The 72089-nt window shown below is 31.4% G+C and overlaps 1 protein-coding gene across 1 annotated transcript; it reads left to right on the forward strand.

Annotated features, from left to right (window-relative positions):
• The first annotated feature begins 28449 nt into the window (after positions 1–28449).
• Positions 28450–40965, forward strand: LOC145317082 (uncharacterized). The gene is made up of 2 exons (XM_080157970.1): positions 28450–28747; positions 38774–40965. Exon 2 carries the CDS (start codon positions 38803–38805, stop codon positions 40093–40095), a length of 1293 nt encoding a protein of 430 aa, XP_080014096.1. The 5' UTR covers positions 28450–28747; positions 38774–38802; the 3' UTR covers positions 40096–40965.
• Positions 40966–72089: the final 31124 nt, after the last annotated feature.

Here is a 72089-nt window from a genome sequence, read left to right on the forward strand (position 1 = left end):
GCTCTTACAACTAACAATTTAATATGAAATGTGTTGTTTTAAGAAAATTTAAGGCTTTTAATCTCTTGTTTCTTGATACTACGGGGAGCACAATCCCGCGGGAATCATCTTACTTCTAGCAGTTTTAGAATTTATTTGAAGTAACTGAAAGGTGTTTGCAAGGGGTGCTGCCACTTTTACCACTAGCAAAAACACAGCTACTGTGTTTTTGACAAAAATTGGGTGTGTTTTTGTCAATTTCGTTTTTAGCTGTATTTTTGGGAATATTTTTTTATCCACCGTCAAAATTACAACTTAACTACTGTCATAAACACTTTTACTGTCAAGTTCACACCCATAAAATTCAATTAGGCTATCAAATTCACAGTTTTGTTGACAAAAATACACCTATTTAAAAATAAATATTAGGTATTTTATCCAAGTTGTTATAACTTATTTGCGAGTAGCTACTTCTTTAAATCTGATATGAGAAGGGGAGAAAGAGGGGAGTAAATTAAGGGGCAGGTATAATGCTACAACATTGAAGTGGATTTATACATATATTTTTCTATATGTATATAGATGTACTTATAAATATTATGGATAAATAAGTAGGTATAAATTTAATAGATGTATTTTTGTCAATATGTAGGTGTATAATTGACAAATTATAAATTTAATAGATGTATTTTTGTCAATATGAGGCGTATAATTGACAGCAAAACTGTATTTTTGTCATACCCCCTAAAAAAGAAGGGGTGAATTTGACAGTAAAACTGTGTTTATGACATCAAATCACTGTGTTTGTGACAGTATTATCACTGTGTTTTTGCTAGTGGTAAATCTGTCATGTATTCGTTTGCAAAATTATCAGGGTTTGTCAAATTTTTATTTATAAGCAAGGGAAATGTATACATGGACGTACAAGCTTTTCATTTTGTGGGGGATAAAATTAGGGGTTTTAGGGTTTGAGGTGGGGTTAATCTAATGTATTTTTGTAAAATTTTGAAGGGAAAAATGAGGGGTTTAAAAGTTTGTGAGGGTAAACAAAACACCCCTTTACCCCTTGGATATCTATGTATGTAAAGAATAGTTTACCCTACATAAAGCCAAAGCCACGCCCTAAACTAAGATAAATATAAACCAAGTTATTCTATTTACTTTTTCTTAATACTTATGCAATTCTATGAATGTATAATTTAACACTAAAATTTTAAAATAAATTTGCTAACATAATTAATTTCTACTCATGGGATACTACAAACGTGATGGACACTTATAGGTTGTACCTTTTGTTAAAGTTATTCACACTAAACCCCACACCACACACACATACACACTCAAACACAGACAGCCTATAAAAGTGCCCCCATTAATTATGGTGGACTATTGTATCCTTGGCGTGCTAAAAAAAACTGTGCAAAACCATTCTCCGTCATGCAACCAACAAATTTACTGCCGGCTTTCTTCGCGGCAACTTTTTCCTTCCATTCTTGTGGCCAACACGTTTTTTTACTCTTGTTAACTTTTTTTGTCGGTGGTTGGGTTGGAAAAAGGTTCATCTTTGTTCTTTTGTATTATTATTATGGCTTCTTAAAATCTTTTGCAGCTAATCTTCAACTACAGTTGTGTTTCTGTGACAATTTTTCAAATGTTTCATATAAGGCTATTTCTTTTGAAAGTCCAAGATCTATTTATTTTTTTCCTTGTAAAGAGATTTCTCTTTCTTATTAAGTTTTTGCTTTTTTACATGTAAGAAATTTGATAGGCTAAGGCACGTTTTGTGGAACGGATAGGAAATTGAAGATAAAATTATACTAAAACAAAATTTAAAAAATTGAATTATATTTTTTGCTTCCATTGACCTTCATTCACATAGTTATTGAAAATTTGTTCTTTCTACAAAAAAATGATATTTATAAAGCTGATGAACGGGCGAATAAATTTTGCAGCGAAAGCTCTAATTCTGGGCCATAAAGATGATTTTTATGGTTTATACGTGTAGTTAGTTAACGAACTTATGGGTAGTTTGAAAGGAGGGCTACAAATTTTTAATACAATTTAATGGATTGACTATTACTTGGCAGTTCTAGAAAAGTAAAACTCGCAGCGGGCTAATATGTTTCAGTTTGTGTCTGTTTGTTCCAAAGGATCTCGCTAATCTCTGAATCTATATGGTTCTCCTTTCACATGTAGCTTCACAACGGTCCTGGTAGGGTGTATACTACCACCCTCCAAATAGATATTGCCCATTAAAAAATATCCCCCCCCCCCCTCCCATTACTTACTTTCTACTATCACTTTACATTTTGTAGTTCGTCTTATTTTGATCCAATCAACTGTTTGGTAGTAAAAGGTATGGTAGGTAGTAGTAGTAGTTCTGGCACGCTCATAATAAAATAATACAAAGATATATATGTTAAAATTATTTTTGAAAATGTATATTTATTTCAGCGATCAAAGTTATATTCTTTAAAGCTCGAAAAACACAAATTTTCATTATTTCTTGCATAATAAATGAGAAAAACACACATTTCCAATTAAAAAAATTATGTATCAAAGAAGACACATTACTCCTATAGAAAGCCTCCTATCACAACTAAAATGCAATTAATCCAACTTTGCTTTTCTCGTAAGGAAAGACAGACAGACATACAAAGTATATTCTCCACTAAAATGATTTAGTTATAGGTGGCTTCTTATTTGCCGATAGAGATTTACCTATAAATTTATTTGCTTTGCCAAAGTCAGAAAACAAGGATGACAACAACAAGGATAATAATGAGATGTCCGTCTGTCCATTGAGACAGGTTACAGATTCTTTATTATTTTTATGTTTATTTAGCTTCTCAAACATTTAGTTATTCTTATTGTGAAGCATATTAACAATTAAGGATTGTTCAATAAAAATTCTTTTTTTTTTAGGGCAGATAAAGAAACAAAGAGAAGGACCATTTTTGTTGCAGGCAAAATAATAGAGTTCACTTATCTGAATGCCCATCACAATTATTTCCATTTCGTATATATTATGTAATAATATTTTTGAAAAAAAAAGTAGGTATTCTGTTCTGTTTGTGGATCTCTTTTAAATAGCAGGACCCATAAATGTTAAATTTTTTAGAGAGTTGTTCCTCTTCAAGAGCAGGTTTTAGTCTAACTACGAAAGGAAATGGTACTATGGACTTCTTTTCCTCTTTTTCTGCAGAACATTAACATAGTGGGGCTGAATGACTGTACTCAACCTAATCTGACATACAACTGAAAAATAAATTTCTAAAAGGTTTATTCATGCTATTCTTTTACAATGAATCTAAATCTTATTTGTCTAATATAACAAGGGGGAAGATGTGGGCCTGAAATAGGAAGTCTTTTTAATCCATCAGTAGAATAGGGGTGTTCCTTAAAAACACATAAGATTTATTGGCAAATCTTTGGTTTGTCATAAACTGCTAATAAGACTTTTAAAATTCACTTATATAAGCGATTTTTTTAATAGTATCGTTAATTTTTATGGCCTAACGAAAAATATAGATAGTTGTTTTGCTTTCAGTAAAACTTAGTTAATTGTTGTTGGATAAAATGTAAAATTCGATTGGCCACAATGCGGCATACTAAAGACATTTAAATTATTGTTATTTAATAATAAAACATAAAAGATATAAAAAAAAGTACTGTGTTAATTTCCGTTGTTTTGTCTGGTTGTGGTATGAGAGGAATTAATTACACATTATATTTGATGGCAAATTAGAGCTCATGTCTTTTAAAGAATTTAGGTCAGCTCAAGTCAGAAATAAAGGCAATAAGAAAATAAGTTTAAAATTCTTGCAAACATAAAGCATGACATAATGACATTGGAGCCTTTTTCTATACTATGTACAAGTTGATTGAAAATAGGATGAGTGTTAGTATGTCTCGCGATATGTCTTCCAAGATCTCATAAACGCATAGACTGTTATCCGAAAACAATTTCTAGAGAAGTAAAATAATGTGACTAAGCCTCTAAAGTCTATGGGGTTATCAAAATGGAAAGAAATTAACCTAATTTTTCACGAACCGATTGTTTTCAAATACTCTCTTTTTTTGCAACTAAATCTTAATTCAAACCTAAATGTTAACATAAAATTTCAAGCTCATTTATTATATTAACGCAAAGTAGGCATTTTTATTGAAATCTATTAAACGCAAAATAAAGCAACCTATTAAACCACCTTTTACTTTACATATCCTAAAAACTCTGGTTTAGGGCCATAAGGAGAATATACCTAACTTAAACCATACATAGGAAGCAACTTTTTGTTATATTTGCATGTTATAATTACAAACTTATGGAAATATTATATAATAACTTAAAAAAGGGAATTAAGTCGTCTGACTAAATAATCAAGCTAATTTTACTTCATACACTAGTAAAACACTGGATTACAAATTGACATATATGCATAATGATGATAACTAAAATTACCCCTTCTGTAAATTAAAATATTTCCTAAAAAGGTTGGACACTGCTAATTCTAACTAACCAATCAACATGTGATAAAAAGTACACACAGTTTTTAAGCCAACGAATGAATATGAAAAAAATGTGTTCTATAGATTTAAGTTACATTCAAATTTGACGCTCAATGTCCCCTTCCTCCCTATGTCTCCTTCATGAACAATCCTTGTTTCAATTTAAGTTTTATTATTTCCGGAATGTCATTAAAATATATATTTTGATAAATTTGTGATGGATAAAAATGTTTCCAAGATCTGCAACCGCCATTGTTTTTTTTTGCGACTGTGGTAAGCTTTGTCGTTGTTGCGAAATAGTGAATTTTTGGCAGACGGATTAACAGCTGCTGCAACGTAACAAATTCTATAATAAAAACTTTCGTCAGCCGCTATCAACAGCTGACAGATATAGATTTTTCAAAAATAATGATTTATCGACAGATTAGAATTGTACAGCAGCTGACTATTGCTTGTAAAAAAGGGCGGCTATATGCAGCTGTGGTTGCGGCTGTTAAATCATAAAATGTTCCAAGACAAATGTCCCGTAATGAAACAATTATTGTAATTGCTCATCAACTTATAGGATACGCTTTATTTAGTAGCAGTAATACTCTATACAGCAAAACATTTAGCACTAGTAAGTAACAAGTATGATATGGTCATTGGGTAAAGGATCCCTGCAAGGTTTAGGCAAGCTCGTATTTTTCTCTAAATACAATTTACCACCAGATAAACAACCAGTATGAGGTATATTTTAGGGATAAATCAAAATTCCTTTCGTCCCCCCCCCCCTAATTGGACACATAGGTTAAGATAATTAAAAGTATATTATTAAACTCTAAGATTAAATCAATTTTTTGTTACTATTGTAAGATTTAATTCTTGTTTTATATTTGTCAAGGGCAGTCTAGGGAAAAATAAATGACATTTTAAATCAATAAAATGTTTATACAAATTACTAGGAATCAAATCCTTTAACTTTTTATTTCAAGTAAATATAATTATACTACATACAATTTGAAATATGACAAGTAGTTTAGCTATTCGTAAGATCTTTTGAAACAAACACACAGAAATTAGTTTTTGAGAATTGTATACTTATAGGTTCCTTCATTCATTTAGATTAATTTTAAGCATATAAGTAAGTGGTAGATGATTTCCGACGATTTTAAACCTGGATAGATTTTTTTGTTATTTTATAAGAATTGTTTTATTTCTGTATGGCTCCAATACATACAAAAGTATCTTTTTCCTATATTCGTTCTTAGCATCGAGGTTCCTTGCTTCTAATGATTGGGTGGAGGGAGGGTTCAGAGGTGAGAAAGAATAGACAGTAAAATAACCTAAAACCTGAAAGACACATAAAAACCGATGATGCACTTACCAATAAATCAACTCATTTATATTTTTTTTCTGACAAAAAATATTATATTTCACTGTAAATTGTAAATATCAATTTATTTGTTTAATTTAGTTGGCCCTATATGATATTGTAATGGAATATGTCATCCTTGTTTAATGCTTGTATCATAAGCAATTAACAATAATAAAACTAATTAATCAAACACTTAAATATATAATTTACAACACTTTACACCAATATTTATAATATGTGATTCGGTGATATCAAGGACGTTCCAATGGGGTGTTGGCATGCTCGGGTAAGAATAGTAACACCCCCCCCCCTCCTACCATATCAAACGCGTTCCTAAATTTATTAAAAATAAAGTTTTAATAGTTATTTCTTTCATCGTATTATAAACCACTTTCCGCGGATATAGAATGTACAATTATAAGATTAAAACTAGTTTTTTTAGCCCCGAGTTGCCGAAGGCACGGGCTAAAAAAACTGGTTTTAATCTTATGATTGTACATTTCTATATTCGTATAAAGCTGGATATAATACGATGATAGACATAGTTTTTTCGTATGGATGAGAACAGGTTCCTATCCACCGGATTCGAATGAATACGAGAAAATGATTTATTTAACGGTTTAAAACTAAGGGTTTTCACCCCTATGCTATAAAATTTATAACCCATGTAAGTCATAAGTGAAATTTTAAAAGTTCATGAACAACGTAGAACTATTAATAACAAAAGGAGTAGCGTGAAGCTTTCTAGAACACAAATTGCATGTTAAAAAGGTATAATTGGCTGCAAAATAGTTCCCAAGTGTTTAGATTACCTACCATTGCATCAATCAAATTTAAAACTGATCGTATGATCCCATAAATCGCATAATGCACCCCCTCCCTCCCCCCATACCATATTCTATCCTTTGTGATGGCTCCTACTTTGTAGGGCCTTAAAATCCCTAAAGAGTATTAACCCTAAATGTGTCGTTTTAAAATAACTATAGGACAATAAAGTCTATGATAATACAATAAATGCACGACGATTAATGTGTCATCCATAAACATTTCTATGAAATTCAAAAGTCGAATAAAGCATGAATCTTTAACATTAACAACTTTAAAATAGAAGTATAATGGAAATGGATGTAGAATATGTATATTGTATACGAGGATATTATGACAGGGGAAAATAGCTTGTTAACATGGAACTCGTTTATTGGGTAATCATCCATCCAGTAGGAGGGGAGGTGATGGGATAAAATTGATGGAAAACGATAATTGTTATTTTAGCCCGCTGCAAGATTTATTTTATTAGAGAGCATGTAAGGTCCAAGTAATAATAAATCCATTTTAATGATTGAAAACTAGTAAATACATATTTTTTCTTTTAAATTAAAAAAACAATGAGGGAGGGTTTGTTATCAGTCCAATGTTGCTTTAAAGGATATTGTGAAACTGTTCATTTAGTAATGGAATTATAATTAGTGTTATTACTTCTTCACATATACAACATGGAATACAAGGATGGGGCATTGCAAAATAAACCATTCTTTTCTCCAAATTTTATATTTGAAAAGTGGCTTTCCTTTTGGTTAAAGAAAAGGTTATAGATTAGTTTAATCGTCATTGTCCACTCCATCACTGCATGCAACAAAAGTTCTCTCCGTACCGAATTACAAACAGATTGGACAATAGAAATATGAGTTCAAGACTTATCTTATTAATCACAATCTTAGGTGTTATCTAATTTACCTTATGATAATAATACTATTGTCCTGCAATTATATTTTTGATTTAAGAAAAACTAAACATTATTGGGAAAAAAGCAAAATACTTCCTGTAGGCAAATCTATTCTATCTACCACAAAAAAGGCTTATATTGATCTAGTCTTATTGGGATGGTTTTGGAATATATGTCTGCGCTTTTCTACCGCTATGAATACAAAGCCCCTAGAAGGAAGTAGCGTAGCCACTAGTTGGTGTTTAAAGAAAAAAATAGGTCTGCTAACTTTATTATAGATCTAAAAATAAAATTATAATTTACAGAATAATCTATAATTGACTTGACTAGCATTAATGAAGATGGATTATATTAATCTTTTATTGGATTTATCTTAGCCATAATAAACAAAAACAAAGTATAGTTGTAACATTTTAGGAGCGTAGCGACTCTATTATAGTTTATGTCTGTCTGTTCTTCTGCTCATTGCTTGTCTTCAACATATACATAACTGCAAAATTGCTCGTTCAAATTTAAATTCTGCTCTGTAAAAATGGATATTGAATATTATAATATACGTAAATATTATAACAACGGAAAAATTGAAGGAGGAGAAAAGGGGAGGGGATGGGGTAAAGAGGATGAAAGGGGGAATAGTTATTTTAGCTCTCTGCGTGTTTAACTTTCTTAGATAACATGAAAATCTGGTATAAGATCCAAATACCAAAGAAATAATACATCTTTTTTTCTCGATGGTTCTCCGTATATTTTGCATAAAATTTCAAACAGCTTTGCTGCTATTGAACATAATTATCCATTTTTAATGTCAGACTGTTAAACATTTATTTAATTCTAAAATTTTAAAAATAGGACGAAAACTTAACTTAGCAAATTAGGGAGCGACATATTAACTTTTAGCCAGCAATAAATATTTGTATCCTAGTCTAACAGAGTTAAATATTACAGAGTTAATGAGGTTCATAAAAGCAGCAGATGGCATGATTTGATTTATTATATTCTGTAAATAAGTTATAGAGTAACTTCGCATCAAAATATCCTTTAACTCCAATAAAAATGTCTGACTTTTTCGGGCCATTCAGAAATCGCTTAGAAAAAAAATTATAGTAAAATTCTTAACTTAACGACTCTGTGTATAATGATTGAAAAAGAAATAAAATACCAAAGCATCGCTTTAGACCTCTCCAAATTGATCATATCTATGAAACGATCTCTTGTAGATCTGACCCAATTAAATGGTTGCTTTGAAATGCAAAGTAAATATATTGGTAGTAAAAAAACCTGTTGTATTGATGTATTCAAGTAGAATACAAGCGTAGATAATTTTGTTTTCATGGTTTAAAGACCTAAAATTAAAGTCTACCCGTTACCTGGTTTAAAATTGCTTTTTTTTTCAAGGTCGTTCTTGAAATATAGTGTCACTCAGGGATAAAGGTGTAGGACAATAGGAAATTAATTCCATTTACAGTCCCAAATGACAAAGTTTAGAAGGAAAATAAACCAATAAATTGGCAAGTGTAACCTCTATTGAAATTTAAGACTATGGTAGGTTTAAAAAAGCATTACTCATATGTCTTGTAAAGAAAGAAATGTTGAATATTGGCCTTAGGAAAATTATGTCCCTAAACACACTATGAATGAATCTAAATCAATGTAGTATCGACATTCGCGCAATATAAAGATTATCTTGAATAAAAAAGTTGCTGTAGAAATTTTTCCCAAATGGCAACTTGAATATCAAAACTATTACACATTATCTTATTCCTTTATCCCTTATGCTACCAAATCTTTCTATTCATTTACCCCCCCCCCCTCTCTCTCTTAACTAAATCTTTTTGTATATCACATCCCTCTCGTCTCCAATTTTAGTCTTTGTATAGAAGCGCAGCTACTCTAAAATTTTGTAATCAATTATTTATGGGATTTTAAAGGATCGAAACTCGACAGCCGCATATTTTTTATGGGCTTGGTTTATTATTATCTGGATCTTACACCAGATTATCATGAACTCTTATAAAGGAAGACTTTTAGCGGGTTAAAATAACTCCTCCTCTCCTCTCCTCCACTCTTTTCGGATGAACGAATGGTAAATAAATGACAAGGTAAATAGCAACCTAAATTGACGACAACCTATGTTATTGTTGCGCAACTTGAGATAAATTTATCCTTGTTAGTATAATTATCAGAACCTTAACATTTTCCTCCCCATCCTTTTCGATTACTCTCCTTTTCCTTCACATAATTGTGCACCCAAAAAATCCCCCAAATGTAGGCCAAAATTTGGCCAAGTGAACCATTTTTCTTCCTTTTCGGAATGTTGGTAATAACTTTCAGTTTCAAGTGAACAATTCAAATGTTGCGTTTCCATGGGGTCCGTCTTTAAATAGTTTTTTTTCTTTTTTTACATATGCTTCAAGAAACAAGGAATATTAATTCCAATAGAAGCAAATCTTTTATAAAAAAAAGAGAGAGACGAGAAGGAGTAAGAAAAAGAGAGATAATAAAAGAAATAAAATAATGGTTATTTCTCGCATCGTATTATAAACGGCTTTCCGCGGGTATAGAATGTACAATTATGAGATTAAAACTAGTTTTTTAGCCCCGAGGTGCCGTAGAAAGCTGGATATAATACGATGCTAGACTGCATAGTTTTTTCTTATGGATGAGAACCTGTTCCTATCCACCGGATTCGAATGAATACGAGAAAATAATTTCCCGTTGCGTTAAAAAAAGACAGGATCACTTCAAGAAAAGCTTTACAACTTGTGACATAATTTATTCATAGCTCAAAAAAAGGATACATTCTAACATAATATATAGAGTAGAACGATGCCTTTTTATCCATCCGTTAAATACCTCAGCAACAACATAACTGAAAAATCACTATTCCCAAAAAAAGAACATGAAGGATATGTTTAGGCTCTGGTCGTACCCAAGGTGAATAAAATATATATTCTCTCATCTGGCCATAACTCTCACTCCCCCCGCCCCCTCCTCCCAATAAAGAATAAGCTAAAACCTGACAAAGATAATATGATACTTCACCAAATAGAAAAAAAATATTCATCGCATTCTTTCATGTGAGTTTAAAAAAAACCCAGACATTTTGACATCATTCTTTGTTTAACTGAATAAACTTTGAATTTTATCTGTTAAAACCCTCTCTAATTTTCAACTTTTTTTACTTATAAAATTACTTTTATTAGGTTCCATTTTTGGAGTGACTGAAGAAAAGTTTTGAAAAATGATTATCACCATTTTTATTTTGCACACCTATCATACTTTTAACTTTTTAACAACGAAAATTTACCATAATTCTCACCAAAATATACAAACCTTACCAAACCCTTCCTTGTTTAACCAAAATTTTATAAGGAGAATATATCTACAGTGTGTTTTTTTTATGAGCACTTTTTTGAAAGCAATTTTACCCCACTTATAGTTATCAGAATTTAATGATTAATGGCTTATTTTCTTCGTTTTTTAAGGGAAATTATGAAACAACAAAAAAAAATTACAGTTTTTGTTGAAAAAGTACAGTAAAGTTGAAAATTAAAAACTTAGGTGTCAACATATAAAAATGGTTTTAGCGCATTTTTCTTAAAAAAATGGATTTTCTGTAGTCGACTTTTGGGGGCCAGTACTCCCTCCCTGGTTGAGATATGACCTTCAAACTTTGATATGTTCTAGTACATGTCCCTAATAGTATCTGTATACATTTTTAGTTCTATATCTCAACTTTGAAGTGTTTAGCAGCCATTCTTGCAAAAGGTTGATTATTTGAGCATAAGAAAAAATGCGCTAAAACCATTTTTAGATGTTGACACCTAAGGTCCCGGGAAGGTTTATAAATATTTTCTTGGGGGATGGGACACCCCCAACCCCCCAAAAAATAAAAATACGCCCCCAAAATTTTTTTTCTATTTAAAACTAAAATTAAAATAGTGGGGTCGACTACCCCCCCCAAAAAAAAAAGTTCTCCCCCCCTAAATTTAAAAAAAAAAATTTTCTTTCATCTAAAATACGAAAAATTGGTTTGATCAAACCTCTTGGGGCAAAGCCCCTAGAGGCTAGGGGCGAAGCCGCTGGTTAGACATAAAATGTTAAAAAGGCCTCTACTGCTAGGTCGGGCAAGTGTGAAAAAATAATCAGGTATACAAGAACTGCTTTAAATCGTTTAAATAGGTCTTACAATCAACGGTTGGTTGTCTGATGGTAGTTTCTATATAAATCTAAACAATGACTTTTTAGCAAAAAAATAAAATAAATTTCTTGACTCAGTGAACAAATTATGCTAAAGTATTCAAAATCATAAAACTATAAAAAAAATTTGAAATTGATAGCTAAATGCTAAGGTCTTAAACTACGTCTAGAGGAAAATGTAAAATATTCTACCTATAATTTTGTAGTCTACGGCAATTTTGTTGGTAAGTGAATTCAATTATTTCAGTTGAATATGCTCTGTCTAGTCTAAAATTAAATTTTTAGTTAAATGTTTGAAAATTCTTAAATTTATTTGTAAATTATGAAAATATGATTACCTCACATGAACGAGTCTTTTTTGATATGGAAAAACGCAAAAAGTCAGCGGATTAATTTTTAGTATCCAGCAAACCATTTGGCTTCTCTAGCTCCAGCATGTCCAAGAATTATACGGCTGCTGTAATGGTGCGGATTTTAAAAATTTATTAACAATAAAATTATGATTAGGTATCGTATTTCCAAAAATGGGATCTTAGGTTGCGGATTTTAAAATGTGTCTTTTACAAAACAAACTGTTAGGCAGTGTTATAATTACGGTACAGCAGCCGTCTCTTTTTAGGTCAGCTAAATTATTTTAGTTTCAAAACGGCGACTAAACATGTTTAAAATCTGCGGCTGCATTTGCCGACCCCTGATGTTGAAAATACTTGTCAACCCTCTGGTTGCATACTTATTCTTCCTTCCTAGTGTTAGTAAAAACTATAATAATAGATTATCAATTTTGATCAATAAGTCTATAGGAACACAAGCACAACATTTAGTATTCCATTCAAACCAACGAAAATACTAGATTAACGACATAGTGCCGCAAGATAGATTTTTAGAAGGTCAGCTATTCTATAACTAGAGTATGGCCTTATATGATCAGTATGGCAACGTAGCAACTTTTTCTTCAGTCTGTCATAAATATTTTATTAAAAACAATCACACAGAATATCAACTATTTAATATACTAGTTGTTTCGCCCCTAGCCTATTCGGTAGGGCGAAACGGAAGTCAGGAAATCTAAAACCACCCCAGTGCAATCATAAAGCTTCATACAAAAAACCTTACCACTTTATATTGTATTTAATTAAATGACATAACAGTACACAGACAATTAAAAATGAAAAACAATTTGAAAGGAAAAATAGAGGACAAACAAAAACACACAAAGATTTAAATAACATGCTCTGTTTGTACTGTACATATCAATAAACAAAATTAAGTGAACACCTTTTGTTGATAGATAAAAAGTTGTGTTTGTATTTTACTATTTACACACGGTTTTTCTCATATTCTTGATTTATAGTTACTTGCTTCATCATTTTATATATGTTTCTTTGCCCCTAGCACCTAGGTTAAATATGGTAATCGTTGCAACTCTTTGAATTTTGTAAATAATTACCTCTTTAGTTCCTTACTCATAATTATTTTTTAATCAAAAAGAATTAAAATCTTTGGTTTGCGTATATTTTCATTCTTTTTATTACAAAATTATAATCAAAATCATTTATAAATTTAAAATGTGGCGTTTTTCAATTAAGGTTGTCTTCCGTTTGTCCTTATGCTCGATTTGCTCAGTTTAGCTTTTGTGGATTTTGTCATCCTTATTTAGATTTATGAATCGCTTGTAATGTAAGATATTAACACACAGGCTAAACATTATAAAATTTTATTTTACAATTCATACCACGAGTTCTGATTGCTTTTAGATATGCAGTATGCTATAAAATATGCTCTCTTTGATTCTGTAGGGATAGATGAACAGACGAATGCCGCTCTAGACAAAAATCAGAGAGAAAATGTTATGTAAATTGAGTAAAATAAAACTATTGAAACAAACTTTTTGACATCATTTTTTCTGTCTGCAACTAAATCACTTTTGGATCGAAGGTTTACTATATTCAGGGTCGGTCCATGCGTTCTTAATGGATAGCTTTTATCGTTAATATAACTAGTTTGTAATTGTTCTATTTATTTCAAACTTGGCATGATGATTTCAGATACAATTAGGTAAATTTTGATTTGAAAACCTACAGGGGTATAAGTATAGACAAACAAAAGGGGTTTTAAATTCACCTTTGTATAGAAAAGTACCTTGGAAAAAAAAAGATTTGAAAAAAAACTTTTGTTAGTTTCTCACAGTAATTGTCACTACAAAGCCTCAAGAGTCAAGTACAAAATAAGTTTTACAACCCATTTCATACTGTCTTTTCCACATAAAAATTACAAAAGGCAGCATGATTTACTTAATTCTACAGACATGTTGTTTAATTAATTTGTTAGATTATTTTTATTTCTGATTTTGATTAAACTCGGCCATTAAATTTACACAAAGATCTTTTTTCAGCCGCAGCTACAGATCATCTGCGCTATTTACATTTTAAACATTTCACAGACACGCCGTCCTTATTACCTATTTATTTAATAAGAACAAGTTCAAAAGTCAAAAAATTTTGTTCAGTAAACATTATTGTTTCACTCAAAATCAATCAATTGTGTGCAGATATTTGTCCTATTATCACACAACAATGGCCATACATGAAGACAAACTTTTAAAGTTTTATTTATAAATGTGTATAAATTAGTAAATTAATGCTGTATCTACCAAAACCTTACACAACACATATAATAGGAAAATGAAGTCCGTCAGTGTTGCATGAGCTCAATCTCTAGTTTATGACACCTAAAATCCTTTTTTCTAGGTTACAAGGACAATAGTATTTAGTAAACTTTATGACCGAAGATAAGCCATCTGAAAAATTTTAATTAGAAAAAGGAGTAACTCCCTGCCAAAAAATGGTGTTTTTCTAAAACACCAAACCGATTTATCAATAACTAGCGAATGGTGAAAAAAAAATGTTTCTACAGTTATAGGCTTTGCTACTTGTCAGGGTTTATAGAAATATGGAAGGCTGTCGTTCTTGTGAGTTTTCCTATCCCTTGATAACCACTGGACCGTTCAAGCTCTCCTGTTATAGGGATCCTTCAGTGAAGTTTTTAATAGGAAGTTTTTGACCGAATGCTAGACAAATTACTCTCCTTCCCCCGCCAAAAAATATTTCTACAACAAAATAATTAAGATTAATGCGGCTAACTCCATAATTGAGACACCCTCTTTCTAATATTTGTTATTTTGTGCAAACACCTTGAAAAATACGAGACAGGTTGACTATGCTCAAATTAAAATGGTTGACCCAGTTATTTTTTTGGCCGGAGCTTCAAAAATGACGATTAACTTTTCTTTTCATTTAGAAGGAGCAATAAATTATTTATAAATTCTGATTCAAAACACATATCATAAAGATTAGAGAATTATCTTATAAGTTATTACTTTGATTATACCTAATTAATACAGGAATCCTCATGGCAACGCCTCTTAAGGGGCGTTTCGTCGTATTTCACAATTACTTTTGATAGGTTATATTAGGTTAGGTGATTGCCCCGCAGGGCTAGAGCTACCCGCAGGGTTTAAAGCCACCCGCGGGAGAAAAGCTACTGTGAAAATACGAAGAAACGGGTTTAGTCCCTTAAAAAGCGTTGCCACGAAAGGGACTATACCCGAAAATTCTTAAGACAATTAAAACTGCCGAAATTAACTATCGGTTTCGCAGAATAGACTGGCGGACATAAGAAAGACCTTTTCAATATGTAGAAATGCTCTTCTTTGAACAGGGATGGGTTGGGGGGGGGGGGGAGGGCAAAGTTGATTGATTTCTTTTTCCAGGATATGATTATAATATAAGAGGTAGTTATTTAAACATTATATTTGGGCGATGATGAATTTCTCGTCGATTGTCTTATCTTCTTTCCCTTATAAAAAACAAAATTTTATCTTTTCATATTTATTATGTTCAGTCTAGAAATATGTAACCAAAAAAAAGATAATTGGCAAATTTTTCAAATATTTCAATAATTGACATATACTTACTTTCTTTTAGGGAGACTTCTGTATGATTAGTATCTTAACGTTTCGTTAGTATGTGCAGCAGAAATGTTCTATTTTTAATTTTGCGTTGATTTTGAGGTGCTACATCACTATAAAGTATACTAGCGGCTAAGACCCTAGAGGCCTCTAGTGGCACTTTAAATGTTTTTTTTTTATATTAAAAATATGGCTATTTTGCGTTTGACGCTTATTTTTCGTTGAATTATCTTTCTAAAATCGAGAAATTAAAAAAAACATCCTGTTACTTTATTATAAGGTTTGTAAATATATCCCAAAATATCACCTAGTTCTGGACATAATAGTTTATCTTGAGGTGCTATATCACTATAAAGTATATGGTTAATGATGATCTGAATATATCTAGCTCTAGACCTGGACATAATAGTTTTCTTGAGGTGCTATATCTCTATAAAGTATATTGTAAATGATGATCTGAATATCTAGGTCTAGACCTGGACATAATAGTTTATCTAGAGGTGCTATATCTCTGTAAAGTATATTGTAAATGATGATCTGAATATCTAGCTCTAGACCTGGACATAATAGTTTATCTAGAGGTGCTATATCTCTGTAAAGTATATTGTAAATGATGATCTGAATATCTAGGTCTAGACCTGGACATAATAGTTTATCTAGAGGTGCTATATCTCTATAAAGTATATTGTAAATGATGATCTGAATATATCTAGGTCTAGACCTGGACATAATAGTTTATCTAGAGGTGCCATATCTCTATAAAGTATATGGTTAATGATGATCTGAATATATCTAGGTCTAGACCTGGACATAATAGTTTATCTAGAGGTGCTATATCTCTATAAAGTATATGGTTAATGATGATCTGAATATCTAGGTCTAGACCTGGACATAATAGTTTATCTAGAGGTGCTATATCACTATAAAGTATATGGTTAATGGTGATCTGAATATATCTAGGTCTAGACCTGGACATAATAGTTTATCTAGAGGTGCTATATCTCTATAAAGTATATTGTAAATGATGATCTGAATATCTAGCTCTAGACCTGGACATAATAGTTTTCTTGAGGTGCTATATCTCTATAAAGTATATTGTAAATGATGATCTGAATATCTAGGTCTAGACCTGGACATAATAGTTTATCTAGAGGTGCCACATCTCTATAAAGTATATGGTTAATGATGATCTGAATATATCTAGGTCTAGACCTGGACATAATAGTTTATCTAGAGGTGCCACATCTCTATAAAGTATATGGTTAATGATGATCTGAATATATCTAGGTCTAGACCTGGACATAATAGTTTATCTTGTGTTGCTATATCTCTATAAAGTATATTGTAAATGATGATCTGAATATATCTAGGTCTAGACCTGGACATAATAGTTTATCTAGAGGTGCCATATCTCTATAAAGTATATTGTAAATGATGATCTGAATATATCCCAGCGTGCAACTAGCTCTAGACCTAAACAAAAACAGGCGTAAAAATTGCAAGAAGTCGATTGTAACACAAAATATCAAAAACATTAATGTTTTAATTTCATTAAAAGGATATAAATGTATTTTATTTATACATATAAGATCAACTCTATAACTTATATTTTTGATCAACTTATGTATTATGGTTTTGAACTAATTGTGTATAACTGAATCAACTTTATAGCTATGACTAAATTGTTGCTATTTTGAAGGACCTTTTTCTTCAGTTAAAAAGTGGTAACAAAGGGAGAAGACTGACTGAAGAATGATGAATCTTCTTCTAATAAAGGGTGTTGTGTTTCAAGACATAATGCTTTTTATATATAGTAGAGTGTTTCAAACGCATGGATTTCAAAAATAGTCATGTTTACTGTTCCTTAAAGGTTGTAAAAAACTTTTCCGCTGGATTAAAACGGGTCTCAGCTATAATAAAAAATCATGAATAGCATCGTATTTTCTACGAATATTTAAAATAAGATAACAAAATTAATACCAGTTTTGTTTACCCTGGCTTCGGACCTTTGGGGATAACAAAACTTGTTTTAATCTTATAATTTGTCTTGTTACTGTCCACGGAAGGTTATCTATAATACAATGCGATAAATAACTATCATATGATATAACCTTTTTGAATTATTTTAATCATATTTGTAAGTATGTAAAATAAACGAAAATTCAACCTATCTAGGGAAAACCCTCTAATATACAAGTATAGCTTCCCCTTCTGGACTGAATTCCTTCTGTTTTGCCTCTGTGTAGTAGCAGCTTTTGAACAATGCAGCAATTTATAATTGTATCTAGATAAATAGATTAAAACTTATGCTTAAAAAAATCATCCAAAACCAAAATAAAAAAAAAAATTTAAAAATAAAATTGATGACATTTCAAATATTTATTTATATTTTTATGTATAAGGGAAAAACACAGATTTGTTATACATTTTGTAAACATTGTTTTAAATAAAATATTGTTTTATATCTAGAATTTTAAAAAAAGACTTGTCTATCAAAAACTCATCTTTTGTAATACAGTTTTTGCCCTTATTGTTTTACAAATTGCTACACCTTATATTTTTCTAGCTTACTCATCCTTTTCCAGCTACTGCCACTCAAAGAAGTAGTTCAAACAGAATATTTAACATATTTTTAATTCGAAGCTTTTCTACATTAGCATATCAGTCTTGTTGTATTATAGCCTCCATTATATGAATATTAAACACAAAAAATGTCTGAAATTTTTGAGTCCTTTAAAAGTCGATAAAAAATGTAAAAATGATAACGGTTGACATACTATCGAAAAGCAGTTTTCTAATTACATCATTAAAAGCAATAACAATGATGCATTTAATCGGAGTGGTCAGGGTTGACTTATTATCGACATAAAATTATTCTCATCATATCATGAATATGTTTATGATGATTTAATAATAGCAATAAAATTGACCAGGTATAAGAAGACGAAAATTGATCATAAAGAAAAAAACATGTCCCTAAAGGATATTATTAAAACTTCCTTATATCCAAAAATACAAAATGATTTCAAAATGTTGGGCCAAGTCAGGCAAACACTAAACAAAAGCATATTTTTGTATTTTTGCAAGGAATTTGCAAAAAATATTAGCATAAAATTTGATAATAAACAGTTTTGGTTGGTTTAGAATGTGGGCCCTACATTTTTGACCCATGAAGTCATCAACCTAAAATATTTTTTTATAGATATATTAAAAATAAAATGATTTCTTAAGCCATGCGTAATATTTTAATGTACTTAACTCGTAATACAAATAATAAACAAACATAAATACTAATTAATTGAGGGTAAATTTGTTATTTGGAGGGAGGGGGGAGTGAAATATATTATAGATATATGTAAGATCTTATATGTATGTATATCTTAATTTTTTTATCGTATAGTACATATCCAACGCCCTCATTATGCAAGAAAACAAAAACTCCCTACAAGACCAAAACAAAGCTTCCATGAAAAACAGAATCAAGCTTAAATTTTGTATGAGACAGACAAACATCCTTGTACTATTGGTTAAATTTGTGTGTTAATACACTGCGCTGGTTTGATGTCGTGTGCTCTAAAGAAAATTAAAAACAAAATATTTTACTTTTTTGGGTGTTTATGTATTGAGGTAAAAACAGATAAGGATTTTAGCATTTTTGAAATATATATAAGTAATTTTAATGATTGGTCGCTTTTTTGAATAACCCCAAACGAGAAGACGGATTTTAAAAGTAAAAATTAGATTTACGATTTATTAAACAACTCATTTCGTCCGTTAGCATTTTTTTTGTATTAAATCTATGTTTGCTGCGCTACTTAAGAATGAGGTATCGTATTATTGGTATTTCTATATAAAATAAGAGGTGAGGTTACCTATCTTAAAATATGAGCTAGTTTTTGTAAACATGTCTGTTTTGTTTATCATACCCAGATTTTGATCTAATTAGGCTTTCATGACATCAGATTATTAGATCATACTGGAGGTCTTATGCCAGCCTGCAGGCTTAGAGGGACAGCAATCTGTGCTTCTAAATATGATTGCTAGTTTTTAATAAATTTTTATCCTTAATGTCATATTCTTGTTGTCACCTGCAATAAACAAGGCAGACTAAAAAATTGTTATTAATAAGTTTCATTAACATTTCCTAATTGTTTATTATTGCTACGGCTGCAGCTTTCGCTGCCATGCATTTTGTTAATCTTGTTTAATGTAATGTTTATTACTAGATAATTTGAATTATTTTTATTGACAGGACCTTGACATTTTACATTTAGATTTTTTCTCTATCTATTTGTTGGCTTGTAATAGGGAAGTAAACAATAAGTCATTTAGATTTTCATTTTTCGTCGTGCTGTAATGGACTATGTATGTCTGTCTTTTTTTACAGCATAAGATATCTCACTATTTTCGTTACTTAGCAATATTCACCCCATTAGACGTTGTTATTTATTAATTAAGATCATTTTCATGGATATTCTTAATTTTTTATTATTATACCTCCTTTTGGTAACTTGTCAATACAAAAATATTTAAATTGTAAAAATTCATCTGAATCCTAATGACTACAAATTTATGAAGATTCCTTGCTGTTTGCACTTTTTAATCATTGGAAAAATAGAAAAAAGTTGTGGTTGAATTAACACAATGTAACAAAAAATCTACAAATTTTATATAATAAAGTAACAGGATGTATTTCAGAGTGTATCTATATATTTGTCCATTTTGGGAGTTTTTCCACGAGTATAATATTTTTTTTCATAAAAAAGAATTTCAATAAGAATAAGTCCACCATTGTTCTACTAAAACTGTAAACCAATTGGCTGATATTGTCAAGACCGACTAACCGACATTTTAACAAGAACAGGTATTTCCATAATTGTTGCACCAATAACTCAAAGAAAAATAAATTGTTTAACTAAAAAGACTTTTCCGTTGTATGAACAAAACTATGTAAGCAAAAAAAAACAATGTGACTGTTTTATGATTTGATAATTGACAAGAAAATTTACACCCTTCAGCGAGTATTCTCATAACTAGGGCGTAGTAAACATTTTAAAACCAAATATTACCTAAACAATTTTACTAATATTTCATGTTTTTGGAATTGTAAGATCTTTTTTTAAAGCTTGTCATCCGTTTGTTTTGACATTAAGATGATTTTTTTCTTTTCTAATGATACTTAATTTTTTTTAAAATCAGGTTTTATCTATTTTGAAAGAGGGTATTAAAAACAACGAAATGTTATACTTATTGTATAAGCAGCTTCGCCCCTTGCCTCTAGGAGTGGGTGATAAATGTGAGAAAATAGCCTAAATCAGGCGTTGCTACAAAAGACCAACTCTACAAAAGACCAACGCCTACAAAAGACCAACTCTACAAAAGACCAACGCCTACAAAAGACCAACACTACAAAAGACCAACGCCTACAAAAGACCAATGCCTACAAAAGACCAACAAATATATATTGTTATATAAACATCAAATAAAGGTCATGGCCGCAGCGCTCGGCCCCCTGGCCTGCCTAGCCGCAGGTGCTTGGCCCCCTAGCCTATAACCTAACCTAACCTAATATAAAAATTGTAAAAATAATATTAAAAATTGTAAAAACAATAATAAAAATTGTAAAAATCTACCAACCACTTTCTGTAAAATCCATGAAATCCTAAACCACCTATGTATTAACAGTTGAGGATATTTTTCTTAAATAAATGTCCTGGGGCTAACATACGTTATGTTAGGTTAGGTTATAGGCTAGGGGGCCGAGCGCCCGCGGCTAGGCAGGTCAGGTACACCATTTGCAGCTATAGACCTTCCAGCTCTACGATTTTTTGTAGGCGTTGGTCTTTTGTAGGCGTTGGTCTTTTGTAGAACCGACTAGTTGGTCTTTTGTAGGCGTTGGTCTTTTGTAGAGTTGGTCTTTTGAAGCAACGCCCTAAATCATCCCTGAAGTGCACAACCAATTCCGACTTGTATTTCTGAGATCTTTAGCTTTAGACTAAAACTACCCTATTACTTTGTATAATAGGTTTCACAAAAGTCCATTTTCATTGAAAATAACAAATTTAGCTCGATAAAAATCAACTCTTTTTTGGGCAACTAATTGAGAAATATCTAACTGACCCCTAATCCCTTTTGTAGTTTCGTTCTGTTTTATATCTGTTTTATTTACATATCCCCGATTTACGCCTATCATTCAATTTCCTTTAGATCGTGGTTCTAAATCGCATATAGAAAATTACATTTTAAATTAAGGTATATCTTCCTTTTGCAGGAAAGTAGGCACAATAATCAAAGTTTATAAACACGTTTTGCCATTCGTAGTCTTAAAATCTTTGTGCATTAAAAATTGTTCTGTACAATCTTTTAAATCTACATAATGTGTAATTTTGTTTAATATATTTGAAAGTGCTTTAAATGTTTAACCTCTAACGATTGAAAATTAAGAAGTGCAGGAAAGCCCACTCTCCTTACTTCAGGGGAAGACTAAACCCAACTACAACCACATACTGAATTGAACTGATTTAATAGCAATAACTGCTAATAAAAATTGATGGTACAAATATGTATGGTATTATGTATTGCCGCCATGCAAGAATATAAAATTCACACGGATGTGGCATGACCTGACTTTACTTACCAAAATTGCACCAGTTTCTATTCTTGTGCTACAATTGTTTTTGTTATTAAATCTTTAGGATGGATATTTCTATTGCTATTTTTTCATGGGAAGAATAATGATACTATTCTGAAACATTCTACTATATTTATTTTTAAAAAGTTATTAAAATCATGTATAGAAACCAGGAGGACAGGGGACACTAAGCTGTTTATCACACTAGTCCCCAAAGTTTTATAATACCGTTTTCTTATTCGTTTGCTCAACAACTTTGGGGACTATTTGATTGTTTGGTTCATTAAATTTGGTGTTCAAACGTTTCAACCACTAATAAGTAACTTAAATAGATTTGATATTTACCTAATAGTCTAGATTCTAAAGTCACAAATATCATAATTATAGAGAAGCTTCTAAAAAAAGTAAAATTGTAATCATGTATTGTTTTGAATAAGAAATATTAAGGTTGTGAAATACCATTATTCTTGTAATGAAATGTATCAGTCTATTTTTATTGTTTGGCGTGTTTCATCACTTACGCTCATAGGTTTTTTCTACCAAATTTTCATTAACGCAAATGTTATAACTGCAATGAATTAGAAAAAGTTTACAATAAGAGTAAAGCAAAAGGTAAGGGTAATTTTAGGTTTATTAATAATTTGCTGTTCAATGGTTTAATAATTTAATATTTTTGCGGAAGTGGGGACACATCATTGTTTGTATGTGGTGTGGGTTACATTGTTTAACAACTTCTTATATTGTATCAAATTAAATCTATTCGGAACAAGAAGGATTACGTCCAATATTGAAAAATGTGTTGGGTCCAGCTAAAAATAGCCTAAAACCTTAACAGAGTCAGAAAAAGATTTAGTTATAGTTTCCCTAGGATGCATTTGTAAATCGGCTTAGGCATTCTTGAGATCCTTATTCGCAGACATAAACAATTGATGCCCAAATTCAACCTATATTTCTTTAAATTGAGAGCTTAGCTTCGCTTTTTTTGACCATAGCATTCTGGTTGTCCTAAAGGCCACTACTGTGAGAGCTAAACTAATCCCTATAGTCGTAACAACAAGTGAAATAATTTTGGTCGTTTCACAAAGAATTTGACATTTTTCTCTTTTGTAAAATTGTTGGTTTGTTATTGAAAGCTGAAATAGAATGTGTCCCATAACTTAACAGTTTTTTTTGTAAACCAAAAAATCTATTTTGCTAATAATTTACAACGCCAGCTTATCCCACCGTCTCAATACTCAAATTGATTTGGTCTTCAGGTCGGTCGTTTTTCAAATGGTGTGCATTGTTTTACGGATAAGGGGCTTATAATATCAGCATGATATTGTATTTATCAAACTAGTAGCTGCTCCCCTAGAATCTATAGTCTCTGTCTTCAAAGAAGTAGTAAAGGGCAGAAAATTAGCCTACAACCATCTCAAAATCTTTATCTAGAAATAAAATTGCCTAAAACCACCCTGGGATCTAAGTGAAGCTACTCTAAAATGGAGACTGCAATCTGTACAGTAGTTTTAGAAGTCCTAAGCTACGGACAAAAAACCTTACAACTTTATATGATTAGATTTGATTCAGCCCCGGACTGTAACGTTATGCATAGCGTATCTACTCGTCATATGGAGGTGACTGGTTTGAATCTCGGACAAACCACGTCATAGTTACAGACGTTAAAAATTGTACTTACTGCAGCGAGACATAAACTGTAAGAGAATGGGGAATGATTTGGCGAACTTATTACCAGACAAAAGCCGTGCAAGCCAAGGGTTGGTTGTCTGCAATAGTTTGGATGTTATTGCCTTGGGACTGTTTGGCCTGGCTCTAAGTTGTTATCAACGGTCCCCAGAGATATAACCATTTAATGTAACAACTTTTGTCGCAGCCTTTATTCTATAATATAAAGTAGTAAGGTTTTTTGAATACTGGAATTTATATGACCAATTAAGTTTTCAAATTTAGGAACTCTTAACATAGATCCCAGAGTGGTTTTATGCTATTTTAAGGTCTAAGTCTTGGGATGGTTTTGGGCTGATTCTTCAACCTTACAATACAGAACCCCTAGATGCTGGAGGCGCAGCAACTAGTAAGTAAAAAAGTATACAATTTAATTTTATGTTTATTAAGAAGTAAGCCAGTCGAGGCATAATAAATTTAGATAATTTATCATATTTATATGTATCACAATAGGAGACTAAGGTTATCTTTATTTCTATCTAAAATTATATCATTTATCTTACATATAAAAAGTTTTTCTTTTTAACTTCTTAAAATTTTTTTGGGGAAAGAAATTTAAAAAAATCTACTTTAACCTCCTTTCCAATAAAGATGCTAGCCAATGTCAGATTTCCTAATTTTTCTAAGCAGCCGAAAAATGTATTTTCTTACATTGTCCTGCCTCTGAACTGATTGCTTAATCCAAATATAAATGGATAATTAATTTGTTAATTAATAATTTTGTTAAGGATTCTGAATTATGATATTTTTAATCTAAGTAAAATTGGAACAACATAATTCAAGATAAAAAGTATAGGTTTCCTCTGCTTATTAAATACTTTGTTTTTTTAGCATTGGTCAACCATAAATGTCATACAGATTCCACAGGGGAGATGGTTACTTTAACTGTCCCACTTCAAAAATGAAGGAAACTACTAAAATTCTATTTTTATATATCTCATCTTTTAAAATGTTGTGTGAATAAAATATTTTTGAGTAAATATGACAGTGATATATAAGGTGAAGCTACTACAATGCATTTATCCCCTCGTATGTGTCACTTCTCCTATATATCACAGTAAAATTTTTATTTAATTATAATAATTTTACATATAAGATCTGAATATCTCTAAAAGGGTCAAAATTAGTATATTTTATGAAAATTTCTAACTTTAAATATCTTTCTAGAAGCTAAAGCCCATAGGGGCTAAAACAAAGGGATTAATTTTGTGCAAGAAATAATTGCCACAAATGGAATGAAATAGAGAAAATGAAACATTTATCTTTTTGTCAACATTTTAGAAATAAAAAAATGTTAACGTTTTTAAATTTGCTTTTGAATTCCACTGTGCTCTTAAAATGTCTTTCTCTCTCTCTCTCTTTCTCTTCTTTCTTCCTTATTTCATCCATCTTCCTACCACAAAGAGGCTTTTAAAATTCTTTTTTTGGGTCAATCTTTGTTGAATTAAGTGGAAAATTGATAGGATGTGTCGTTGTGAATAAATGGTTTAGATTGAGCTCTGGGTCCTTTTTAGGTGATTATAAAATCTCCCATCTTCTTTTGTAGTTCAGAGGCCTTTGTCATATTCTTTAAGTAGCTCAGCTACTCTAAATTTATTATTTTAAATATGATTTTAGAGCCTTACATAGACTCTCTTAGAAAACTAAAATTAAAAAAGCTTTTGCCCTTTTCCTCTTTTTCTATGTTGTAATTTTTTCTTTTGTGGTTTGACCTACCCTCCCCTAAAATAGACAAAAACCTGGCCTAAAAGAAGATACCAAAAAGAGGAGAAACAACTCAATATATGCAACATTTAGCGAGATCTCTTGGATCAGACAGACATCTTATTACCTTTATTTATAGATTTAGATGAACAACGTATTTATTAGACTAAAATTTTGAATTCTTAAAAAATCAGTTGACATAATCCTTTCCTATGCAACTTTTGAATGTTGTCATACTTGTTTTTAATCTTTTAAAATATGTGTTCCCAGACTCTTCAAAAATTAAAGCTTAAAGTAAGCTTAAATAAAATTATAATATGTATCTATACATTATACATTATACATACATGTTGCATAAGTTTTTAAATATTTTTGTTATTTATGTTAAAATTATAAAAGGAGTAATGCATCTGTAAAATAATAAGCAATAATTTCTTACTTTAGATTATCCTTGTGTAAAGTAAGACGTTTTTTGCTTCTCGCTATGCTTTCCATTTTTAAGGAAACTTACTGTACCGTTATAGTTTTAGGCTATTATACATTAGATTTAAGTCTTAGGACGGTCTAGCCTATTTGGTGAGCTAAACAAGTGACAATATAAAAGTAGGTCTTCATAAGAACGATAAGTATGATTCTTTGAGTTAAATGAACATAAAATTATATTTAATCACTCTTTGACTCTACTGGGTAGCAAAGTGGATAATAGTCGTCACTTTTGCTTGCTGATATAGACCTCATTTATTTTTCATTTCGTTTATCCAGTAGGAGGGGATTGGATGGGGGTATCTTTGGGTTTAGCCAGCTGCGAGCATCACTATATCAGAGTACATGAAAATTAAGTACAACATCCATGTAATAATATATCGATTTATCACAAGGGAAATACTCGTAGAGATGCTTCGTTACTTTATATCAGCATTCCCTCATAAAGTTGTCCTAAATTTAGTTCTAAATATTTCAGGATCTAAATTTGGTTAATGATAATCTAGTGATGTTTGTGTGTGTCTGTGAGTGTGTGTGTGTGTCTGTGTATATGTCCTTCATGACTATTTAAATCTTTGTTATATTTTATACAAGAATAGCTATGATGTCCTGTAGGCACTTTGCAGGGATGCAAGGGATTTGATTAATTTATTTAATTTCTTTTGAAATACCTATAAAGGTTTTAAAATGTCAACTAATTCAAGATTAGGTGTAATGTTGGTTGAGTTCTTAGCTTTATTTTCATATTTTCTTGGTTAGATTTAAAATTTATCATAGGGGTGGGTAACTTTACCCTCCCAAGAGAAATAACCACAAGAAAAATTGGAACCCTCAAAAACAAGCAAGGAAAATATCTCAGATTTGTTCTACATGAACACGAATCTTGTCATAAACATTGACAAATTTTGATTTTCATTCAAATCCATGGGACCATAAAATATATAAACTAACAACAATTTAGACCCATTTGTATCAAATGTCATAAATATCAAAAGATAAACAAATTTGAGAACATTTTGTCCTCCTAAAAACTGAGCATATTTTCAAAATTTAAAAATGACCTTCCAACGCATCATTAATGTTTGTTAGTTAAAAAAAAGCTTGAATAAAAAGGGATGGAAGGGTGGATAGATAGATGGATGGATTGATATTAAGGTAGTTGATCTAGTTTTCAAAGGAAAGTAAAATTCAATACATTAAAAATAAGATGAAGGACACGAAGATTAAGATGGTCCATTGCCATCTCCCCACCCCCCACCCACACCCACCTCACCCATCTCCGCGAGGAGGAAGTTTAAGTGATCAACACACACACACAAAGTATGGGTGGGGTGTGTGTGTGTGTGTTAAGGGCGGTGTCAGGGTAGGGCAGGGCATGGGATCGGTCAACATCTTTCTTCACCACAACGAGGATCTACTCCACATCCTTCCCATCATCATTGCCCGTCTTCTCTCTCTCTCTCTCTCTCTCTCTCTCTCTCTCATGCTACATTTTCTTCCGCAAGTGAGAGTGTGTGTGTGTGTCGCACGCCGTAAAAGAGACGAAGGAAGAACCTCTCTTGTCTTCTATGTATATAAATAAATGTACAAGATGATATATATAATATACATAAACGGAGTCATCCTCCCCCCATCTCTCCATACCCCTGAACGCATCTCTTTTCTTTCTCCTCTCCTATCTTCTTTCTCTCGCACACACACACACACCCACACACACACACAGTGTCGTCGCGTCCAGAGTGGCATCTCTCTTGATGCCCCAAGTTATATATACATACTTACATGCGTGTGTGTGTGTGCGTTACAGGGAGAAGCGCACTGCACAGCTACGCTCATTTTTTCTAAGGAGGACGTCTGAACGCAAAGAGGGCACATTTACGACACATACTCACACACACACACACACGCATGCACACGAACACATATGTGTGTAAGTTCGGAAGAACCAGGAAGGGGTGAGACCAAAATGGAAAATGATCTAGAAAAAAGGGGGAGGAGTACAGGACAGGGCGGGTGGGGTGTGGTCGACCCTGCCTGTGGATCAACCATACCCCTCCCATCCTTTCTCTCCTTCTCGGCTATCTATCTATCAATATAAAATGTGTATCTATCTATATTAAAATAAGATGGTTGGCCGTATATTCCGCTCTAGTTTGATGATCTAAATGAATGTGCTCCCCCAGTGTAGAGATGGTTCACTAAGATGGTCCAGTTTACTTTCAGTTAAGAAGCATCCTACAGTCCCCCACATACCAGTACCTGGATATACATTATATATGATAATATATATTTACCTACAGGACATACAACCATAATGTTCTAAATAAAATTACCATACAAAAATTGTTGTTAGACAGTGTTAAAATGTCAAGAAAAATTCTGAAATAAACTTGTCACTAAAATCTGTGCAGACGAAATTAAAGTGATTTTAATGATGATGTGATTTTATTTAAACAAGCATAAATTTTGGTAAGTTTATGTATTTTTGCATAATTTTCACCTTTTTCAATAAAATGGAAGCTGGCCCGTTGGTTTTTTTGTACATAATAGTTTTTTATATCAAAGAAGTTTTAGCGTCGCATAGAAAGGCATCGTAATTTGGTACAAAAATATAAAAAAAAGTTTTCCCCATCATTCAATTTGAGGCATAAAAGCTTTGCTTTAAATTTGTTCTAAAGAAATCTAAAATGTTTAATTTGGAGATAGATTACAATATAGATTGAAATTTAACGCCAAATAAAATTTAAAAAGTAAAATAAAGTAAAAGTTAGGTATAGAACTATTGGTTAATTTAGTTTGTAGATAAGTATACCTCATTCGAAGATAGGTATTCTTTTGTAGCGATAAACTAAACAAATTAGCTATTATCTTTGAACGTTAAATACAAAGTTCTAACTAATAACTTAAAAATGATTATTATGAATTATTTAAAACTATAAATTTTGCCAACCATTTTGTGATGTGAATGTTCTTCTGCATGTTCATGTGTGTGTAATTGTATGTGTGTGTTTGTGAGCAGAAGTGCAAAAAAGGTATTAACTATAATTACCTACTACTATTAGACCCCTCTTCAGAAATTGGTTTTGACCTTTACTCCCAAAATTCTGAGTAAAATGGTAAAATTGTTTTAATTGAAGCTGTTCGCCTCAGTTTTCTAGACATCAAATTTTTTTTAACTTTTCATTATAAAAATTTAATCTAAAAATATAAGATTTATAGACAACAACCACAAAATTAGCTACTTGAAATAAACAACATTTTATTATGAGGTCATGTACAGAATGTCATTAAATGTTAAAGTTTGTTTTAGTCATAAACTTTTCTCAATCATTGATTTTTATGAACCCAACAAAGCGCTGGAAAAAATAAAGTCATAAAATGTTTTAGTAGCATAAAACTGTCAGATTCAATGCTTTTCAATCTACAATTTTTTTTTCTTGAACAGGGCAAAGAAAAAATTTTACTGGTGGCTGTAAATATAAAACAAGAGAATGCAATACATTTTTTTGGCAAAATGCATAATATCCTTTAAGTAATTGAGGCTTCTTTTTAAATATGCAAAAATAAATCTTTTAAAAATATGTTTTGAATAAAGTGATTTCCTATTTCCGAAAACAAAATTAATAATTTCACAAGTAGTGCAGCAATAACTAACATTATTTTTAATTAATAATATAGTATATAGAAACGTAATTTTTGGTAGAGACATTGTCAATAAATCACTGAATATCATTAGATAACTCATTAATAACTTAAATTTATCAAATACGTCAACAAACATGAAAGTTATTGTGATATTATGTAAGTTTTAATAATTTTCTTTTCCATATATTGTAACAAACTAATTTTTATCTTTATATATGTTTTATACATAAAGGGTGGGTGGGAGTATAAAATTTGGATATAATTATTGTTTTTTGCCAGTTTCTAGCAATTTTTTCTAGCAAGAATTCTTATTAAGCCATTTAAACATTATAAACTTGGCCTCTTATGAATATTTGAGAAAAATAATGTTTCAAAATTATAAACATATTTTAACCCAAAACATTAATAGCTAAAAAAATATACAAGTAAAGTTTAGAGATTGCACTTTTTTTCTTAAAAAAATCAATATAAAAATTCTGGTTATCCCTAGTTCTATTAGCATTTTAGGGAAATTATTTTCGTAATAAATTTATATTACATGAGGTGATGTTTATAATGGTTATTGTTATTTTGATAAAATTTTGAAGTACAATAATTTCATTATTTTCTCTAGGTACCAGATTAAACTTTGCAAAAACTTTTTTTCTCGTAAAATTTTATAAAAATGGTGGCATGTTTTTAACATGTTAGTTGGCATAAACAATACCAGCAAAACTGCATTCTCAGGGACAAGGGATAATACATCTGCAGAAATTTAATTTATTTCTTTCATTTTCTTAATTGGGCACCAAAATCAACATTTTTAATACTTTAAGATGCTGAAAACTATTTTTATTATGTATTAATAATTTAAATTTTTGGCTAATTGTTTTTTTGTTTTTGTTTAAAGATACATATTCCTTGTTCTTAAGCATTTTATTTTCATAAACTATAATTACAATATTTTTTGGAGGAAAAAAGATTTTTTATAAACAAATCTTGACGAAAACATAATTTTTACAAGATATACTTCTAAAAATAGTAAGCTATTCTAGCATTTTTTTTTTCTAACAGTGCTTAAAGCTTTAGATGAAACTTAAAAACAATACTATTGTTTATTAAAAAGGTCACTTTGCTTTGTTTGCATTTTAAAAGTTTTGTTAATAGAATCTTAGGAAGTTCAATTCTTTTTTAAGCCAATTGATAGTTAAATTATTAAATTAGGATTTTAAGTATAAGTTATCTATTATATAACGGCTAATTTTCATATTTAAATACACAGATAAAATTATTTTATCATTCAAATATAGCTCAAATAAAATAGGATAGGTTATATTGGTGTAAGTCATGAAACACGGATAGGCCAATAATGTTTGGTAGATAGGTTTATCGACCATTCTCCTACTTATCTATCCCGACTAATCAATAGCCAAGCATTTCTATAAGATAGTTTAACCTATCCGTGTATCCTGATAGGTTAGCCTAGCCTAGCCTAGTGTGAGTAGCAAATAATTTTACAAGCCTCATTCCACAGAAAAGATTTTTAATGAACCCGTTGTTAAAGTGTGTTATTGAATCGTGAGTATTGGATTAGAATACAACATAGATAAGGTGTACATTCGCTTCAGCATAATATCATATATTTATTTATAGTGTTTCATATTCATTAAAAGGGAAAATAGCATAAGCATACAAATATCAGTGTTTGGTGGTCTTTACAAAAGGTTATGATGTTTGTTACTAATGAGTTGAAAGTGTAACATATTTGCAAAATTGAATAAACACCCACAGATACTTTATTTAGAAAGGATTGCTTCACCTTAACGACTAATCAAAATGTAAAAATTTACTAAAAGTAAAGAATAACATATATAAAATGATGTCCTTTTGAGTATTCAATGATTTCTTCGCAATTATCTTACGCATCGAAGCTAATCTATTAACTGAGAATGGCCGTTAGTCCCTCCTAATAAATATCACTCTGAGTTCAAGTAATTTTATAGGTAAAGTGCTAAATAAATATTTTCTAGTGGTATTGTACCAACAACTTAGATTTTGAAATACTTTATGGACAATGTGCATTTAAAGAGACTTTAAAACTTTAAATGCCCTAATGTTTAGCTTATGGTTTAAAAAAGGCTCAACTTCTGACAAGTTTTTATATTCTTGTTATCAAAGAAATTTACAAAATAATTTATTTTTAAAAATTGACGTTTTGATTGAGTGAATTGAAAAAGAACTGCCGTCTAAAATTCTCATGGTAATGAAAGAAAACCCTTGAATTAAAGTATCCATCTTCTTCTAGTCAAAAATTTTCATGAGAAATTATTACAGCTTTTTTGTCAACTTTAGTGAATTTTCAATGAAAGTTTCGGAATAAGGATCAAGGTGAAAAAAATGTTTAAACAAATCCATCATTTTAAACTTACAAGGACAGCTATGTCAATAAGCTGTGCAGCCAGTAATATTTTTGTATAATTAATAATCTTTGGTTGGTATTATCAAAATATCAATGAATGCCACATTAAATAAAAAAAATTTAGTTTTAGTTATTTTTTAACTTTTTGGGCTGTGTTTGCTCCCCACTATTAAAAAAAATGACTAGTGCTAAGCTTCCTAACACTCAGCAGCATCACAGTGACTACCAACTACTTTAGTAAACCGTATAAAGCATAACAAATTTAAAAATTAAAATTGAAAGGTCAAGAAAATGAAGAAGATTATTTCACATAATCAGTAAAATTTTCTCAACTTTTTATCAAATGTAATTTTAAACAAAATTACGTTTTAATTTCTAGTAGCGTAGCTACTCTAGAGCAAGGGCTTGTTCGTGCGTCAATCAGTTCAATTATATATATATTCTTCTTGCATTTTAACATTGATAAGTTATCTAAAGAATATGCCATATAAAGTGATTTATTTACAAAATTTCAACAGTTACCAATATTAAAACTTTTTCTACAAATCAAATATCTTAACTATTTCAGTACATAAATTTTGACTCTAACTACAAATCTATTGTTCGTTTTATTTGAATTGTTCATACCTTGTTATTGCTGCGCTACTTATGGATATTATTGTCCTTGTTTTAAAGTAAAAGTAGTTGTTTGTCACGATTTTAAAGATATTTTAGGATGACATTGAAATATTTAAATATTGAATAAAAATGTTAATTTTTACAGTTTTTTTTATTAATTTTAGATTTTTGGAACATATCATTTTAATCAGAAAAATAAACCTTGCTTCGAATCCTTGGCAGTTTCATAAATCTTAAAAAACACAGAAACATCTTAGTATGTATATAGTTAATTATGTAAGGATGAATTTAAGGCAAACAAAAAACAAGGATAAAAATAAAATAGCAATTATAAACTATTCCGCTATGTAAATATGCGACTATAAATATCATTTTTAACAATAAGATAATAAAATATGTATTTGTGGTGGCAGTTATTGCACTAAATCCGTCTTATCACGTACCAATCACATATGGCTCTATATTAGTTTCAAACTCTGATGTAACTTCAATCTAATATTAACAAGTTTAACTATGACCATGGGTAGCATAGTAACAACGCAAAGTAAAACAATTTTTACGGAGAAAAAAGTGTACGTTGATAAAATAATTGGAATTTTATGAAATAGCAAAAAAAGGTTTGAGTTAAAAAAATATCTTACATAACCTTTTCTGACCAACAGACGTATGTACCACACTAGTTGTAAAGTAACTGCGCTTCTTATATTACTACATATGATATTTGTCTGAAAATAGTCTTCATTATTTCACATTAAGTTGCCTTAGGTGCATGTATGCGGTTCTGTTACTAAGAACAATACTTCTATATAAGTTATTTGTGTCTGCACTTACATTTATTTATAAACTTTTTCAGTTTATACGTTAAAAGAATCGTTGCAAAATTAGAACTATGCTAAAATGCTTTTTCTAAGAACCATTGAAAGTTGGCTATTTTCCTTTGCCTATTTTTTTTAAAATAGCTTATCTAAATGCCACAATTTTGTAAATGTATCTACTCTATAGTTCGTAAACAAAAGGACTTACTTACATAATAAAATTTTACAGATTTTTGGATGGTTATTGGATAAATGCGTTTAAATAAACAACCTTTTAAGTCTGTTTCTGAGCTCGCTGATATGAATGTTGTCATTTTTGTTTTCTTCATAATATATTTATTAAAGCTTCTTTCTCGTTATTTTTTCTACCTTAATTTTTTTCTTCAAAATGAGAGCATTTTTTTATCAAAGTACGACAACTTTTAGTTAAGCCCTATTATAGAATTTGTCGTCAAGTTTAAATATTTGTAATACACGCCTCGGGTTATTTAAAGCCATAACCGCAAGGTTTAAAACATTTTGTAAGTGCATTTTTTTGTGTATATTTCCGCTTACCATTTCTAGATATATCAATATTTTTTAATTAGGCAGGTGAAAATTAAGTACCCAAGGCTTTGATAATAGAATTATTTTTAAACCTAAATGATTTTAATTTTGTTTGATTTTCAATTTGCAACTTATTATATCTAAGCAATTAAGTTAGGCTTAAAAATTGTTTTTAAGTTTTAATTTGTTAATACTAAGGTTGCCATTTTTAATATTAATATTACATCTAAAACATAATAAATTTCTACTCTAGTTAAATCTAAGTAATTTGCTTTCAAAATTGTAAAAAAAAACATTAATTTAATAAACATAATCAATTAAATTGGCATTTGAATTGCATTCCTTTCGATTATTTACATTTTTTACAATTTATCCCAAAATGTTGATTGTTTAGCACGAGGCAAGGGTAAACCGCAAATAGGAGCGCAATATACCCAGTGGCAAGGACCTAATTCCACGCACACACACACACTCACATATTCTTCATAGAATGCGAGTATTTTGGTTTGCTTGCGGCTAGTATCATCAACACACACACACACACTCACGCACATATGATTCTGCGCGAATTATACTGTGCATGCTACATATATTTTTTTTGCATATATGTACATAGATATATACATCTATATGCTCCTCTTTCTTGCAATCATGTTCCATACATGAAAAAGGAAACGTTTATCTAACAAGTAATCTAAATCTCTCCCTCCCACCCCCTACCCTACATCTTTATCTTTTATATTAGATATCTCCTCAATATTTATTGACACGGAGTAGGAAAGGAGGGAGGGGGGTGGTAAATGCTAGTAACATAATATCTTCAATCGTGTTTATCCCTGACACGATTTTGCCATTTTATCTGCAAGTTTTAACCGCCCGAATTACCCATCGTGCTACTTGGGAGCCGAGTCTACGCTCTCTCACACCAAGGCTTAATGCCTCAATTTTGTAAATGTAACTTCAATCAAATTTAACGAGTAGCAATGTATACATGTGTATATTCTTCTATATGAAGCAGAATAATACTTTTTTTTCAAGGCCTTGATTGCTTACATATACTTGAGAAAGAATCCACCTTGCTAGCTAACCCCACCCTTAATCCTTCCCCCACAGCCGCGTTTTTAAAGCCCAAAAAGATTTCACCAATTCTACACACTTTGTATGTACATGTATTTTGCACTACTTACACAAGCAGAAGCTTAGGCTAATAATGATAGGCCTTAAATTGGGGAAGAGTCGAGGTTAAAAGATGGGTTTGTGTGTATGATATATTTTATTTTCAGGGGGTGATAGGGGAGGGGGGGGGGGGGTAGTGTGAGTTGTTAACCCATGTTTTATTATCATGTTCGCGGCTACCCTCACACTAATCACTTTTTGGTTTCCTCTACATTCTACAATTATTTCAAGGGATAAGCAATAAAAATTATAAAATCTGCTGAATTCTTCTTCAAATAAAAATTTAATTTTACCTACAACTGCATGATTAAAGTGTTGATTTAATAGTAAGAGTATCGGATTGGTATCCTACCCTATGCGAAAATCAATAACCATGCATAGCCAAGTAAGGATAAAGGCCGTGAAAGTAAAGTATTTGATAGAAGTTGATATATTTTTAGGCATTGTACATCAAAGACAATTTATTTTTATTTTTCACTGGCTATTCCTTCCACCTGAGCGTAATTTGTTTGTAAGTCAAATGGAGTCAAGCAGTGATTACACCAACATAGACATAAAAACTTTGGCGACGATTTATATTTCAACACTTTTTTTCACGGTCCTTATAAATTGTTAAACAATTTTATGTAAGAAAACAATATTATTTCAAAGTGATTCTCATGATATGGATGTGATCACAAATATTTAACATTTTTAAAAGAACAATAGATTTTAATGCAGTGAAATAGAGAAATACTCAAATTGTAATATTTTATCGGGCTGCTAAGAGTCATTGCTCTAAATTTTGCAAACCCTGTTTCCCATCCCTAATCATATATTTTACGTGGCGGAACTGCCCTGTTATAGAGCAACTCTAGAATTATACTTCGCAAGGTAGAAAAAGTATTTAAAATATTCTCCATTGAGCTATCTCTTAGTTTTACTTTACATGACAGAACAGCAATCCGTTTTGTCTGACCTGCAATAATTTCTCCTCCCCTCGTCATGAATTGATAAATATGGCAAGTCATATCTAACTCATGCTTTCCTTTCAGTTCAGTAAAATAAACAATTTAATAAACAAAGCAAATACTGTGTTCAAAAACTTTAAATATCATCCTGAGACAAAACAAAAGTTAACTGGACTTAAATGTAACTTTTTTTTGTCAAGAGAAGAAAAAGTATGTAATGAAAATCTTATGCACAAATTCTCTATAAACAAATCATATGACAATAATCTTTTGATAATTTAAAACTAAACAAGGACAATTGAGTCAATAAGAAGAGCAACAGTATCAAGATTATTTACGATGCAGTTGACAAAATAACAGTAAATGATTTATGTACAGTAACATTGTCCTGTAGTAGATTGATATTTTCAGAGATATAAAGGGAGAAGACTATGACACATAAATTGATGTACATCCCCAATGATGATAAAGAAATTTATCCTTCTGTACAAAAAAAATTAATGGTTGAAACGTTTGGACATTCAACTTAATAAACCAACCAATCAAAATTCAATTATTTTTTTGCCAGCGAATAAGAAACGTTGATATAAAACTGTAATAAACAGTCCAATGTCCCATTCCTCTCTAGATTTAAGTCTGTGTTCAAGCGAATTACATAGTAGCTGTGTGTTATTAAAAATACATATTCTCACATAAAATTATAAAAAATTTAAATTGCCTGAAGTTTAAAATCCTATGGAGGATTAGAAATTTTAATATAACAAACAAGGACAATTTTCACCTCTGGCTAATAAGGATAAATATTGTAAAACTTTAAATAAAAAACGATCTAAATCTAAATGAAAAAAAGGCTGGTTGAGAAAAAAGTGGGGAAATTTAGAAAGGGATAGGCCAATAGACGAAAAATTTTGTTAACCTTCATTGCCAACATCCTTCCCTAAAAGAAATTAGTAATGAAGAGAAAAAAGGAGTAAGGAAAGAAAGAGAGGATAAGAAAAAGAGAGAGGACAAGAGACAGACAGTTAAGAGTATGTGAAGTAAATTACTTTAATCTTCTTTTTTAATGGTCATCTTGTGAGTGCACTGTAATTACAACTCATTTTCTGATACCCAGATAACAATTTATTCTATAACAGTTGCTTCGCCCCCTACTTCTAGGAATTGAATGTTCCCCCAAAATATGTTTGGTTCAGCAGTTTATGATATCTTACTAGACGTACATACAAACAACTTACTGCTTGATACAGGCATAAACAGCATAAAAAAATCCCTTAAATAGTGTTTTTAATATATTTTTTTTTAAATCTACAATTTTCCCATCAACTATGTTTAAACATAATTTCATTTTTTAAAGTCTTTTCCGGGAAAAGAAAATTTTACATTAAAAGCCAGACAAATTTTGGGGAACTATGCTTCATTTCAATTTCCTTCTCCTGTGTTATTGTCAATAAAATAAAAAGTCACATTAAAGCAAAAATATCAAAAGTAAAATATTCTTTTTAAAAGGTTTTTGGAAGGGATGGGTTGGTGGGTTTGAAATTTGCAACATAAAAATTCAAATGCATATAAAATATAGAAAAATATTGGTTGAATTTTGGTATTGCCATATTGGAAGACATAAATTTATATATGATACAGATTTTAAGCTAATTATTATACCTCTTATTCGTTATTTTGAGCTTAACCTTTGGCAGCTTATTGAGGAAGATTTTTTGACTAATTTATATTTCATTGCCTTTTCCATCTCAAGAACTCATAGATATTTTGGAAGGTTCTTTTTGCTTAAAGCCAAAATTGGGTAAAAAAGGGTCCATTTTCTAGTAGAAACTAAAATTACAGTTCTGAAGTAAATTACAAATTCAAAGAAAGGTTAGATCCTGTGTGGGTTTAAGGCTAAACTGGCATGAATTATGAATTATGCTTCTTCTGCCTTATTTTCAAAGAATTCCAGCCCCATAATTGCAAGGTTTGAGCTCTACATACATGGCAAAAGCATACAGTTTCATATGTTTGTATGTGTGTGTGTTATGAGCTACCCCTTCTTTGGTGCATATTAGATAATTTAAGCAGGCCAGCTTCCAAAATTTTTAAAGGATTTTTTAGTTTATGCATATATGTATCATGAATGTGTAACTTTTGGAAGGGTTTCAAATATTTTGACTTTCATGTATTCAAGGAAATTCTATACTTTGAAGAATAAACATCTAAAAGATTGTTTTTGGGGAAGAATTATTAAAAGGAACACATTTAAATTATGCCTTATGGTGTAGTTGAGTCAAAAATTTAAATTAATTCAAAGAAATTGAGCTTTGTTTATCCTGTAATTTATTCTATTTATTTTTTTCAGGTTAGAGGCGTTATTATCTGGAAGTGAATATGGTTGACAGTGTACCCCTTGTCTTGTTACCCCACCAGTCTAGTCCCATGTTCCATGGAGTATCCCCCGCAGTTAGCCTTGCAAGGATGGGCTTCCTCTTGTCCATCCGAGAGCGCGGTCTAGTTCCTGCAGCCGCAATATCCCCGCCAGAAAGCACACTAAGCGGCGGCGATGTTCCGTTTGACTTAACAAAGCCGGGAAAAGAAGGTGGCCTTGGCGGTGATCAACCGCTCGACCTGCGAGTGGACCGGCGCAAGTGTGATAGTGACTCCACGACAAGCACAGTCGAGGATGAGAACAGAAACTTGGTGTCCGTGGCGAGGTCGGACAGCAGACAGAGCTCGACTAGTCCGAGGTCTCCCACCAGCCCCACAAGTCCCACCGAGGAAGCGGAGGACCCGGCCGCTTCGCCACCCCGCATTTTCCCACTAAATTATTCCCTAGTCTGTGATAACCTCCCTCTGTTACAATACAAATACCCACCAACCTCACTGTCCTCCGCAGACCACCGTGCCATATATGAACGCTTTGAGAAGGGCCTCAGGATTCCCCAATCTGCGGTCATGTCACTGCCCACCTCTCCATTATACTCTAATCCAGCATTCTCGGTAGCGGCCGCCGTTCCGTTTAGCACCCAGCCCACTAGTCGTGACATACCAGTACAAAAGACTTTGAAATCAATGTTAGGCGGCGGTAACGGTACCAGCGCCGGTTTGGCAAAACAAAACAAAGAACGATATGGCTGCAAGTATTGTGGCAAAACTTTCCCCAGGTCGGCCAACCTGACACGGCACTTGCGCACCCACACTGGTGAACAGCCGTACAAGTGTCAGTTCTGTGAACGATCTTTCTCTATTTCCTCGAACCTGCAACGTCACGTGAGAAATATCCACAACAAGGAGAAACCATACAAATGTCATCTTTGTGAACGGTGCTTTGGCCAGCAAACAAACTTGGACCGTCACTTGAGAAAGCACGAAAACGACGGCCCTACCATCCTTGACGGCCTTGGGTCCAGTCGACATAAATTCTTTTTTCCCTCCTCTAAGTCTGATCAAATGGACAGCAGCCGGCGGGATGCGCTGATGGCTGCTTTGCAAGGTGTTGGCGTTACATCAGCTGTTGGTGGCATGCCGCCTAGCCTGGCCTCAACACAGCTGGTGTCGTCTGGCAGTGGTGGCAGTGCCAGCAGTATCAATGGTTCTCTCGGAGATCACGAGCTCAAGATTGACGAGGATGATGATGAGGATATGGAGGAATTAGATGTGGATGGAGATACCGAGGATACATAAATCATTAAAAAACCAGATTTAATCTTCATAAACACACACACATACACCAGTAGTCAAATATTTATATCTCATCAATCATATACTACAACTTCAGACTTCTAATATATCTCAACACATATAGCAAAAGTGATTGTGTTTTTAAAAAAAAAACTTTAAAGATACCCCAGAGCCTTATGATTATAGAAGAACTGAAGTACTTAATATGTTTGTAACTATTGCATATTTTCTAACTGCCATTATTCTTTTGTTTGTTATTACTACAGCTTGTTATTTAGTTATCTTTGAAACTACATTGTTACCTTGTTAGTAAAGGGAACATCAAAACCAAAATGTGATGCTAAATTTATCATTATAAAATTGGACAGTTTTTGTAAAATTAAGGGGCGTACCACACCCCCATTAAAAGTTTAAAAAACACCCCCTTCCTTGCATTGTTTTAGTTTAATCATTCACTGTAGCTGCCAGCCTCCCCCCCCCCCCCCCCCCTACTTCTCTTCTAATATAATATCAAAATTTCATAATTTCAACATTTCAAAATTTTGTAAAAAAAAATATTTGCATCACAATGACTTGATCTTTTTAAACTCTAAAATAAAGCATTTTTAAACAGTACCTAAGGATAAACATAAGTATAGTTATCCTTAGATAAATGTTCCGTATATCATGTTGACCTGGTTGTTACTACAAGCCCAGGGCTGCCATAATTCTAGAGTGTAAACAGATCTGTACAAGTATTATGTTCCCTTTCTTATATTCAACAGGAATTTTCTCTAGTCGATACATTTTATGTTGATTATTATATTATTATTATTATTTTATTGTTGTATTATTATTATTTATAAATTATTCTGTTAATATATTTTCTCAAACAAGTTTTGATTTATTTATTTTTGCCTTTTTTTTTATAATGAAACAAGGATGATATAGTCTAAAGTAGCGAGATGACTTTTACACTTTTATTCAAAAGCCTTACTTGATTAGTAAATTTGAAAAAAATCATTTAATAATATATATGCTAAATATACAAAAAAGATAAACGAAAAGATAGGTGTTTCTGTAATTGAACGATTTTTAGAAATCCATTGTTGTTTGAACTTCAAAAACGGTAGGTTCGGTTTCTTTTTGATCCAATAGCCGATTTGTTGAAATTTTAGTATGTTATAACGACTGGGTTCGATTTTTAATTTAACAAATCGTGCATTTTCGAAATGATAAAACAAACTGTTGCCTCTAAACTATTAACCCTTAACGGTCGGGGGGGGGGGCGTTGAACGCCCCCCCTTCCGGTTTTTTCTATCTCATTTTCTGTGTGTGAAAGATAAAGAGCCCTAACTGCTTGACTTTTTAAGTTTGGGTATGACACATAACTGAGAGTTGGAATTTTTTGAATATCTCCATCCTGGCGGGCACAGGATGCCAGCAAACCTGGCAGGGTCATCCAGGTAAAGAGCAAAAATATTTTTTTGACTAAAACAAAGCATTTTATCATACCAAAATACTAAAAAATCCTCTAGTAGTACATCCTTATATGAAATACAGGTGTTCAAGTAACTTTAAGGTTCCAGGTATGATCCTGCAGGTCCTGATCCTCCAGGTCTCCAGAAATCTTTAAAAGGCTCCTGTGGCCGCAATTTTTGACTTAGAGACTTCAAATTTTAAACTTAAGCTTTTCTTATATGTCTACATAACGTATTAAAATTTCATGAAGATCCGCCGCCGTTTTTCCGCCGACCGCCGACTGCGGCGGCTGGCAGCTGCCAAGTACAGCTGCGGCCGCTGAAATTTATATTTTGATATTTCTAATGTAAAATTTACACAAAAATAAACATTTTCTGCAAAAAAAAATTCTTCTAGCTTTAAAAATAAAAAAATTACAGCCGTTTGAAATTTTTAAGTAAAAAAGGACCTAAAAACAAAGGTTGTTAAATAAAAGGGTGAAGGAAGCGAAAATTGACTTAGACTTATAAAAGGTCGGAAATTCATTATCAATCAGGGGACTTGCACAAAAAAATTTAGCCCTCTAGCTCTAATAGGAACTGAGATAATAAGGGGGGGCGTTGAACGCCCCCCCCCCCGACTGATTAAGGTGCGGCAAGGGGCCCGACTGTAAAGGGTTAAGAAGGTTTGCTTTTATTTCTTTTTGTTGCAAAATAAAAAAAATATATATTGTAAAACTGGGCCATCTTGGGTGTATTTCTGGTGCTATGTAACACGAACATAAATTCAATGATTCCAGTTTCTATGCGTAACATATACAGCCTTTGCTAATTTCACCTGCAGATGTAAGTTGATTCTTAACCACCCACCCTTTAGCTTCCCGCAGGGCTATATAATACTGCACGAATGGGAGGTTCAGGAAAGTGAACCCCCTCTTTATTTTTTAAACGGATAATGAAAATACGTGAATATTATTACAGGAGGAAAACCGTCGTTGCTAACATGGACATCATTTATTGCTCACTTCGTTCATTCAGGGAGAACATGATATTCTTGCGTAAGATCCAAGTAGTATTAAATCCATTACTTCTTATAAATATAAAATTTAATATTATGATTGAGTCGTGTAGACGTATCATAGTTTTAGTGTAGCTCCGCTTCTTAAAAGGTTTTTAACAGGCCGCTGGATAGGATTCAAAGATTCAATTATTGGAATGTAAGCAATATTTAGAAGGAGGTTCATTGTGAATATGTAGGAAATTGAAAATTTGTCAGTATTGATAAATTTTTGCTAAACCAGATGTGTGCAAATACAAAACCATTCAGATTCACCAAGAAATGTTTCAGTGCTTTTCCACAAAGTGCATTGTTGAGCACATAATTTCTACCCCTCCCCCTTACCTCCTTATATTTAAAAAGAAAGGGGGAATTATCATTTTTTCTCTTGTTTATTACTTTAGGTCCGGTTAGGTTAGGTTATATTGGGTGTCTGTAGTCCCGTGTGTAAAGGGCCCCTTGGAAAGTGGGAAAAAAGTGCACTTCCCTATTTTAGATTTATTTCAAAAATAAATGGGGGGGGGGGTCATTAGGAACTTTGTGGGTAAGCACGGAGATATTTCTTTTTACTCAACTAAAAGTTAAATATTAATATCAGAGCATCTTGAATAATTTTAATAAACTTAAGGGATTTACAGAAAACCAAAACATGTTTAAATCATCGATTTCTGTGTTTAAAGATAAAAATGGCATTCAGAAGGCCTGGTATTATTTTAAACAAAAAAATATTTTTAATAGCGTTCTTGATTTGAATTTGAATTCAGAATAAATTCTCTTCATAAAGTAACATTATGGTAAAAGTGTCTAATTATTGTAAACTAATTTTTGCTTTGTCCCTAGCTTAACCTTTTTAACCTTCTGAAAAAGATTAGGGTCTGTTTAGGATAAATACGAAACTTCACTGTCATCTGAAGTTTTTAATAATTTAAAATTTAACAAGGATGACAGCATCCATAAAAGCGAAGCTCTGAAACGGTACAACAGACGAACATTAACTCTTGTAGAGTGTCAGAACGGTACATATAAAATATGAATATATAAGTTTTGGAAATTATATGTAAATTTGTTGCAAAACTTCTGTTTAAAAACATACTGACATTTTTTAGGACTTGATTATAGAGATGCTTCGCTCAAAATATTGTACCTTATTGTAATATGAATCAGTATTCTAAAAATCAGATCAATCGGATGATTTTATCACATAAAAAATTGTTGTTAAAAAAGTAAAAAAATTTTTTTTGTTAAAATGAACGTACGAACATTCTGGTAACGATTATAGATTTGCTACGCTTTCTAAATTGTACCTAACTAATACAGGAATCATCATGCAAAGTGTGAAATCGATAGGACAATTCTAAAATGCCTAAATCAACGAAAAAAGCTATCCTTTACGGACTGACGGACGGACTGACCGACCTTAATTATATAAAAGCTTTGGTTTTAAAAATGCATTCAGTTTATCATTATTGATCTATTTGTATTTTTAATTAGTAAAAATTACACTCTTAATTAGAGATTATTTGAATTTGAGGGGTAGCTTTAGCTTCTTAGTTAATTAACAAAATTGACGTTTCAACAATTTAGCAATTTAATATACATATGTTTCATTATTATTTGTCGCATTTTAACAATTGGAATTTTTTGATATAGCTATCTAAGGCAGCACCTGTTCTACAGCCGCAAAAAGGCACTTTGCAGCTTCCAAATAGGTACCAAATTATGTTTTTGTTACTTTTATTAAGCTAAGCTTTTATGCTTTAAATCTGCAGCTGTCAACGGCCGCCAAAAAAATTGGCAGGTACATAAGTTTTAGGTGTATCGAAAAAAATTTTTGGATATTTTTCTGTTTTGTATTGTATGTATTTTAACTAAATGCAACTTTTATATTTAGCCCCGCCTATACTTTTAAACCAGCAATATATCATTCATCCCATATTTAGAAATCGCAGCCATTCAAAAATAACGTTTGTTGTAATATGCGGGTACCTTTTTCAGCTAAAAAACGGCTAGATGTTGGTAAATGATAAGATATAATACAATAATTTTGGGGCCAAATTCGTAATTCTGCAAGTTTACCCCATACGTAGACTGAAATTATTAGTGGAAAAGTTTGGCCACTGTTAATAGGTAACCAAATCAAGAAATAATAATGAGTGATAATGAATTGCATATGGAATTTATAAATAACTAGTATAATTTAAATTCTAATGGCCCCACTGGATCCCAACCCATCCCATAGTTGTTGTTTTTTTTCAGAAAGAATAATTGTTTAGTTCACAGGTACCTTTTAGAATTGCTAATTATAACATATGTAGTGAAATATCTAATCAAAGTAAATTGTTCCTTAGTTACAATATATGGAGTGAATTTTACCTTGATGTCTAACTTTTGGAATAAATGTACCTAATGACTTTTTTATTAAAATATTTTTTTTGTGGTTTTGTATGACTTAAACTGTAAATGGTAACGTAGAATAATTATAGCAATACAAATATAAAATAAGTTCGAGGGATAGGAATATTGAAGAAAAATTAGATTTTTTATTTTGATATTTACTTATTGACGTATTGAGAATTAGATTTTATTAATCATAATTAAGATAGCATTAAATAGTAAATATTGTTAGTGCAATTTCGTTCATTACATTACATCAAAATGACGAAAAACAGTATATAGAAATCGTAGAACAACACAACCACAACTTCTTCTAATTGTCAATTGGCCAAATTTGTTGATTTATTTCCCAGTGACCTATCTCTTTATCTGATATTCTCTCATACAAATTCGTCTTAGCTTTATAAGTTTAAACTGAAAGTATGAAAGTTTATATTTAGAGTTCCCAGGTTTGGCGTGCTCAGAGATTTATCAGGGGGTGTGAAACCTTTAGGGAATGAAAAACGGGAAAGAATGCCTCACCAATTTTCAAGGGGGTTGTTGACACCCTCTTTTTCCGCACGCTAGTGGTTTCCAGCCATTATTTGAAAGTTTAGTTTTTGTTCGTTTTCCACAACTAGTAGAAAAACAGTTTAGGGTAATATAAATAACTGTTTCATTAAATAAATGTAATGTATAACATTTGCGCCAAATTTGTTCAGCCTTTAGAACTAACAAAAAGTAATACTCTTGTAAAGAATACCACTTTTAAACCCATAACAAATATAACTGGTGCATTATTTGCCAAATGTACCACTTTTCTGCACTACCTCTCCGATTTTGTTAATACTCTATATTTTGGTCCGTTGGGTGATTCAAGGATGCTGGATGGCCAAAAAAAAGTTTCAGAGTCCCTGGATGTCTAGATATCTAGCTATCTATAAAGGTAGGTAACAAAAATTTAAAAAACACCCATTTTTTCACAATTTTAAAAATTAATTTTTTCATCAATCTTACATCCAACCTATACATTTTATACACCAAAATGATCGTTTATTCATGTAAAAAGCACACATAATGCTATTTTGGCCAAAACTCTAATCTTACAGGGTGTCCAACAAAAAGTGTATTTTGGATATCTAGCGTAATACCCAAAATACCTGTCCGAAAAAAATCATTTTTTTTGGCTTAAATCCTGTGTTTTATCTGTGGGCATATGTGGTATATAACGGTTCGGAGGACCCGGGACTATAAGGTTGTCAAATTTTATTTTGGAACACCCTGTAAATGTGATTTTTGTGTCTGTAGAGCTAAAACTTGGTCCAAATTGGCTATTTTTTTCAAATTACTCTAATATGTGTCTTAGTATGTTTGGCCATAGTGTTTTCTGACCAGATCAATATTTTCCTATTTTTTGGACACCCTGTATTTTCAAAAAAAGAGAAAAAATTTTTTTTTTTTTTTTTTAATTTTTTTTCTATTTTTAAGTTACTTAAAACTGTCATATAGATACAGATTTTGACTAATAACTATAATATTTGCCTATTTTACAAATTTTTACACTTTTGGGACACCCTGTGCATGTTTTTGAAAAATGATGGTTTTTGCCCATTTTTGGGAGGAAGGAGTCGTTTTAAGGCCATAGACTATTTCTTCATTTTTGTAGAACTTTTCAAGATACATCATTTGTTATTTATGCAAAAAGCGCAAAAACCGAACCGTTTTGCCGTTATTCACTGCCAAAGGCGGAATTTTTTACGTTTTTTGCCGTTCCCGAGGATTTAATGCGCATTTTAGGTAGGAAGACGTTAATTTTTCAAGATAACTGTGAAATACTTTAATTTAGGCATTTTATTTTACTAAATTTCATGTAAAGTAAAAATTTTTGTATATCCAACCGATTTTTGTCAAAAGGAATTTCAAATGCACATGGTTTATGTTTTTTTTATTACATATGTTATAGCAATTATTTATATTATATACACTTCATTTTCTTGTTTTAACAATTGAAATCCATCTCGACGAAAAACGGTTAGCTGCACAAAAAATTTCACTTAATATGAATTTTAGAAAATTAAATTTCCTAAATAAAAGTATTTCAGAGTAATCTTGAAAAATCAACGTCTTCCTACCTAAAATGCGCATTAAATCCTCGGGAACGGCAAAAAACGTAAAAAATTCCGCCTTTGGCAGTGAATAACGGCAAAACGGTTCGGTTTTTGCGCTTTTTGCATAAATAACAAATGATGTATCTTGAAAAGTTCTACAAAAATGAAGAAATAGTCTATGGCCTTAAAACGACTCCTTCCTCCCAAAAATGGGCAAAAACCATAATTTTTCAAAAACATGCACAGGGTGTCCCAAAAGTGTAAAAATTTGTAAAATAGGCAAATATTATAGTTATTAGTCAAAATCTGTATCTATATGACAGTTTTAAGTAACTTAAAAATAGAAAAAAAATTAAAAAAAAAACAAAAAAAATTTTTCTCTTTTTTTGAAAATACAGGGTGTCCAAAAAATAGGAAAATATTGATCTGGTCAGAAAACACTATGGCCAAACATACTAAGACACATATTAGAGTAATTTGAAAAAAATAGCCAATTTGGACCAAGTTTTAACTCTACAGACACAAAAATCACATTTACAGGGTGTTCCAAAATGAAATTTGACAACCTTATAGTCCCGGGTCCTCCAAACCGTTATGCACCACATATGCCCACAGATAAAACACAGGATTTAAGCCAAAAAAAATGATTTTTTTCAGACAGGTATTTTGGGTATTAGGCTAGATATCCAAAATACACTTTTTGTTGGACACCCTGTAAAATTAGAGTTTTGACCAAAATAGCATTATGTGTGCTTTTTACATGAATAAACGATCATTTTGGTGTATAAAATGTATAGGTTGGATGTAAGATTGATGAAAAAATTAATTTTTAAACTTGTGAAAAAATGGGTGTTTTTTAAATTTTTGTTACCTACCTTTATAGATAGCTAGATATCTAGACATCCAGGGACTCTGAAACTTTTTTTTGGCCATCCAGCATCCTTGAATCACCCAACGGACCAAAATATAGAGTATTAACAAAATCGGAGAGGTAGTGCAGAAAAGTGGTACATTTGGCAAATAATGCACCAACTGTATAAGTTGCGAAACCGGATTAGAACCGGTTCTCAGCTATACTGAAAAATTATGTATGCATCGAATTACAGGAAATTTTCAACGAATACTAAACATAAAAATAAAAATAATGAATCAATACCAGTTTTGTTAGCACGGACCTTCGGCCTTTCAGGACTAACATGCCTGGTTTTAATCTTAGATTTTCATTTTAATAATCACGGAAAGCTGTATATCATACGATGCGCGATAAATAAGTATTTTAGTTATAGAAATGCTATTAAATAAGTATGGAATAAACTTTTCTATTTCTAACACAATTTTGCTCGCTGATGAACAATTAGTAAATAATTAAGGGTAAATTTGAAAAAAAAATACATCCAATTCTAAATTAGGGTTTTGTTCTCCTCTTTTGTTTAAATAGATTATTTCATACATTTTGCTTTATTTTTTACTTTAAATAGATGCTTTTGATAATATCTTAAATCCTGACCTAAACACCTTGGGTAGTAGGTTAAGAAACACCCAACAGACATCTAACTCCTTGATTGCACGACCTGAGCTGAGTCTGTTTTATGCCAAGGCATTCCCCCTATCCCAACTATTACAGTCGTGCATTTTACATCTTTAACGTTTATAATGACGTTGTGTTGGGCCGATATTCAAGCCCATCTCCACTCCGGTTAAGATCAGATTTGCTTCGTGTTAAGCCACGGTCGACATTTCAGCCATAAGACAGAATGCTTCCATTTTTTTATAAGAATTTGCAAAATGTAATAGATATAAAAAGTTATTCGTATTATAAATCCCAATAATTTAAGGGACAGAGAATATATGTAGAGTATCTATGCTTTTGCTCAAATCTTTTCAAAGGGTGCTAATTAGTTTATTCTTTGAAATACAAGTTTATTGATTCATTCCAATAATGAGTGTCTATTTTTACTATGTTGACATTATTTTTCTAAAAAAAATACTACCTGCCTGACCCCAAATTCAGAAAAGCTTCTCTTTTAATAATTATATATTCTCGTAGCTCATTCACTCATTCTAGGTTAATTAGGTCAAATTCTTTTACACCTTTTTAGAGGCCAAGCTACTCTATAAGTCAATTGTTTGTCTGCTATACCCTCTGGAAGTATCTTCAAATATGAAAATCATTTATGCGCTTCGGTAATAAAAAGTAAAAATTAATATATAGGGTTTAATTCTGAATCATTTGCCCCGCGAGGAGGAGGGTCTGGGCCAACAAAACCCTAATTCTACTATCTTTATTTATTTATTTTTAAAATCTGTAATACTATACTATACATGATGTTTCAGTATGTCACAGAACTTGTTCTTTCTTCTTCTTCTTTTTTCCCGTTTGACTCCATGCAGCTTCCCTTAATGTTGAAAGTTTTTATCCTTGTTATTATAAGAATCTTTCTTTATAAAACCCCGGTTTAATTAACTTCTTATTTAGTCCAATCTTAGAATAATAGAATGAAAGCTAGTGCACTCTACAAAAATGAGACAATGAAGTGGGAATATATGTATTTTGAGGACAACCAAAATCAGCTACCTAAGTTTAAATTTAAAGCTATCCTCTAGTAGAATACACTATAAGATTAAGTCAATTTTTAGACTTGTAAATCACAAAATTTAAGCTAAAAATTAATCAATTAAAAAAGGAGAAAATATTTTTTTCAGAATCTAAAGATCTCGGAAACTGCTAGCCGAATGCTTTTCAATTATGCTTTATGAAATTCTCATGGTGGTTTTAGGCTATTTCACTGGCATCTCCCACTATCCAAAATTGGCTAGGAGCGAAGCAACTAGTAGTATATAATAGCTCCGAATTCAGTTCATTTCCGCTGAATATAAACTTGTTTTGTACCTTGGTGAAAAAAACATATATCGTGTGTTTAAAAATAATTCAAGTTAAAATCAAGTATTTACTATTTCATCTCTTACAACTTGTTTTTAAAACCAAATAAAATATGTTAAAAATTTGATTGCCTCTAAGTTGAGAAATAAGATTTGAAAAATATTTTGTGCTGAAAAATTTAACAAAATTTATATCATTCATAAGCAGCGAAGATTAAAGCACAACTTAAATAAAAGACAAAACAATTTATTTTGACCTCTAAAGTTAAATTAAATTTGACTTTTATATCTTTATTTTTACGACTGTGACATCATGCTTTTTCGCCATAAAAAATCTATTTAACAAATTAGAGTAAAAGGATCTTGTCTTTCCTGTCCTGTATTATAATTTTGTAAGGTAGTTTTGTTTGAAGCTAAGGATCTCGGAAATACCCTGGTAAAACGTTAAGGAAATCTTTATCAATATCTTGGGGTTGTTTAGGCCATTTTACTGCCTTTCCCGCCACCCCCTAGTAGAGGCTAGGGACGAGCTAGAATTTGGTAATGATTATAGAGTTGCTACGCTTTCTAAATCGTACCTAACTACTACAGGAATCATCATGCAAAGTTTGAAATCGATAGGACAATTCTAACATGCCTAAATTAACGAATAAAATTTATCTATCTCGGACGGACGTACGGACGGACGTACGGACCGACCCTAATTATAGAAAAGCTTCGCTTTTGAAAAACTAAAATAACTGAAACAAATTTGAAAGGAAACCCTGATATCATCCAAATCTTAAAACTGTTATGATGTTTTGTTGAAAGTTTATCCTTAGGCAAAGTTCGGGTTGGAAACCTTTAACACCAAATCAAATTATTAGCGAATTTTATGTAAAATTACATATCAATATGTGTGATTTTGGGATATTATCGGATGCTGTACGTATTGGTGCAAAAAATGGGGATAATTTTTAAATTGATTTGACGGGGCTGTTTTTTTACGTCACAAGTGAGGGGAAAGAAAAGGGAAGGAGGAAAGAAACCCCCTAGAAAAGAGATGGGGGTATGACGTCACACGCCAAAACAATTTTAAATTTGTCCCCATTTTTTGCACCAATACGTACAGCTAAAAAAAAGTTTTTTTTTACAATTATGTTACTAGTAAGAATAGTGAACAACTGACGGAAATATTAGCTATTCTAATGATTATTCTTCTCATTTTCATAAAAACACCAAAAGGGGAAAGTTTTTAAAAAAGGGTAAAAATAAGGCTAGCGCATCACTTTTATTTTCAACTATTAGCAAAATATATTATTTTGCAAATCTTGGTACTAGAATTCCTTGTAACGTAATTGGACCACCCGGCCCCTATCGCAACTACCCCTTATATAAACTTAGTCACAGCAGCGTTTAGCCGTGTCGTCCTATTATGGAAATCAGCTGTGTAAAACTAGCTACAGCCGTCACATTGTTTTTCAACAAACCTCAGCCGTGCAAAATCATGATTTATACATCTACAAGTTGCAATTCCGGAGCTAAGCCGCAATAGTGATGTACAACCAACTGTCCATGCTTTAATTTAATTAAGGTTTATTCCATTTTTGTGGCCCTTAGGGGTAAAAGGCCCAGGCCAACAAAACAGGGATTCATTTTAGAACCTAGTAAAATTGTCTGACTCTGATTATGCCAATGAGAGGCCACTATAAATTTTACCATTGATCAATTACAGTGTATACTGGCCTCTCATTGGCTATTTTTTTACGTCATAATCAGAGTCAGACACTTTTACTAGGTTCTTCATTTTATGATTTTTATTTTAGTATTTGTGAAAAATATTCTTGTATAATAAAAATACAAAACATAATTTTTCGGTATGACCCAGAGCCTGTTTTAATTCAGCGGAAATCCAACTGATTTGGAGTCATATAGGAAAATGTGTCGCTGGTGGTCCACTTTTACTATATGGGATGTTGTCGCAAATTCTTTGGTTTATTTAACTGGCAGAACCCACCCTCCGACAACATTTAAAGAATACCTTATCCTTGAAATTAGCAAATTTCATGTCGGTTTTTTAGAGCAAAAGTTTTCTACTGCTGTGTTTTGTCCGTGTGTAATGTGTATGTAAAGTTTTATTACATGAAATATATTAAAGAGATAAATTATCAAATTAAATACATATTTTGTTAATCAAAATGGTAATTAAAATTTTGAAACAATTGTAATTAATTTATTTTTTCTTAGTTTATTAATATTAAAGCTTGTTATTGGATATCAATAAAAATGAAGGCAAATTTTCATTTAACTATTTGTTATATTTTGAATCTTGAATTCCTTGTTTGTTATTTGAAAATAAGTCTGTTTTTTTATCAGGTCAAACATTTTTATGCTTTAATATAATACAAGTTTCCTTAAGAAACATAATATTTTCTTGGTATATTATGTTACATTTCTTTAAGATTTAAACGAATTGTAGGAGAAGCCGCTGCAGTTACAATAAAGATCTGGAGATTAATTTAAACTTTCACCTTTTGGTAGCATCGTTAAGACAATCAATTTTGCAGTTCGTTTAAGGGCAGTAATGCTCAACGGCGGCAGATTTCGATTTTATTTTCAATGTCAGGTACGATAAATGCTGCGACTTGCTTGTAAAATTCATTATTGTAATATTCATTATTGCTGCCATTTAGAAAACGAATTAATATTAATATAACAAAAATAAAAAATGTGTCATCTAATGATTGAAAGACAATAACTTCTGCTTGCAAATGTTGATATCTCAATTATAAACCACTGGTCGGTACTGTACTATCTGCTCTATACTCAACAATACTACACTTATTAAAATTAAACAGAGTAAGATTAAATAATTATATTTATTATATAGTTATTCATCTGTAGACAGGCTGGCTATACAGATATTTAGAGGGAGTTTTAGTTGGCCTGCCAGCTGGCTGATAAATGTCTATGAAACGAGTGACTAACAAACTTTTAATTAATTCAAATATAGAAAATTTATTTATGAGGTTTATTTCAGACCTGTTAAAATTAATGAATTTCGAAACAGTTATAAATTTACGGCGTATTTATTAAAATTAAATATGAATATATAATATAAATGTAATAAGGAAGAAAGTTGACAAAAACAGGCGCTAAACTTGTCAGGGGTCGGCATAGGCCACTCAGATCTCGAAAACAGTGACAAATTTTCTGAATAACTAATAATAAGATTGCCTATTGAGTATTATATAATCTTTTTCTCCTGTTCTACTGTTCAAGGTAAATTATCTTGATTGGGCGTGATTCTTACTCTATCATCTGGAGAACCCAATCAAATTATCCTCTTGTAATGAGATACGATATTCTAATGCCAACGCCAACTAAAGGATATCAGTTAAGTATCATCCTACAGGCATCGAATTTTTAAAACACAACCTTTTTCTGGAGGTCACAAATTTGTATTGTAACTAGTTGCCACTGTTATCGGAACAGCCATATGCCATGGATTATTTTTTAGGTTTTCCATCCCTGTGGATGAATAGCTACCTTTTCATAACAAAATTGAAAACTTCAAGAACAACCATTGTCTAATTCACCACAGGGGGCATTCACACACACACGCATATATAAACACACAGACACACAAACACACACACACATAGAACCTTTAAAAAACACTTTGCTAGAGCTGTTTAAATCCGAGCAGTTTTTGTATTACACCATATTACTAAAACATGACATGGTGGGTTTTTAGATGTCCCCACATAAACGTTTTTTTTTAGAAATTTACATTATTATTTTTTGCGTTTGAAACTCAGAATATAGGGTTTGAAACTCAGAATACAGGAATAAAAAAGATATATTTGTATTGAATAATAACAATTTATGGAGTAAAAGGACAGAAGAAAACTTTCTTTAAATTCTTTACAGGTCTTAGCTTTACCCTAATAAACCTAAAAAGTGATTTATTTGTGATAAAACAATGATTTAATATTGATTCTTCAGTCAGGTTTCACATTTTGCTAATAAGATCTTGCTATCAACTGAAATGACTGAGTTCTCAATTTCAGGGAAGTATTGTATAGGTCCCGGGCTATTTTTCCGTCTAATATTTTCTTAATTTAGCTGTTAGGCAAGAACACCGGATTTACAATAAAAGGAGAGTGTATGAAGGAGATGGATTAAGTTCAAAGTCAGAAACTGAGGAATTGGTCAGTACGTGGATTTAAACAAAACATTATTCAAAAGATTGGATGCTTGTTACTTGTATATAAACGGCGGCGTCTCTACTATCCATGGAGAGGGGTTGGGGCTAATTTTAATACCATTTTCAGATGTGATAAGAAAAGAGAAGCGCAGTAAGTGCCATTTGTCTTAAAAATACGTCTAAAAAGTTGGAATGTGAGATGAAGTGGGAAAGGAAACTCCCAAAAAAGAGATGGAATCAGACGTACTTTACGACGTCACACATGACACTTTGCAGCGCTACAGTAAAAAGATATTTTTCTCTCAGAAGTGTTAGCCTTACAGTTTACTTCTCCGCAAATAGCTAAAACCTACTCAATATAAAAGGAGATCCCAATCAATGAAGCAGTTTCTGAGATCTTTAATAAAATATATTATATATATTTACTGGGGAGATACGGAAAGTGTCATGTGTGACGTCATAAAAATACGTCTAAATACATCTCCTTTTTAGGGGTTTCCTTTCCCACTTCTCCAATAATATTCCTTTTTTGACGTATTTTTATGACGTTACACATGACACTTTCCGTAACTCCATTTTCTGGCATTTTATCTCTTTTGGAACATGATACAAACTAGATATATTGTTTGTGTAGAAGATTATCCGTATTCTTCCATCCCTGAAAAGAATAGATAGATACAATTTGGACATAGAAAGAATAAAGAAAAGAAGGTGGCAGGGAATTTTAACTTTTTATTTGGTGTTCTAGCAATCTCAAGAAAAAACTACAGTGCAGCTACCTTGTACATATAAATATTTTTTTTTTGTCAACCCATCAACAACTACTGCTGTAATATCTAGTTGTTAATGATAAACAAAAAAATAAACTGTATTTCATTATATTCACGTGCTTACTCTTTGATCCGTAGATATCTTAACTTTCATTGTACGACTCTTATTTTGACGTCATAACATTAATCTGACAATCCTAAATGTAATAAATTAGAATAAGGCAGAAAAATTAAATAAATGAAATTCAAGCAATAGGTATTTTTTAAGATTTAGATTATTTCTTAACAAAAGTGAGCCAATTTAACGAACAGACGTAAATAAGATGCTTTAGAGTAGCTTTGCGACTATCACTCAACACAGCTAACTCTCTTAAAAATCCGCGCTATGATCAATATTTAATTATTTGCAAGAGTGTTAGCGCTCCAGCTTTACATATATGGTGTACCCTATTAGTTTTACAAGTTTGTTACATGTAAATTTGCCATGTTTGTAAACATAGCATATATGATTTAAAATATAATGCAATTTTAGCTGCCAGCATCTTAAAAAGCCGTAGCTGCAGTCGACACCTCCAATAATAAGACAATCTGCCTAGCCGCAACCGTTTAAAACTGAAAATCAAACTACTGCTTCTTGAGAAAATGCAGATATAGCCGCGACCAAAAAAACCTTCTAGTTGCATCCGCACTCTAATTGTGCTTTTAGAACAAGCAACAATGAACTATACACAAAAATGAGCAACCGCAGTCCTTTAATTCATGATAATTAAAAGTAGTGATAGTTCATCCCAGGGAAAACTATTTCATCTAAACTTTTCGTCAAACAAATGTAACAGTTTATTTTGATAATATGCGGACAAATAATTTATTCTATTTATTTTTGACAATTTGGTGTAAAATAGGTTTCCTACAGATGAACAATTCCGTTTCCCTGCATTTTAATAGCTTGATTCTTTATTAAAAATGCAAAAAGATAATGATTCTAGAACTTTTACTACTACGATAACCAACTAACTCCTTTTTTTGAAAAAAAAAATAGACCTCTGATGACCATTAATTTCTTTGAGGAAATGCTAACAGGGAATATTTATATACATATACATGATAAATACATACATAATATATGTGCTGGGTTATAAAGGTTAGAATTAAGGAGTAGCATCAAAATTTTCTCAAAATATGACTTCTTTTCTCTGACCTTTCTGTGGAAAACTATCCCCTCTCAATTTTTGTGCCACCCAACTCTCTTTTTTACCATCAACTTGCTTTATCTTTCTATCTACTTCTTCTATATTCTAGCGGCTGTGCCTCCAGCCTTCTCATAACTTTTTTGTTTTCTTTGGATAGCCTAAAACCAGCACATGAAAAATAGAAGCTGCTCTAAAAGATAGAGATTAATACTTTTGGATGTATTAGTCATCACTCATCGATCAATTTACACACACACACACACACGTCCTGTGGTAAAAAGCTTACTTTTTAAAGGGGTTTTAATCAGGGTTTCTAAGGGATAAGACAATCCCAAATGATGGTAGACAAAATTATCCCTTCTCTAGATTAAAATTTGTGGTTGAAAAGTGTGGACACTCAAAGTTTTTTTTTATCAAAAGTTCTCAAAGTTTTGTGCATTGAAAAAAGAAAGCATGGCTTTAAATCTTCGTGTACCAGGTAAATTTTCAGTCCAATGTCCCCACCATCTTTGGGAATTAATGTTGTCAGTCTTGTCTATATAGAACCGAGGATGATAGCATCCAAATGGAACGAAGACAAAGTAGGTTATACAATTATATTTACGGATAAAATCACATTCAGTATGTTCAGAATTTCCATATCCAAAACAGCACAGATGAAAGGACATTTAAATTTACAGAGCAGCTTCGCTACTACAAAAAAAAACACATTTTAAACTTCCAGATATGATTAACTTTTTTGAACAAAAAGTAACAATTTAATCTCCGCCTACCTCACCCATAATCCCAAAGAAAATTTGGAAATTGAAAACTTGAGTAAAAAGTTGAGGAAGGTGAAATCTAATACTAAGATGGGGATAATTTAAAGGACATTCATTACTTTTAATTTTATAGTTCTGCAGCAGCCAATTTTTTGTTCGGTTTCGCCGATAATCTAACAACCTTGCGGCTTCGGTTTGCTTGTTTAAACGGCTGCAATTTTGACTCACAATGATCCGATTTCTCTCAAATGTGTTTACAATAACAAACTTCCAATAAAATCTCATGTTTAAATAAAATTGAAAAAAAGAGCATCCCTTTTTAAAAATGAAGTAGAAGCAAATATAAGGCTACAAAATGCTTGTAAATACACTTAAAATACTTAGAAAGGGTAAACTATTTTTGAGAAGTAGAGATGATTTTCTAAAAATTGTTAAAAGCGACGCTTATAAGATTTTAACAACTCTATAACCATCGACATAAGGTTTGCACGAACATATTAGCTCCTATGTTGATTTTGTTATGCAAAGCACCTATATGCCTGTGATTTAACTGTGAACTAATATTATATTTCTTTAATATTTTCTATAATTTTAATTTTTATAGAACTTCTTAAAGTTAATCCTCTATTTTATTTCAAACTCTAATGTTTAAGAGGGAAAGGAAAAGAGGTCAAGCTGAAGATCGGTCCAAAAACAAATAGCTATATAAAAATAACATCAAAATTATGGGATAACTTTAGCTTAAAGTAATTGTGATATCATACTTTTACACATTTTAGAAACTGCCAACCACCCTCACCAACCACCCCCCCCCCCCTAAACCTTTAACATTAAATATGGAAATTTTGAAAAACAAGCGTGTTTAGATCAAGACGTTTGAAATTAATTGTTTTTGACAGGATAATTTTATCCTTTACACAAGTTTCAACAACACAAAGACCCTGTCTCGAGAATATGTTGTAAGCTCAAGTTTCAAGTCAATTTTGGCAATTAACTTTTTTATAACACTCGCCAAGGCTGGTATTATAATTCAATTTTAAGTCATTAAATATTTTTTTTAAATTTTAAAATATTTCCTTTATAATATATGTACTTTTGTTATCAAAATATGCATTATTTTTTTAATCATAAATATTTTGTTACATTATATCGGATTTATCCTAAGCAGGATTCGATAAATGAAAAAATGAATAACCTTTTTGTCTGTAGCGAAGGATATCGCTTTATAGCTTTAGCTAAACCAGTCTAATTTTCTTTGCAGTGACGTTTTTTATAGGTCTAGGAAAGGTTTATAATTTTTGGGGGGAGAGCGTCTCCACCCTCTCAAAAGAAATCGCCCCAGAATTAAATAACCTATTTTTTTTAAATTTATCGATAATGCACTAAAGTTGTCATAAACCATGAAAATTGTTCTCTATTTCTACTAGTTTATTTGTATTGTTCTGTTTTTGGAAACAATGAAGAGTGCACGTCTTTTAAATTGATATTGGTTACTTCTTGCATCATATAATTATACAAGTATCCCAATAACACACAAAGCGCGAGCCGCGAACTTACAATTTGCGCATTTATGATGGATATAGAGTATATGTGGATATTATGACAGGCTAAAAATTGTCGTCAATTTAGGTTGCTAACTTTGACATAATTTTTTTGTCAGTTCATTCATCCAGTAGCCTTAAAATTGAATGCATTTTTCATTGTGAGGGGGGGGGGAGCGTTGATGATTTTTTTAGAAAGTAAATATTACACCCAACGGCCGTTGTTAACTCATTTGCAATCAAAAGAGGCCAATTGCTATTGCTTCACCACTGAGGCCGTCCAAAAGAAAAATATTGAGCTTGAATTAAATATGAAATTCAGAAGAGTTATTTATTGCTTCGTATTATAGACAGATTTCCGCGGATTTCAAAATGAAAATTATCAAAAACTAGTTATGTTAGCCCCAAAGGCCGAAGGCCCAGACTAACAAAACAGGTATTAATTTAATGACTTTTATTTTTTATTCGTGGAAAATTATCTGTAACACGATGCTATACAATACATGATTTTTCAGTATGGATGAGGACCGCCGAATATTATTTGGTCGGTTTGGAAGCCAAACTGGAAATGACAATATCAATATTTGATTTTCTTGAATTTGTATTATTGTCTACTTATAGAAATACTATGAGGCATTTGGCTTGGGGCCTTATGAAGGAGGTAGGTTTAGAGAGAGAGGATGGGGGGGGGGGGTAGGCGCACTTCTTCTGGTCAACTTTAAATAATAATTACTCAATTCATATGGTTTTCTTCTCTTCCTTACACGGTGTTCTTACAAGACCCAAATGGTTTGACAAGTAGCACAATTTTTTTATGAATTTTTGCTAACAGAAATTTAAGTTATACTTTTATTATTGGCAAAGAAATCGGTTTTTTATTGGAATATTTTTTATATAATTCTAAGGCTTCTGTAAGTAAAAGTTTCAGGAAAGCCCCAGATAGCTATCTAATTCTTTAGGTTTAGGGCCTAGCAAGGGCTGCCTGTAAGGGTCTTTATGTAATCCATGTTGCAATATTATTCTGCTGTATTTTTATTTTTATGTGGAGAACTCCTACAAGTAAGAGAGGTAAGTATATATATATACATATTGTAGGATTGTTCCTTATGTTTAGAGGATAAAAAAACTCTAGAATTTGTATTTTAATGATTTCAAATTAAACAAATAAATTTTTAACCCAAAAAAATCTTGATTTGTATAAATACTATAAACCAACCAACAACCTCTCTCCCTTTTAACCCTATTGTTCTAAGTTCTGGATACAAGCTAACATAGTTTTCTAATTATGTAATTGACCAACAAGTCTTTGTGATGTATTAACAAACGAGTCCTTATACCTAATATAAATTAAGCTTATGGACACCATTGTCTTTGTTAATTACCATATTTCTAGCTACATTTAAAATGAATCTTAATTGCTGGTTTATATCCACACCCAGTTCTTCTTCCTCCATGCTTCCTCTACAAATAATACTAAAATTATTACAATATAAACAAAAGAGAAAATAGAAAAGAGGAGTAAATTTTACATTATTTTCTTATTCGTTGGCAAAACAACTTTAAGGATTTTTTTTTTAATTTCGATAGGTTTGTTCATAAAGTTGGGTGTCCAAATGTTTCAATCATTAATTGCAATCTACAGCGATTTTGTGCATCATCATTGGGTCTGTGCTTTGTCTTATCCCTTTAGACCCCTGAAAAAAAGTAGTTCAAATCTCCGTTATGAAATGTATAAAATGAATAAATAAACATATGACATAATACATAATTTATTTGTTTTTTTTTCTTAAGAAATGTTATTTGTCAACAAAACTAAATTTGATTATGAAGGAAAAACATTTCTGTTCATTAATTATTAAAATTGTTTTTCATTGTACACTTTCTTTGTTTCCAGGGATCTCAAGGGATAAGACAATAAACTATAAATTAACCCCTGTGTAAATAAAATATTCAATGGAAAAATTTGCTAAAAAGATATGTTAAAATCTGTTAACTTCTGAAGAAAAAAAATTTAACCTATGATATAAATCTACGTCTAAACCATTTTTAACAGTCGGGCTCAAGAACGTTTAGATATGCCTAAGCCATAGGGTAGCTGCGCTACTTGAAAATCTGACCACAGAGCGATGCCTTAATTTTTTTAACAAGAGGAAATTGCTTTTACAAGAAAAACTGCATTTTTAGCATTTTTTTTTCATTAAAACTAATTAATTGGTGAGCTGAGAAAATCAAGGATGGGAGGGGTTTGTCAAGAAAGGGTAAATAGCAGCTTGATATTGATGCTGTCTAAAATGGTGCAAAAAATGGGGACAAATTTCAAATTGTTTTGGCGTGTGACGTCATACCCCCATCTCTTTTCTAGGGGGTTTCTTTCCTCCTTCCCTTTTCTTTCCCCTCACTTGTGACGTAATTAAACAGCCCCGTCAAATCAATTTGAAATTTGTCCCCATTTTTTGCACCATTTTAGACAGCATCCTTGATATTTTCAATAAAAACTCTTTGGACAACTACAGATACGGATGATATTTTCCCCAAAAAGTGTATAGCCCATGCGATCAGCTGTTCCATGCCTGATCACATATTTTGTAAGTGCAACTACAAATATTCTTATCAAGACAATTGTTTCCTTGCAGCTTCAGCCGCTCTATGTGAACAAGGTAAAGCTACAGATGCATTAATTCAAAATCCTTAAACGGGCAAGACAAAATTTGACAACCTGCAGCCGTATCTGCTATTAATAACGGATTTAAGCAGATGCTGCTTTATAAGTGGTTACCGAGCTCACTAAGCTAGGGCCAATATTTGATGTGCAAATCTAATATACCATATCATTTGATTTTTTGTGTTATTACAGTTATTAAAATGGAAAAAAATGTGCAAATAGAGTTTGTCAAGGATGTGGAACTTTTGGGCAAGTAAAATAAGAAACAGCAAGTAACTCAATAAATGTAAATTTTAAATTTTAGATTTCTATTTACCTAATATACTATAACAATTTTTACCAGCGGACTTAATCGTCCTTGTTTTATATAAAAAATCCTCATAAAATACTACCCAAGATTAGTTTTTACGTTTTTGGAGAGATAAATAAAATGTTTCCTAGTTTTGAAAAACTTTCCAAAAAAGACGCTGTTTACTTTATATCAGATTATATACATTTATAACAGTTAGGTCCAAGAATTAAATTCTAATAACTACTTGTGCTGCTGCTTCAGGAAGGGAGGGTATATTGGACTTTAAATTATACTTATCAAACTGAAATTATCTTATTTATTCTCTCAAAATGTTGGGTACATTTATTGATTTTTTATTAACAAAACTTTTCAACGAAAAATTAAAACTTAAAAGGGTTGGGTTTGTATATCATCAAATGGGTTATACATTAATTTATCTTCCATTGTCTCATCCCTTTAGTTACCTGTGTAATGTATCGTGGTAGGAGTTGTTGAGTTTACTGCATTTGTTTTATTCCTGTTGTTATACCTTGTTGAGATAGGAATCTTGCTTCACTAAAGATCTTTGAACAACTTCAAAATTATATGCGAAATATTAATACCAATTTTTTTTATAATTTTTAAAATTCATATTAATTTAGTACATTTCAGATACTTGGAACTAAAAACTTGTAAAAAAACACATTTTATCTTTAGTGAACAATAATAAGTTTGCATACCTAACTGTATAAAGTAATTCTGTTTTTGGAATGACAATCAAATCTGAGATGTTGATGACAAAAAATTAAATGTTATGACAATATTTTTGCTTTAGTTGAGAGTAGCTCAAGGCCTCTAGTTATTCCGTGAAAGGAACAACTACATAATATCTTATATATAAAGTGGTAAACTAAACAGTTTCGCTCTATTATATGGTCCTAGGATAGTTTTAGGCTATTTTTTCCAAATTTTTGACAAAAATTCCTATCAATAGATTTTGACTTAATTCTCAAAAGGCAAATTTTATTTAATTGCCGTTATCGAATATCTAGCAATAAATTTTATTGAAATCTTTTTGTGCTGTTGGGAAAATTGAGGATGGGAGGGGTTTGTCAGGGAGGAGAAATAGCAGCAAGAAATTTTGGGAATAGTCCCTTTCGTGGCAACTAGGCGCGATTCGTCGTATTTTTAAAATGGCTTTTTTATAGGATATTTAGGTAAGGTTAGGTTATATTGGGTTAGGTGATTGCCCCACAGGGTTAGAGCCCCCCGCAGGGGCTAGAAATAGGAGAAAAGCTACTGTGTAAAATACAAAGAATCACCCCTTAAGGTGCGTTGCCACAAAAGGGACTATACCCGAAATTTTAAATCGAAATGGTTATGACTGTTGGATTTTAATCTATTCTATTTTTTAAGTGTCTGCAGACAATATTCAAGTTTTCTTTTATAAAATTGCCGTTTTGTAGTTGTGACAAGCCGTGAAAAATTTGTGGAGGTGATAATCACTTAAAAATGCTCCCACTTTTGATAGATCTCTCTAGATGCTTGTATGTGTGTGTGTGTGTATGTGTGAATGACTCTTTTGTATTTTTATTATTTTTATACTTGAACTTTCAACCTATATTGAAATTGTTTTATTCTTTAATACATTTTGAATGAATTGTTAACTCAAAATGTTACCTACAAGATTTCCCCATAATTTTGGATGTTTCAAGCACATAATTTGCCATGTAAAATATATGAATATATTTAGGACTATTTCTTTTAAATAAAAAAATAAAACTTATATCCGCCAATAAAGCTTAAAATAAAGGAACTGAAATAATTTAATGTTTGTTAGGATTATAATATCTCATATTCGTTATTTTGAGATTTGAAAGATATGACATATGATGTCATAAAAAAGATTTTGGCGCTATTACACCTAGCAAGCTCCCCCAAACCATTTCCCCCACATTGTTTTAAAATAGATTGAAAATAAGGAAGATGTAGCCTATACCTGTGGTGCCCTAACCCTGTGGGGCTACCCTTTTCCCACTATAATCTTAGGTAAAATACAACCATACTAACTACCCCTCTCAATTTATTTCAAACTAGGGGGGGTTGGTGGGGGGGGGGGGGCATCCATATTTCAAGATGATATAGCTCAAAGTAAAAGTGTTAATATGTAAAAATGTGTATATGATCATCATTAAGAGAATCTAGGTTGACAGAACCAGCAGGGGGCAAACTTAGCATCATAATTATTCAAATATCCAACTGACATGTCTTAAATATTAATAACAATGATCAGAAATTCCCAGAAAAAATTACTCTTTAACTATAATAAGTATAACTAAAATTTAATTATTTTTTAATGCTTATAAAAAAGTAACAGGATGTTTGACTGTCTGTCTATTTGTCTGTACCGAAGGATCTCGCTAACCGCTTAACCGATCGGAGGTCTCGGGAAGGTTTATAACTATTTTGGGGGAGGGTACCACCACCCCAAGAAAAATCACAAAAAATCAAATTTTTTTTTACCTAAAGAGACTTGTAGCATAGCAACATAGCAGAATATCGTAGAGACTTCAAAGCAACATATATAGGTATCGAAATATTTTTTAAAAAAACATTTAAAGTGCCCTGAAGCGCTAGTTCTATAAAAAGGATGAAAACTTAGTAGTGCTTGATTTATTTTGACCTGGTTTTTAACCTTACTGAAAAAACATATATCGTATACTAAAAAAGAAATTATACACAAAAAAAGGCAATACAAGTCATAGAATTAATCTTGTTTTGTTGGCTCTTTATAACTAAAGTTTACTTAAAATTTTGTAAATATCTTCTGAAAGTAAAAATATTGTTTGTTTGTGTAAGTAAATGTAATGTATAAGAAGGGTGTAACAAGAATTTCAAACACAATTCAGTGATATATGAATCTTCTTACCTTAATTGTTGTTTGTAGCACATCTTCTCTTCAACTTTACATGTCTTCCGTTCAGTCAAAGATTTATCATATGTTTACTTTTGGATTTAAATATCCCAAAAAGAAATTACAAATAGTTTTCAATATGAAGTGTTGAATAAAACAAGATATTGAAACTAAGACTTTGAAAAAATTAAAGCCATTTTTAGTTTTTATAGTGAAAGATGTTTTTAACATTTTTTCTTAACCTTTTTTTTATGGAAATTCTTTATAAACAGAAACAATTGCGTAAACAAAGATTTGCCAGAGGTTATAGGTATCAGAGAGATTTAAAGATGATGGAAAGCAAAGAAAGATCATTTATCACTTGGCAGGTTGGAGAAAGAGACTTATTTCTAATAAGGACTTATAGTAGAAAAGTGTTATATTTTAAGAATTATTAAAGGCGAAGCCTCTTTATAGTAAGAATTAGAGTTAGTTTAGTATATTGTCATTGCTGTTAGGAGCGCAGCTTCTATAAACTGTATCAGATAATGTCTATTATGTTTTTCCATTATTACTATTCAGAAATTAAATGCTCTTTTTTTTTTAGAAAGATTTGAATAATAGTACATATCATGAGGTTCCTTATTTTTATAAATGTTTTGTATGAACTATATAGCAAGTAAAAGAAGTTTTATACAACACAATTTGCGTATCCAGGAACCAACTGTTATATTTTGGACATATTTAGAAGTAGAAGAGGATGGGAAAATTCCTTTTTTTTCAGTTGTCCCTAAAATTAACCTCTCTCCTTAATTTTTGAGAAGTAAGAATCAAATGCTTATTCTTTGTATATCAAATATCAATCATGATTTTTTGTGTTATAAAAAATTAAAATAATAAATAAAAAATTAGCAAATGCTTTATAAATTCTGATGTTACTATTTTATTCTGTATGATTTCTTCCAAAAGATGAATAAATCATTTAACACAAAACACAACCTTTACCTACATTTAATATCTGTATATATTTTTAGAGCTTTTTACTAAAAGATTTCAATCAAAATCATTTTTAAATTAAATATTTGAATATTTAAAGAAAAGCGTATAGTCCCTTTCGTTACAACGCCTCTTAAGAGGCGTTTTGTCGTATTTTCACAGTAGCTTTTGGTAGGTAATTTTAGGTCAGGGGCTAAAAATAGGGGAAAAGATACTGTGAAAATACTACCAAACACGCCCCTTAAGAGGCGTTGTCACTAAAGGGACTATACCCAAAGAAAATAATAAGGGTTTTTAATATCAGAACAACTCAAATGAAAGCGATATTGGCAAGAGTCCGAAGTAAAGAATGGTGTACAATAACAATCAGAAATAATCTTCAATACAACTTAGATCATTAATAAAAATAATCCTTATACAGTGCAGTGTTGGTCATACAATAGTTATACAATCATTTGTACAGAGTGTTTAATAGCAGGGAGGGTAGGGACATTTGACTGTTTATAACACTAGTCTCCAAAGTTCTATAATAACGTTTTCTTATTTGTTGACTTAAAAACTTTGGGAACTTTTACTGAATTTTGATTGGTTGAGTGTACAAACGTTTCAACCAATAACTCTTATCTACAAAAGGAGTAATTTTGTGTATCGTCGTTGGGGATGTACATCAATTTATTGGCCATTGACTTATCCCTTCAGGTCCCTGGTTTAATAGGGATATAGAGTTGGGACAATGGATGATAAATCAATCTTCCCACAATCCAAACTTGAATGGATTGAATTGGTGTATATGAAACACAGTAAAAGTTAGATATACTTATCTACTGAGCTAGGTTAACCTATATAAATACTTTTTCTTCGTTTATCGGATAAGTTTTTAGTAAAGAATTTTTAATAATTTTGAATACAGATTTATGATTAATATCCACTAGATAAGAACCGGTTCTCAGCCATACTGAAAAATTATGCATAGCATTGTATTACTAAAATTTTTCATGAATATCAAAATAAAAATAATATCAGATTTGGTAGGCAGGGCCTTCGGTTAATTGGGTCTTACAAAACTGGTGTTATATTTTAATATCCGCGAACAGCATTTAACTTTAGCCAGCACCGGTTTATAATCAAGCATGTATGCAGTTAAATCTATCTAAAACGAGTAAATACTTCCTTATTGAAAATGCGTCGTTTGATAATGTGTTTTGATTGGGTTTAAAGTATATGAAACAAACTAAACAAATCTTCATATCAACCTAAAAAACATTTGTGGAAGTTTTTACTTCAATGTTAAATAAAATCTTTAGTGCGTACTTTAACTAGCTTAAAGAGCATGGCTTCTCTGAAATTTACTATTTTAAAGTACCAAAAAACTCCTTTATTCGTTTAATCCAAATTCTTATATTTTTTTGACGTATCTTTGAATCAAAACTTAATATTAGTTGCCTTGCCGCGCCCCTAGCTATGAATAATGCATTGAAATCTTGTGAAGCAGTATGTTCTGCTTTGAATCACTTTTAAATTGGAGGATGGTACATTTTTGTGTTAAAGTGTGTTTTCGATAATTTAACTGTAACGAAGCTCAACAAAAAATGCCAAAAAGAAACTAAAGCATATGAACAAATATAGAGAAGAAGAACTTTTACAAGTAAAGAATCATAATTTTCTTTAGACGTCTGAACTTATTCCACCTGAAAACTAATTAAAAGCAAAATACTTATTGCAATCACAATACTAAAGCTCATTTTAGTGCCTATATTGACTTCATACAAGACAAATGAACAATTATAGGCAAATACACAGACTAAATTACCAATGGCAGGCCAGTATTCCTTTTTATTGACCAATGGTAGGCTAGTATGACCACATTTTTTCAATGGCACTTTAACAAGCTTATTAGACGGACGGTTTTCTTTTAGACTGACAATCCACAAATGTAGAAAAGATTTTTTGTAATAAATAAAAAAATAGTGTTTGTGTATATCTGTGTATGATAAATATTTTGGAGTGAGTGGACCCCTTAGGGGTAACATACATAACAATTTTTATCAAACATTCCTGGATAAAATAAATTGTTTTCCACAAATCTTGAAATAGTCCGATCTTTAAAAGTTTCTTTTTGACCTAGTTTTAATTATATAATACCTTAAATAACATAAAAGGCAATTTCTTATTAATAGTGTAAAAAGCGGCAGATATCTAAATAAAAAAAGTAGATAATGGCTCGCAGCTGAAAATGTTTTCAAGTTTTTGCGGTTTTTAAATGCGGCTAAATGTCATCAAAAGCCTAGGGCCGCGACAGGCTTCAATAAAAGCAGTTGTTTGTTATAAATTGTATAACTATAAATATTTAATGTTAAATAATACTGATAAGTTTTCTTGTTTTAAAACTGAGCTGCTATTTTGAAATATTGCCCTGTTGTCCAACATAAAATACAATCCTTACCAAAACCAAAATAAAACCAATTCAAATTATTTCTTTACCACAACATACAAAGGAGAGGGGTAATGTGTATGTTATTGAAAGAAAAAATAGATTGGTAAAGAATAAGTACAAATATGTAATTGTTGATAAAATAATTTGTATTCTAACGAATTTGCTGAAAATGTTATATAATTATGGTAGTCTCAGCCAAATGTTAGTGGTTACCATATTAAGCTGACTTTTTTTTCTTAGTGCTATAGACGAAGCCGCCTATCAAAATTCACATTGGTAATCATCTCGTTAAATTACTAATCAGGCAACTAAAAATAATATAATCTGTAATATCCTATTTTGGGACAATCTCTTCTGCAGTATTAGACTTTTCAAAAACTTCTAGAAATCAACTAACTGCTTTAATTTCCAGTCGCGCGGCTCAAAATAGGCAGAAGACGAAAAGCCATGCTTTCTAGAAAACATAGCTTAAGATAAATTGAATAGGTTGAAAAATTACTTTGAGGATAAATTACATTTTTTTGAAAGAAGACAAATAGGTTAAAGGTGTATTTGATACAATTCTAACAAACCTAACTGATGCTAGTCTAAAAGTCTCCAACAAATACCCTTTTACAGAGCAATAATAAGATGGTTCAAACTTTAGTTTTTCCAGTATGCAGGGGCGTCCAAGCTTTTTATTTTGGGGGGGTAAAAATTTTTTAAGGGGTGGGGAATCGGTTTTGGGGGGGGGGGTAAAATTTGCTTGGGGGGGGGGGGGGTAATTACCCCCCTTGAAATCTGTTGGCAGGGGTAAAATTTGTTTACCTCCCCAAAAATTTAGTATTAAAAATGCGCGCAAAGCGCGCAAAAATTTTTTTTGTTAGAGATTTTCTATTTTGGGGGGGGTATTTACCCCCCCAAAATTGTTTGGGGGGTGGTGAATATCCCCTCCTAAATGGTTTGGGGTGCCTACGGCACCCCCAGGGTAGGGGTAAATTTTAAATGGGGGGGGGGGGTAAAATGAAAAAAAATTCGTTTGGGGGGGGGGGGTAATCGCCCCATTACCCCCCCCCCCATGGACGCCTATGCCAGTATGACTTCGAAACCGATTAATCTTTTGTTGGATTAGTTCTTAGTCATACTGAAAAACCATGTATAGCATCGTACTCTAGACAATTTTCTACAAATATTAAAATAACAATCATAAAATTAATACCAGAATATTAGCCTGGGCCTACGACTCCTCGGAACTACATAACTGGTTTAATCTCATAATTTTTAATTTTAATATCCACTGAAAGCTGTCTATAATACGTTGCAATAAATAACAATTATCGTGAAATATACATAAACAACAATGTGTTTTATTAATTCAGCGTTCTAGAGAGAAATATATCTTTAACAATTCTAGTATTGATTTTCTAACTCTATTAGTCAATGGTTAAGTAGAGAACATGTTACTTCAAAGCCGATCAAAAAATTTAAATCATTCATTTTAAACAGAAAATTATTATAAAATATTGAAATGCAGTGGTTGTCATTAAATTTCTTTCCATATTTAAAGCAGAGGTGATAGCAACCATTCAAATGCAATTCAAGGACAAAAAAATAAAGGAGTTTTTATTTTAACTGTAGAAGGCTTCTAAAGGATATTCACTGGTTTTTGGATTACAAAATAGGAGATTGTTTGGAATGGTAGAAATTGAAAGGAAAAATGTCAAATTTGCTATTTCCATACCTCTGTCTCCGGTTGTATTGTAGTAATACAATGAGAGATATGATCATTTGAATGAAGATCTTTGGACGCCATTTTTTACCACAGGAGATTCAGTCTGGACAATCACAGAGTTGCAGGTATAATCATGCAAAAAAAGGTTTTCTTACAGAACAGCAATATACATATCCGTTTATACAATTTTAAAAATAATATTTCTCTCGAAAGTTGTATTAAAATATACTGATTATTAACTATCTTAATTTCTTGGCCATCTAAGCAATAAAGCAAAGACATCAAAAAATACTTTTTAAAGTCAAGCTGTATGCAGTGGATGCAGCTTTTCATGTTAGAAGAAATTGGATAAAAATCAGCTTGAGTACTGTTTTACAAAAAAATAAGCTGATTTGACAATTTCTGGTCTGCAGCTGTAGATTACTGATTTTCTTGCGGCTCTCATAGATTGGCGGGTGGCTCTATAGCCCCAACTTAAAGTAGTTTTACGTTTCATATAAACTTTTAAAAGAAAAATTTGTCCTCTTCACTACATATATAATCCTGTTATTGTCTTCACTGAAATCTGTCAAAATAAGGTCCAAAGTTAATTTATATTGTGTGAGATCTGGTACACACCATAGGTCACACTTTATTTATAGAAACCACTCTTGTAAGGAGCATTGTTATTTTATATGTCTTTTCTTTATACTTTTTATTTCATTTAAACATTATTGGAAGAGTTTTAAACTGTAGATTGAAAAATTCACTGAGTGATACTTCCCAGCTATTTATTGAAATATATTTCGTCTTGAGTTTAGTTGGATGTTAAAAGTAAATTATAAATTTTCTTCGTTTTTATGCAGTATTTTTTAAATAATATTATTCATTTTTATCCTGGGAAGGGAGGCAGTAAAATGGGTTAAACTCATCCCAAGACTTTTAAATGAAATAGCCTGAAACTAACCTGAGGCCATTGTGAAGCTTTCCTAAAATGGAGAACTCCATCTGTTCAGTTGGTTGTTAGCAAACAACCAAAAAAAATACATCTTTATATAACAAGGATAAAAAGTTTTGTTAAACTTAGTTTTATATTGACTTTACTTTAAATAACAACTCTATGTCAAATATGATTTGATAAATCTTTTTAGTGTGGTATTTTTAGATTTTTCTTCAAATATACATATAAATTGGTGTGCCTTCGATACCGAAAAATACAATAGTCTGAAAATAGCAAAAGAACAATGGCACATAAATTAGAGTGGATATTAGAGAGATTTGAGTAAAGGGAAAAGATTGTGATTGCATCAATGATTGCAGTTCTGATTACTTTTAAAACAACGAAAGAAAAAAGCGGAAAGGTAGGCACACCCATGTTGTAAGTGAGCATAGGAATGTTTGAATTCCAGCTGTGGGATAAATGATCTTCACGGGCTCAATCAAACAGACAGTTTTTAGGACAGTAACATTTCATTCGGATATATTAGTAGCTTCTGTAATAATCACTAGCATATAGTGGCTCATTATTCGAAGGAGGAGTGATGAGAAAAATAATTGGCTAAAATTACCCCAAGACTCAACCCTAAAAGTAGAAAAGTCTAAACCCATACAGGTGATTTAACTTAAGGAAGGATGTGATATTTGGCTGTTTATTAATCTAGTCCCCAAAGTTTTATAAAAACGTTTTCTTATTCGTTGCTTAAGAACTTTGAAAACTTTTATGAACTTTGATTGGTTGTGTGTCCAAACGTCTCAACTTCTAATGGTAATCTACAGAAGGGTTAATGTTGTGAAAATACATTAATTTATCGGCCATTGTCTTATCACTTTAAATCCTATATAAATCCTATATATAACTCATGGTTGTATATATATATAACATATAAGAAAAATCTTCAATGACAAAAAAATCATTTATTTTCCATCAAAATAAAACCAGTTCTAAACCCCGAATTGCTGATCCGGGCCTTGATATAACGGGAATGATGGGAATAGTCCCTTTCGTGGCAACGCCCCTTAAGGGGCGATTCGTCGTATTTTTAAAATGGCTTTTTATAGGTTAGGTTAGGTTATATTTGGTTAGTTTTTTGGCCCACAGGGTTAGGCAATTGGCCCCGCAGGGGCTAGAAATAGGAGAAAATCTACTGTGAAAAATACGAAGAATCACCCCTTAAGGTGCGTAGCCATGAGAGGGGCTATACCCGGAATGATTTTATTATCGTACATTTAACATTTTTATTCGCATTGTCCGATGCTGTGAGTATTGGTGCAAAAAAATGGGGACATGATTCCAGTTACGTCATATTTTTCTTTCCCGAAAAAGGGAAGGGGGGAAGAAAAAAAGAGATGGGAGAAAAGGGGGTTTTCCCCATCTCTTTTGAAGAGATTTTCTTCCCCCCTTCCCTTTTTCGGGAAAAAAAATATGACGTCACTGGAATCATGTCCCCATTTTTTGCACCAATACTCACAGCATCGCATTGTCCTAAATTACCTGCTAAAATTTGATAAATACTGAAGAAAGATTCAACTATTTCTTTCAATAATATGACAATGATGATAACATCTATAAAAGCGTAGCTCCACAAATCAGCCGAAAGAAAAAAAAAATCAGTATTGATTAAACGTCGAGTAGCATGCACAGAGTTTAATTTATGAATTCCATAGTTTTTTAGAGATAATATTCTTATGACATAGTACCTAAACGTCATAGAAATCATCTACTCTAATATCATATCCATAAAAT

The sequence above is a fragment of the Acartia tonsa genome, chromosome 4 (genome assembly GCF_053477335.1).
Source record: "Acartia tonsa isolate MP-2025a chromosome 4, ASM5347733v1, whole genome shotgun sequence".
NCBI classification, from domain to species: Eukaryota; Metazoa; Arthropoda; class Copepoda; order Calanoida; family Acartiidae; genus Acartia; species Acartia tonsa.

Bases quoted from the DNA above. Each gene is read 5' to 3' on its own strand.
- LOC145317082 (XM_080157970.1), top strand. From the start codon at position 38,803: ATGGTTGACAGTGTACCCCTTGTCTTGTTACCCCACCAGTCTAGTCCC.